This window comes from Tamandua tetradactyla, chromosome 5, assembly GCF_023851605.1.
Source record: "Tamandua tetradactyla isolate mTamTet1 chromosome 5, mTamTet1.pri, whole genome shotgun sequence".
Taxonomy (NCBI): Eukaryota; Metazoa; Chordata; class Mammalia; order Pilosa; family Myrmecophagidae; genus Tamandua; species Tamandua tetradactyla.
Genome location: NC_135331.1, coordinates 67,726,047 through 67,798,135, shown reverse-complemented (window position 1 = coordinate 67,798,135; position 72,089 = coordinate 67,726,047). Strand labels below are relative to the sequence as shown.

Below are 72,089 nucleotides of genomic sequence, written 5' to 3'. Positions count from 1 at the left end.
GTTTCTCTGTTGGTAAAGTTTAATAGTTCCATAATTTTTCTCCCATCCCTCAAGGGACTTTGCCAATACTTTTTGATTATCTGCTTAATATACTCTGGAACATAATATCATTTTTAAAAGAAAAATATTGCCAATAATCATGAGGTTTAATCATTGGTAATTGATTAAATAAATTATGGTACATCAACAGGACAGAATTAATGATATAGAGGAATAATAACAGAAGTAGATGATATGTCATAATATATGAATTTCAAAACATGAACTGCTAACTCTCATTTCAAAATACCTATGCAGTTTGATACCAAGTTTAACACATATAAAAATATATTTGGGAAATACACATTGAAACATTAACAAGCAGTTTCTTCAGATAGTGAGGTTGAAGAGTTTTTCTCTTTGGCTTGATAGACAATTCCCAATTTCTCCATACTGAAAATGGGCTGGTTTTTATAATGAGAAAATATGCTGTTTTAACATATTCATTATTATAAAGGCCCCCAGAGAGTAATAATATTCCCAACCACCATGTGGCCATACTGTGATTGTGTCATTACCTCATTGGCCATCCGTTTCCCCTAAGGACACAGGCCAAACCCTTTAAAAGAGGAAGTCATAAGGCCCTTATGACACAGCCTTCTCAGCAACCCCTACATTGTCCAGCTCTCTACCCAAAAGCAATGCCCACCTCCAGTTATCCTGAACTCCTTGGCAGTTCCTCATAGAGAAACACCACACCCTCCCCACGTGAATGGGTGGGTCCACTATCATGACCTGAGTTTTTCTGCCTTGCAGACCTTAGCTCCCATGGTTCTGCCTCTGAAGACATTTTTCCTTCCATTTTTCCCTTTTCTCTTAGTGGTTTCATTTATACAGGTCCCACACCACTCTTGTTGGTTTTCTTTGCAGTATGCTGGGATCATACCCATCAGACAATAGGACTTTCCACAAATCTTTTCTGGATAACACCATCTCCAATCCTGGCTTGTCCTATAATGGCTGACTGGTTACACATTTGGTTAAATCCCCATGTGGGGTACTATTCTCTGAGGTCTCTCTTTCAGGAAGTCCAGAATTTTCCAGGCCACCAAATTCTGGGGTTTTTTGTACCCAAGAATTCAGTTCTCAACTTATCCCTTTCCTGTAGCATTTTACTATAACTGCAAGGAGAAGCCAAGCTGCATTGTCCACATTTAGTTTGGAAATCTCTTCAGCTAAGTACCACTTTTAAGTCATGCCTTCCATTAAACACCAGTAGCCAATTTTGCCAAATTCACTGCTTTTTAAAACATGGATTGCCTTCCTTCCAAGTTTGCAATAAACTTCATCATTTTTGTCTTTTTATTTTTAGAGTTCACATTTCTACCAACAGTCTCTTCAAAGCAATCTAGGATTTCTCTATAAACTCATCACAATTATTCCAGAATCTTCCCCTTATCCATTTAAAAAGTTTCCAACATATTTGGTATTTGCAAACAATAGCACCCCACTTCTCTGGTACCAAATCTATTCTAGTTTGTAAGTGCTAAATAAGAACTGCAATTACCAGAAATGGGTTGGATTTTATAAAGGGAATTTATTAAGTTACAAATGTATAGTTCTAATGCCATAAAAATGTCCAAACTAAGGCATCCAGTAAAAGATATCTTGACTCAATAAAGGGCCGATGACATTTGGGGTTTCTCTGTCAGCTGGGAAGTTACATGGCTACATCTGCTAGCTTTCTCTCCTTGCTTCTCATTTCAAACAGCTTCCCTAGGGAGCATTTTTTTTTCTGTATCTCCAAACATCTCTGTCTGTGTCAGCTCTAAAGCTTTTTCCAAAATGGTTTCCTCTTAAAGGACTCCAGTAGGCAACCATGAATAGTGGAGAGATATCTCATGGAAACCAACTAATTAAAAGTTTCCACCCATAATTGGGTGGGTCACATCTCCATGGAAACAACTTAATAAAAAAGGATCCCATCCAACAATATTGAATCAAGATTAAAGAATACGTTTTTTCTGAGGTTGCACAATGATTTCAACCTGCCACATTAAGCCAATCCGTTTTATGATATTTGTTTTTAGCAGCCAGGAAACCAAAACATGATAGGTTAAGTGTCAAGTCTTAAAAAGTCTGTGACTTCCATCTTGAGTATTGTGATGGTTAGATTCATGTGTCAGGTTGGCCAGGTAGTAGTGCCCATTGTCTGTCAAGCAAGAACTGGCCTAACTGTTCCTGAGAGGACATGTCATGGACTTAAATCATCAGTAAGTTGATTGCATTTTTGGCTGATTATATCTACAATTAATTAAGGAGTGTCTTCAGCAATGAGAGACATTTCATTCAATCAATTGAAGACTTTAAAAGGAAAAATACTTTTCCTTTTAAATGCTGGAGTGGCTTTATAAATGATAAAAGGGAAGATTCTGGAAGACTTGTGAGGTTCTTGATAGAAAAGACCTAGATTGCTTTGAAGAGACAAAGAAGCTAAGAGTTGGCATTAAAGGATGCTCATGGAAAACAGCCCCAGATTTGGAGAAAAAGCTACAGATGGAGAAGCCAGAAGTTGAAGCAGTATAACCCAAGAAAGAAGGACCAGCAGAGATCAGCATATGCCTTTCTATCTCACAGAGGAGCCTAAGCTCACTGGAAACCAGTCCTCAGAGAAAGTATCATCTTATTGATGTCTTAATTGGAACATTTTCACAGCCTTCAGACTGGAAATCTGTAAGCTAATAAATCCCCATTGTTAAAAGTCAGTCAATTTCTGGTATAATGCATTCCAGCAGCTTTATCAAACCAAAACAGATTTTAGAGATTGAAAACTTAACCATGGGCCACCAAGTTACCATGACACCTGAGATGATGATCAGTGGCTGGGTTTTGTCTGACCTGCCAAGCCATAAAGTTAGGTGTGCACAATAGAACTCCATCATAAAATGGAAGTGATATATATGAGATAGGGTTCTAACATGTCCTGAAGACACAAGTAAGTTACATAAGGAAGTGACCCAAATGCCCATGGCCCCCACTCCTGCCACATTATCTTCTATTTCCCAGTACAGTGCTATGGCCTCTTTGGGAGTTCCTTAAGTCAGTTTGACTGAGGAAAAGAAAACTTGGTCCTGGTTTACAGATGGTTCTGCATGATACACAGGTACTACCTGAAAGTGGATAGCTGCAGCACTGCAGCCCCTTTCCAGGATGTTCCAGAGAACAGTGGTGAGTGAAAATCTTCCCAGAAGGTGAAACTTCAAGCAGTTCACCTGATTGTTCATTTTGCCTGGAAGAACTGACTGGAGGTGTGTTTGTATACTGATTCATGGGCTATTATTAATGGTTTGGCTGGATGGTAGGGATTTGTAAGGAACATGATTGGAAAATTGGTGACAAGAAGGTCTGGGGAAAAGGTATGTAGAAAGACCTTTCTGAGTGGAAAAAAAGTTTATCCTTTTTTGTGTCCCATGTGAATGCTCACCAGAGGGTGACTTCAACAGAGGAAGATTTTAATAATCAAGTGGATAAGATGACCCATTCTGTGGATACCAGTCATCCTCTTCCTCCAGCTACTCTTATCATTACTCAATGGTCTCTTGAAAAAAGTCGTCATAGTTGTAGGAATGGAGGTTATGCATGGGCTCAGTAACATGGACTTGCACTCACCAAAGCTGACCTGGCTGCAGCCACTGCTGAGTTCCCAATCTGCCAACAGCAGAGGCTCACACTCAGTCCCCGATATGGCACCATTCCCTGAGTGGATCAGCCAACTACACGGTGGCAAGTTAATTATATTGGCCCACTTCTATCATGGAAAGGGCAGCAATTTATTCTAACTGGAATAGGCACATACTCCAGATATATGTTTGCCTTCCTTGCATGAATGCTTCTGCCAAAAGCACCATCTGTGAATTTACAGAATGCCTTATCCACCGTCGTGGTATTCCATACAGCATTGCTTCTCATCAAGGTACCCACTTCACAGCAAATGAAGTGCAGGAATGGGCACATGCTCATGGAATTCTCTGGTCTTATCATGTTCCCCATCATCCTGAAGCATCTGGATTGATTGAACAGTGAGTCCTTTGAAGACTCAATTATGGTGCCAACTAGATGGCAGTACCTTGAAGGCTGTGTATACTCTAAACCAGTGTCAACTCTATGGTGCTGCTCCTCCCATAGCCAGGATTCACTGGTCCAGGAATTAAGGATTGTAGATGGGAGTGGCACCACTCACTATTACTCCCAGTAATCCACTAGAAAAAAAATTTGCTTCCTGTCCCTGCAGCCTTGAGCTCTGCTGGTTTTCAGACCTTAATTTCAAAAGGAGAACTGCTCCTACCAGGAGACACAGCAATCATTCCATTGAACTGGAAGTTAAGACTGACACCTGGCCGCTCTGGGTTTCTCATACCTGGGAATCAACAGGCAAAGAAGGGAATTACTATTCTGGCTGGAGTTACTGATCCTGACTACCAAGGGGAAGTAGGACTGCAACTACACAATGGAGGCAAAGAAGGGTTTTCCTGGAATACAGGAGATCCCCTAGGGTATCTCTTAGTATCACCATGCCCTGTGATTAAAGCCAATGGAAAACTGCAACACAGTCCAAACAGGACTGCCAATAGCCCAGAAATTTCAGAAATGAAAATTTGGATCACTCCACCAGGCAAAGAACCACAGGCCAGTGAGGTGCTTGCTGAGGGTAAAGGCAACATGGAATGGGTAGTAGAAGATAGTGATAAAATATCAACTATGACCAAGTGACCAGTTACAGAGATGAGGACTATAATCGTATGATATTTGTTCCTCATTTTATTATGAATTTGTTTGTATTTGTACATAAAGCAAATATCTAGTTTTCTTCTTATCATATGACATAAGTTGTATTGTTCATATCACAATATTTAAGTTATAGGATACCAACTTTAAAAGTGAATATTACCCAAGGACTTGCACTCCATTCTGGAGAGATTTAGTGTGTTTCTGGTTGTACTTTGGACAGTTGAGTGTTGTTCGGCAAAAAAAAAGTCTGTTATTGTTTTTTATTTAGAGATTAAGTATGGTTTAAGGTGATTTGTATAGCTGCCATGATGATAAGGGTAATGGGTAGGTTTATGTCTCAACTTGCCCAGGTAATGGTGCCCAGTCGTCTGGTCAAGCAATAACTGGCCTAACTATTCCTGAGAGGACATTTCATGGACTCAAATCATCAGTAAATTGATTGCATCTATGACTGGTTACACCTACAATCAATTAAAGAGGTCTTCAGCAATGAGAGATATTTCATCCAATCAGTTGAAGGTTTTAAAAGAAGTGATGATTTCAGCAATCGGAAGAGATAATTTTCATCTCTACTTCAGTCAGCCAACTTTTCCCAGGGATGTCATCAAAAACCAAAACAGGGGGTGCAAGTGTAGTTCAGTGGTAGAATTCTCACCTGCCATGAGCCATGCAGGAGACCCCAGTTCGATTCCCAGCCCATGCACTTTCCAAACAAATAAAGAAACCAATAAAAATATTCAACAAATGGTGCTGCAATAACAGGATACTCATATGGAAAAAGAATGAAATGTGACCCCACCATATAGCATACAAAAAAAACAAACAGGTGTGCTGTCTTTCTTACTCATATCATTCATGCTGGTGGAAGCCAGTTGGCACATCACATGGGCACTCCTATGGAGAGGTCAGTGTAGCAAAGAACTGAAGCCTCCTGTGAATGGCCATGCGAGTGAGTTCATAATCCAGTTCTCCAGCCCCTTCAGATGACTGCAGCCCCAGTAGAGAGCTTGATCACACACTCATGAGAAACTTTGAGCCAGAAGTACCTACTTAAACTGCTCCCAGATTCCTGACCCTAGGAAACCATGTCAGCTAATCAATGTTCATTGGTTAAGTTACCAAGGGGTTAATTCGTTCACAAATTATACAACTAATACATACCCCTAATCACTCCTCTAGTAAATCTCCTGGTTGAAATCGTATTCTGCTGATTTTTCACCCAACTATGTGAAAAACTCTATCAACTCTGTGACATACTTTCTTAATATGGAGAAATTATGACTTTCAGTTAATTAACCAGCAGAATAACATTTCAAGTACATGCTAAAGCAGTGCTTCTCAAACTATAATGTACATATGAATCATCTGGAGAGCTTGTCAAAGTGCACCTTCTGATTTGTCTGTCCTGGGTAAGGCCAAAGAGTCTGCATTTCTAACAAGCGCCTGGGGGATTCAAAGCTCCCGGGGGATTCCAATACTGCCAACCTGGGGAATATGCTTTGTGTAAATGAAGTGCTAGAGAAAAAAGCTGCATGTTGATACTAATCAGATCTTGTATTATCTAATTTAGAGAGAATAGAAAAATATTATTCATTCACCAACTACTTAAACTTCAGCCAAATTCTCAGGGAAAATAACAGAGGAGGAAGAGCCAGTGAAGACCTGGGGGAGTATAATCCTAACTTAGACAGATGTTTTTGATGTCCATTATTTTCATCTTCAAAAATCAATATTCTTCATAGACAAAGCACTATAATCACTATAATATCAGCACTAAAAGCACTATAAGACCAGGATAAAACATTTTTGAAATAATTAGTCAAAAAGCTACTGTCTATCCTATATAAAGATATTCTTCAAATAATCTTCAAAGAACCCCAATAAACACAAGAGTAAACAGAATAAATCTTGCCAGTAGACTTCTAAAAAGATGCTCAGCCTAATTTAAAGTAAAAAATGCATGAAATTAAATCAATGACACAATCTATCAGTTTGGGGATTGAAAATATTCACGGTTGATGAAAAATCTGGACTTTGTTGTCCAAACTTCCATTTCCATCAATGATGGAGTAACAGGGAATGAATTTATCCTCCTGCCTTAAACAACTGGAAAACAAGACAATGGATTTCAGACCTTGAAGAGCAGGCAAGGCACATCAGTGATCCCTGGGAGAAGATAAACAACCAAAGTGAGCCGTAACATTACCCCAGCTTAGTGCCTAAATGGGGTTTCTAGGTCACAGTGCAGAGAGAGGGAACCCAAATAGAGCTCAGTAGTCACACTTAGTTGAGGGAACAAAATTTGGAGTTTGACAAGGCCAAGATAACTAGAATTTTTGCAGCAAAATATCACAAAGAAGAGGGCTGTGGGAAGATGGCAGAGCAGGAAGCTTCAGGAATTGGTCCCTCCACCAAAATAAATATTGAACTGTGCAGAACTCTCTGAACCAACTATTTTTGGAACTCTGGAGTCCAGTGGAACACAATGCAATGTCCAGAGACGAGCTGAATGAAGAAGCCATTAAAATGCAGTAAATGTCAGTGAACTTCACCTTCCACACAGCAGTTATCACTCCCCATTCACCATCGGCATGACAGGCAGCAGTGAAGACTGCAGTTCAGGCTCTTGGCACAGTTTGCCAGTGCCAGGGTAGGCTATAAAGATCTAGTCTTCCAAAATCCAAAGGTGTGTCATCTGATCACTGATCACTGGTCACTGCTTTGTAGTCATCTACTTCAGATCCCTACTCAGCCGGCTCTGAGGACAGCCATTGTTCCAAACCCTGTCAGGGAAAAATGGCTGAGTATTCGTGAAGAGGCATTAGCTATTTTTTTCTCCACTTGACACTTTCCATTCCTCATTTGAGAGCAAAAGTGTTAGAAAATGTCACAAATTGATGGCTCCAGCCTTCAATGATAACAACAACAAAATAATAATAATAAAATAAAACCTTGCAGTCCCAGAGTAGGAGAACTAGATTTCAAGGGTTAAAACAACATAATACTCAGAAAGTCCAATTCTCAAAAAAAAAAATAACAAAACACATAAAGAAACAGGAAATATGTTTTCCATTCACAGGAAAACAAAAGAATTTGCCAGAAACAATCCCTGGGGAAGCTCATACGTGGGAACTATTAATCAAAGACTTTAATTCAACTGTCTCAAATATATCCAATAAGCTAAAGATATCCATACACAAAGAACTAAAGGAAATTAGGAAATTATTGCCTGAACAAGATTAAAAGATGAAAATTATAAAAAGGAACAAAATAGAAATTTGGGGGCTTCAAGACTCAGATTCAACAACAGATATGAACAGGCATAAGAATCTATCAATGAAATTAAGGATTATAAAAATTGAAATTATTTATTGTGAAAAGCAGAAAGGAAAAATAAGAAAAATGAACAAATCCTGAGGAACCTGTGGGACACCATCAAGCATACCAAAATATGCATCATTAGGGTGCCAGAAGAACAAGAGAGGGAGAAAAAGTATTTGAAGCAATAATGGCCAAAAACTTATGATGAAAGGCATAAAATATACACATCTAGGAGTCAACAAATCCCAAGCAGGATGGGCTCAAGGAAATCTCCACCAAGATGCATTAGAGTGAAATTGTCAATGTTCAAAAACAAAGAGAATATTTTGAAAGCAGAAAGAGAGAAACAATTTGTCTCATAGAAAGGATCTCTAATAAAATTAATAGCACATTTATCATCAGAAACCATGGAGGCCAGACAACAGTGGGATGGCATTAAAAAAGTCTTTAGAGAAAAAACTGTCAACTGAGAATTCTATGTCTGGCAAAACTATCTTTCAAGAATGAAGGAGAAATGAAAACATTTTAGCAAAAGCTGAAACAGTTCATAACCAGAAGACCTTCCCTACATGAAATGTTAAGGGAAGATTTTCAGGCTGTAATAAATCAACATTATACAGTAACTTGAAGCCATAAGAAGAAATGAAGAACACTGGTAAAAGGTAAATTTACATAAGTAAATATAAAATCCTATAATATTGTACTTTTGGTTTGGAACTGCTTTTCTCCACTATCTGACTTAGGAAGCAAACATGTAAAATAATATTATAAATCTCTGTTAATAGGCATACAACATGTCAAGATATAATCTGAGACCATAACAATATAAAGAGGGAGGATGGAGCTATATAGAAGTAGAGAGTTTGTATAGTACTGAAACTAGATTAGTAATAGTCAAACTAGTATGTTGTTAGTTTAAGATGTACATTGTAATTACAAAGATAACCACTAAGAAAATAACTAAAAAATAAAGGGAAAAGAAAAGAAGCAGAGAATCAAAATGGTGCACTACAAAAAGAAAAGCAACAAAATATTTTAAAAGGTAGTAATGGAGAAAATAAGTAGCTAAATGGCAGAAGTAAATTTCTTTCTTCTCAGTTACCGCCTTAAATATCAATGGACTAAATTCCCCTGTTAAAAGGCAGAGGTTGGTAGATTGGATGAAAAAGCATTATCGCTCGACATGCTGTCTACAGAAGACACTTTAGATACTAAGACACAAAGAGATTGAAAGTAAAAGGGTGGAAAAGATATTCCAAGCAAAGAGTTATCAAAAGAGAGCTGCAGTAGCTATATTACTGTCGGACAAAATAGACTTAAAGTCAAGAAGGATTGCAATAGAGAAAGAAGGATATTATATATTGTTAAAAGGTTCAATCCAGAAAGAAAATGTTACCATTATATCAATATATATGTATATATCCCACAACAGAGTCTTAAATTATATGAAGCAAAAGTTGATAGAATTAAAAAGATAAATAGATGGTTCTACAATAATAGTTGGACACTTCAATATACTACTGTCAGTAATTGATAGAACATCTAAACAGAAGATCAATAAGGAAATAGAAGACTTGAACAGCACTATTAACCAGTTAGACCTAATGGGCAGACAGGGAACATGCACCCAACAACAGGAGAATACACATTCTTCTCAAGTGCGCGTGGAATATGCACACCAGACCATATGTTGGGCCACAAATAAAATCTTAGTAAATTTTAAAATATTAAAATCATACAAAGTATCTTTTTGGACCACAATGGAATAAAGTTAAAAAGTCAATAACTGAAGCCATATGGAGATACACACCTTGCTAGTTGTGGTTACTTCCAGGGCAGGGTTAGCTGGGGTGGTCATTCAAAAGGGAAACTTATGATGAGGCAAAATGACAGGGCATCAAATATAGTTTAAGTCATTACCATACATCCTGTGATCTCTCAGCATTGTTTTGCATTATGCCACCCATAATGGTGGCATACCCAGTGGTTCCGTTAGTTTAGGGGCTGCTATTTCAGTGACATGCACAAAGCATTGCAAGTGGGTAACTCACAAGATGGTGAGTTGGATGTCATGAGGAGAAGTGTGAGAAAAGTGGAGATGGCCACATGGGACTGGGTGAAACTCATGATGCTGTAGGCAGGGAACCCCGCAGCTGGGATGTTGGGGCAAGAATTTCTCTACAGTGGGACAGCTTTGGACTGTGTTTGTGTATGTTAGTACACACAGAAGGAGCAGATCACAGAAGGGCTCTCCAGGTAGGCAGGAATCATCATCTAAACTGTTAGATGATGTAGTTGAGATCATCAACAACTGAGTAGTTGAAATATTTAGGGACATATTTAAGCTGTGCTTTATGGTTTGAATGATCAGCCTAAACCAGGGCACCATAAATAGAAGTAGAACTAGTCATATGACTAGTAATTGGAAAGCCGGGCAGAGCCAGACTCCCCAGATAGTAGGACTTAGCCATGAGAAAAGGTCCCAGGCGAGCTTGAAGGTAGTGAGGGTTTGGGAAGAATTATACATTTTAACAAAGGTGTTGGAGATATTATTCATGTGTATCTGTCATTGCATTTTGTAAATTATATTGGACTTGCCCTGAGTTGTTGTTGTACATACAACTGGCCATGCTGGTCAGAGCACATACTCCTCCCTCCTCAGCTAGTGGATAATCCAATGCTAGTCTATTGCCAAAGACCATTTGAGCTAGAGCGCTATACTGTTGCTGCATAAGGCCCAGCCTGGGGTTCCAGTTATATATGCTGAGCTATTGCAGCTGACAACTCAGATTGGCCTGGAGGATTTGTTTGTCTTTGTGGGGATGTGGTTCCCAGAGTGTTCTGGCAATTCCAGAGACAACTTACAGGCAGGATAGCCCGTGTAGACTGAGGACCCTCCCACCAAGGGGGCTGACTGTATTGTCTTATGTAGACCCAGGGCCATGGGTCACAAACAGTGGGGTAGGCAGAGCAAAAAGAACAGGAAATGTTGGCCATCTAGATTAGGGCTACAGCAGAGGTCAACCAGTGCATTCCTCAGAATATAGATCTCTTGAAGAGCTGTGTAGAGATTGTTTCAGTTGTGTGGCCAATTGGTGGCATTTGGCCAAAGGGCCTGGGGCCGGGGCAGATATAGAAGTAAAGTACGTGGTATATAAATTAAATAGAGTCGTCATGATCTGGGTCTGTGAAACCTACCATTGTCAATTAGGCAGGGAAGACAGTAGCCACCCTGGGGTTATCTCATAGCTTTAGGGGTACCCAAGGATACCTGACCTTTGCCCAAGACAGGGCATCATCTTGGACCTCTTCGAAGGGGTAGAGTACAAATCTTAGGGAATCAGCCCACCCATAATGGGGCATACCCAGTGGTTCCATTAGTTTAGGGGCTGCTATTTCAGTGACATGCACAAAACATTGTTAGTGGGTAACTCACAAGATGGTGAGTTGGATGTCATGAGAAGTGTGAAAAAAGTGGAGATGGCCACATGGGACTGGGTGAAACTCGTGATGCTGTAGGCAGGGAACCCCGCAGCTGGGATGTTGGGGCAAGAATTTCTCTACAGTGGGACAGCTTTGGACTGTGTTTGTGTATGTTAGTACACACAGAAGGAGCAGATCACAGAGGGGCTCTCCAGGTAGGCAGGAATCATCATCTAAACTGTTAGGGAATATTACTTAACCAACTAGTAGTGGGTTGCTAATCTCAGGGTGAGATTATAATCTGGAGGAGAACTGGCTTATAGTTTTGCAGGCTTCCAGTTATTGTACAGGTTCACTGGAAAGGCAGTCAGCAAACTCTGCAGGGTACAGTTCCAAGTCTGAGTTCCAGAACTGCAGGCAATGCTCTAGGTCCTGTACTTCAACTCCTGTAATGGAGTCATGAGTTCATGGACTGGGGTATTCCCTTTTCTTGTGCAAACCACTAGGGATAGTGAGTGGCATCGTATGGAGGACACTTTCATATAAGGTGCTGGCTAGGGCTAATATAATTTGACAGCCATCAGTCTGCTACTGGAATTACAAATGTAGGACAAGGTCCTGGGATCATCAGGTGCACACTTATGGAGTGCGTTGAGCCACCTGAATATGGGACTGATGGACTACATCCACAGGACTGGATATGTTGTCCACAAATAAAGGCCAATTTGATGGACCCTTGGAATAGATTAGTCTGGCACTAGGCATTGGTGACTCAGGCCAGAGAGCATAAGTCAGTAAGCCATTTGAGTCTGACTTGATAGCAACTGGTTGGCCAAAATCTTTTTTCTAAGATCTGAGATAGATTATAAGGGCATTTTGCTAACGTTGCTTCCACTGCCACTAGCATGGGAAAACCAAGCTGCGGGTTTAGTTAGCCAGGCTCTATGGCATGCCAGGCATGGGGGATTGAAGAGGGTCACCCAGCATCGCCCTGTGTGCCAATCGGTGTAACAGTTTTGGACATATATGTGTAGTTGCTGTAAATGAGCACCGTGGAGGTGAGACCCTAGATCCAGAAGGAGGCCCACCACCCAAGCAACCACCGGAAAGCCTGAAAACCAAGCCAGAGTGAGCACTGGCAACGTAAGAATTGCCTCGTGGCGTTGGGTGGCATAGTCACTTGAATTATTACAGCAGAATTCCAGGCAGCACATTCTTTTCCTATCACTTGGGTTATTCCTTCTCTTATGGCTGTAACTATTTTGGAGCTATTGGCTTCTGAATCTGGGAACTTGTATGGTAACCAGTCCCTCAAAACCCAATACACGGGCCCATATCTGCCGATATGGCTGACATCTACCAACGTTAACTGGGAGCTATTCCTAATTGTGACCACACAGTGCCGCTAGTGGGTCCTGGTGCTGCTATTTCCACTTTCCGTAAAGGAGCAGAAGAATGGGATGCAATGACCGTCCTTTATACCCTGAAAATGTCAGCAGAGATAGGGTGAGGGTCCTAGCGCAGAGGCGTATTTGTCAAGAATCATCAAACAGGAGAACCAGCTGGACTGTGAGTCTTTAGAGGACCGGAACGTATAACATGCACTATGTCAGGGGGCCATCTACCTGCAGACAGGAGAATCGCAAAAAGTCCAAAAGGCAAGAACTGGTTGCTGAGTGGAATTTGGATAATGGCCTCCCTACCCCACCCCACTAGCAGGCATGGAATTTTCCTTTAATTAATACAACTTTAGATGGTGTGACATTTAATAGTTAGTATAAGGCATGTCATACCCTGAGCGCATAGAATAATTAGAGGCTGGGGTAGCACTGCAGTCTGTGGTGTGGTCCATTTACTGTGCTGTAATTTTAAGTAACAATTGTCTTAGGGGCCCATTCTGTCTGTCTTGGGGCCTACAGAACAAATGGAGGTTCCACAAAATTCCTTCTTCTAAGGCCCAAATGTGCACCGGTTGGGCTGTGAAATGAGCTCCTTGATCTGAATCAATAGCATGGGGTGAGACAAAGGAGTCCAGAATAGATTTGATGATACTCTGAACAAGTCTCTGCTGTGGTATGCCTACAACGATAAGCCAATAAAAGCCGCTATAGGAGTCAATCACCTAGGGGCTGCTGCTAAAGGTGGGCCCTTTTCAGTCAAGCTGCCCTCTAGAAAAGGGAAGTTTCCCACTAGGTATTTGCCCCCCACAGGAGTACTTCCACAGCTTGCTCTGTGCACATGAGGAACAGGTTTGTATCACTGCTTCTGCCAAGGCAGGGGTTAGTGGCATCCTCTGTGGTATACAGCCAGTCAGTCAAAGCTCAGTGTCCCCCATGGTCTAATGTGATGTGTCTCTATTCTGCTAATGAAAATGAAATTTCTGGTTGTACCTGCTCAGATTCTATCATGGCTGCATGTGGGGCTATTGGCATAAACTGGTCTAGCTGGTTAACATGTGCCTCAGCAGTGTACACTGTTGAAAGCACAGACATGCGAGACAAAGCTGGTTATAGTAACTAGCTCCTTCCAAGTGGGTCTCCCCAGAGGGGCTTACATTGAAGGGTAAAACTACTTCGTTCCCTGAGGCCAGACCTTACAGCTAACCCATGAGCAACCACACAAGACTCAGTGAAGTTGCACACTTCAGACAGGCCACCGGCCAGGGGGTCTTCTACAGCTGACAACAGTGTGAGTAGTTTCTGCCATTTCCCTTCTTGTCCATGGAAGCCCGTGAGGCCGGGGACAGACCTCAGCTCTCCAACAGGTGCCATTGCTTTCAATGGAGGCACTGCCATGGCTGGAAGATCCCAAATCCCTGTCAGACAGTTGGCCCCAAGGGGAATCCCATCTGGCAAGGGGCTTGGGCACTGGGGGTGTGGCTACCTGTTCCTAAAGCACTGTGGGCAAGGGGCTGAGCATGGGAGAAGCCACATCCTCTTGCCCTTAAGAAAAGCCCCATGCGTTAGATTTTGCCCTTTCCTGAAGGTACCATTCCCATTTAAGTGAAGAGGCTTCAGTGGCTGTGCAGAGCCACTGTTAGGAGGTGTCTCTTATTCAAGCAGAGATGGGGCCTTGGGTTCACAGCAAAATGGGGGGGGACTCTGTAAGTGCCTCAGTTTCTGGGAGAGCACAGTGTGCCACTAAGATCTGTCCTTCTAACGTAGTGTACTGGGTAGCCGCCAGGGGCAACTTTCTGATGGACAAACCCAGAGGTAGCCATGTCTTATCATGGTGTGTCTAAAGGCTGCAAGAAGCATGGTCAACTATGGCAGTTGCCTGTAATCTAAAGTTGGAACCTGGGGATACTATCTCCTGTGCCAATCGAAGGGCCCTGTCATATTCGAGACCCCACTGAAAGGAGCTAGCTTTCCAGGTGATAGCATATGTAGGTTTGAGTAACACAGTCAGATGTGGAAAGTGCTGATGCCACAATATAAAGAGTCATACTAGACTTTGTGCCTATTTGTGTGTTTGAGATGCTGTGAGAATGAGAATTTGTAGTTTTATCACACTGAGAATTTCTCTCACCTTGGAGAACCAAATAGTTCCTAGGAACTTAATGCTAGTTGTGGGTCCTTGGATCTTATGGAGGCTGGAGTCCATCCCTGGTCTTGTAGATACTGTGTAAGAGTAAATAGACCATGTTTGACTGCCTCCTCCATGGGTCCCCACAAAAGGATGTCATCTCTATGACTCCAATACTGGCAATGTTTAAGTGTAAGCTGCTGGAGCTCCTGTCAGCCTAGATCATGTACAACTGTGGGGCTGTTGAGGTAACACCTGGGCAATTGAATGGAGGCATTTTGGGTGCCATCAAATCTGAAGGCAAACTTGGCCTGGGAAGTAGGAGCTATTTGCATGGAGTAGAACATATTGGGCAAATCTATTTTAGCAAAATGAGGACCTGAGGATCTCTCTATATCCTCAGCTATCTCAATGATATTAGGTGTGAGTGCTTTAGTAAGTGGCACCTGAGCACTTAAATTTCAGTAATCAATGGTCAGTCACCATTCATTATTGGCCAGCTTTTGTACTGGCCAAACAGCGCTGTTAAAGGAGAAATGGTAGAAATTAGTATTCCCTTATCCACTATATACCTAATAGGCTGTAGCCCTTCTATACCTTGTCTTAGGCAGTATTTACCAACTTGATGGATGCAGGCAGCTCGACTGGATCCCATATATCTTCTCCCACCAGGAGAGCAATGGATTTGTGTTTATTCCAGGGAATTATCTGATAAGGCAGGGCATCCATAATAACAGACCAGAGGAGCCATCACCACTGGGAGTTGTTTAATAAAAATTATTCTAAGGGTTACATATTTTTAAATTTATTTGCCAGGTACAACTTTACCTGAAACTCCTTTAATATACAGGGTGTTCCCTTTGAGTTTAATTTGGGGTTTCTGGGTAACACTGTGGCCTGTGGTCCAGTATCTAGAAGGACCGAGAAGAGCTGTTTATTTAGAGAGCTCCAATGAATCGCCGTTTTGGTTTCCTGGCTGCTCCAAACAAACACCATCAAATGGGTCAGCTTTATACAATGGGAGTTTATTAGCTTACAGTTTGAGGCTGAGAAAAATGTTCAAATCAAAGACATCATCAAGGCAATGCTTTCTTCCTGAAGACTGTCTGCCAGTGATCCTTGGCTCCTCTGCTAAATGGCAATGTGCATATTATGTCTGCTGGTTCCTCCCTTCTCTTCCAAGTTTCTTTGCTTTCAGCTTCTTGCTTCCATGGTGCTCGCTCTCTCTCTCTCTCTCTCTCTCTCTCTCTCTCTCTCTCTCTCTCTTTCTGTCTCTCTTTCTCTCTGTGTGTGTATTCATCCCATTTATAAAGGATTACAGTAATTAAAGAATTAAAACCCATCCTGAATGAGGTGGGTCACATCTTAACTGAAGTAGCCTCATCAAAAGAACCTACTTACAATGGATCCACACCCACAGGAATGGATTTTATTTTAAATGATGCCTTTCTGGGTAGGTGGCCCAGCAGGCAGAGTTCTTGCCTGCCATGCTGGAGACCCAGGTTCTATTCCTGGTGCCTGCCCATGTAAAAAAAAAAAAAAAAAGGTGCCTTCCTGGGGCATACAGCTTCAAACCACATCAATCACCACATTTGTGAAGGGACGACTGTCCCCAGAGGGTGGTCTGCACTCCGGAGTCCCTATTCTCCAATTAGTAAAGTTTAGGAAGCATTCCTCTCATCTAGATGAGTTGGCTGTATTTCTGGGTGACTGCTGCTGCATCACATTAGTAGCTCTGAAGCACCCCTGGTCCCAAGAGACTCTTGTCACAGGTCTTCAATTTGGGGGCCACTACATGGGGCAAAATAGGGCCGATTTGACAGGGGGTACCATCTATTCCCCCAGGTGGAGAACCCCTGCAATTAACAAATGAGATAACCCAATCAGCTGAAGACTTAAGGGAGAAAAGATACTCTTTCACTGCTTCTTCAGCCAGTCAGCCTCTCCTGTGGAGTTCGTCCAGACCCTTCATTGGAGCAGCTTGCTTCATAGCCTGCCCTACAGATTTTGGACTCTTCCATTCCCACGGCTACATGAGACACCTTTATAAATCTCAAATTTATAGATCTCTCCTGTTGGTTCTGTTTCTCTAGAGAACCGTGACTTATAATACATCCAGCTAAAATCTAGTGGAGCTAGTGATGTTTATGACATAGATTGGTCACTGCTACCCAAAACATCTAAGTAACTTTCCTCAAGATCTGAAAGATCTTACATCTTACAATCACACTGTCTTGGATCCACAGTTTCAAATGACCTTTTGCAAAGCTTTGATCTTGCTGAGAAATAAGAATCTTATCAATCCATCATGTTTGCTAGAGTTCTTCTTTGAACTTTTGCATTGCCACAATAAACTTCTGCGAAAGACTATACACTCATGTTGTGACTGATATGAAGAATATAAATGCAAACACAAAAACAATAAAGTGAATATAGTATTTCAGAATTTCATGTACACCATGTTAAGAGAAAGCAATGCAACTGCTGCCAAGATATCTTTGGATGTGATGATTGAAAGCTACAAAAGAAACATTTGGAATGATGCCAAAATTGTCAATGCACAATTGCATATTTCTCCAAAGTCATTAAGATATTAGTTGCTGCTTTGACATTTCTCCTAAGAAAAGATGAAGAAGAGAAAAAGGATAGTGACTCAGAATCCAAAGATGAAATACCAACAGCAAGAGACCTGCTAGTGCAGTATGTCACAGGTAAATGCTTCAAACACAAGAAAAGTTTGTACAAAGGCAACAAAAGTGCTCAAGAAACAAAAAAAAAAAGGAAGAAAAAGCCAGAAGTGTTTAACCTTTCAGCTATACACCTGATTCGTGATCCCCAAGATTGTACAGAAAAACTATTAAAGCAACCAGAGATCTCTACGGTTACTTTGAGGTGAAGTTGATGCTCATGAACATTATCTCAGGATTGGTGGGGATTCATGAGCTTTTTCTCTTTAATGTCTATTCCTTTGTGCAAAGGTTTCTGCAGCCCCACCAAAGAGAAGTCACAAAGATCCTTCTATTTACTGCACAAGCATCTGATCACCTGGTACCCCCAGAGACCATTTGGTCATTGCCCATGACTATGACCAACAATTTTGTTACTGACAAGAACATTGGTGAAGTCATGACAGTAGGAATCAATACTATAAAAGAGATATCTGGATGTCCTCTAGCCTTGAATGAAAAACTTCCCCAAGACCTGGCCCAGCATCAAACACACAAAGGTAAGAATGTGATGATGTCTGCTGGAACTTTAATTCAGCTCTTCAAACACTAAACCCTCAGATGTTGCAGAAGAAATTCTGGGGTAAGCCTACAGAAGACTCGGTTGAAGTAAGAGTACAAGAATATGGAGAATTCGTAAAGAAAGATTATGTTCCAGGAGCGGAAGTTCTGGAAGTTGAGAAAGAGGGAGAGGATGCTGAAATCGATAAAGATGGGTGGGAAAGTGTGAGTCTTAGCAAGGAGAATGCCGGTGGTGAATTCATGGACATGCACCACTCTTCTGATGAAGAACAGCAAGAAACTTCCAAGAAGTTGAAACCATGCCCATGGACAAACAGAAAGCCAAAGCTTCAGCCATCAGCACCAGTCGGGTTTTAACTCAGCAAGACTTCCAGAAAATTCACACGGCCCAAATGACATAGGACTCAGTGTTGCCCCTGGGAAAGCCAAAAAGAAGAAATATATTGAAATAGTAATGAGGAGTCCAGGGGCAACATTGAGCATCTTCATAGAAAGTCAAAGTCTGACGAGGAGACAAGACTACCAACTGCAGTGGCTGGAAAGATAGACAGGAAATGATTTGTGAGGAAGAAAACCAAAATGAATCCATTTTCCAGTTCTACATATAAGAAGGAAAAACAGAACTTTATGATGATGTGGTTTGGCCAGAATGCCCAGTCAAAAAATAAACATTCCTTCAGAGAAAAACAGATGGCGTTACCAGATGCATTCTTGAAAAAGAGAAAAATGATGAAGTAACTACCAAGCATGTTTTCCATTCCTAGGAAAATGCTGTATTTGTTTCCCTGCTCTGAAAATTAGTAAATCAAGAATGTTTGTTTACATTAAAAAGTTCAGAAGCACTGTATTTTGGAAACTATAGTAAACTTAGTAGAAATTTGGCATTTTAATTTTTATTTTGTGGTGGGAATGTTTGAAGTGTAAACAGTAGCGATGTTGTAAAATCATTTTCATTTGGCATCCATGCAAAAAATTTAATGAATGTCTACTATATGTCACTGTGGGCAAAAGCAAATGAGCCACTGATGTGGCCTCTCTCTTTAAGCCAGCAGGTGAACTCACTGCCCTCGCCCCCTGTGTGGGACATGACTCCCAGTGGTGTAAATTTCCCTGGCAACTTGGGACCTGACTCCCAGGGATAAGCTGGGACCCGGTGCCATGGGATTGAGAAAACCTTCTTGACCAAAAGGGGGAAAAGAGTAATGAGGCAAAAGTCTCAAGAGATTTCAAACAGAGTTGAGAGATTATCCTGGAGGTTATTCTTATGCATTATATAGACATCCGTTTTTAAGGTTATGGTGTACTGGAGTGGCTGGAGGGAAGTACCTGAAACTATTGAGCTGTGTTCTAGTTGCCTTGAGTTTTGAAGATGATTGTATTACCATATAGCTTTTACAATATAACTGTGTGATTGTGGAAACCTTGTGTCTGATGCTCCTTTTAGTCAAGGTATGGGCAGGTGAGTAAAAAAAAAAGCAAACAAACAAATAATAGGGGAGATAAAGGTTAAAAATTGGGTAGATTGAAATACTGTGGGTCAAAGAGAGGCTGGGGTAAGGGGTGTGGGATGTATGAGTTTTTGCAGATGTTCTAAAATGATCATGGGGAAGAATACACAACTATGTGATGATATTATAAGCCACTGATTATATAATATGGTTGGACTATGTGTGTGGATATTTTGTAATAAAATATTTAATATAAAATATTAAAAGAAGATTGCTGACTGCTGCAGTCTGCAACATTGGAGTCTTACTTTTTTTTCATAAATATTTATGTTTTTATCCTTTGTTCAAGAGACAACCTTTATTAGGTCTGCACCTCCATCTAGGTTTTGTTAGAGTTGCTGTTTTTCTGTTAACTGGGTTGAAGAGTTAACCCTGCATGAGTTTGGTAATAAACGATTGGTAATAAATGATACATCCTAGAATATATTAAGCAGATAATCAAAAAGTATTGGAAAATTCCCTTGAGAGATGGGAGAAAAAATATGGAACTATTAAACTTTACCATCAGGGAATCCCCTGATGCTGTGTCAATTGTTAGAGACACCCAAGTCAACAGGCCAAGCCCTTAATCTTGAGGCTTGCTCTTATGAAGCTTATGTAGGTAGCGGAAATGCTTAGCCTGTCTATAGGTATGCCTAAGAGTCACCTCCAGAAGACCTCTTATTTTGCTCAGATGTGGTCTTTCTCTTTCTAGACCCAAATCTACAGGTAGAACCATTGCCCCTCCTACTTGGGACATGACATCCAGGAATGAAAGTCTCCCTGGCTGCATAGGGCATGATCCACAGGTATGAGCCTGGCCCTGGCACCATGGGATCAACAATGCCATCCTGATCAAAAGGGGGGAAGATGTGTAACAAATAAGGTATCAGAGGCTGAGAGTTCAAATAGAGTTGAGAGGATACTTCAGTTACTTCAGAGTAACTGAAGCTCTTATGTAAGCTTCAGTTTGACATTGCTACCTATCATAACTTGTCAAAACCCAATCAAAACCATTACTGCCAATTCTAAAGAATACCTATGGCATTATATAAGATTCTACAAAGGTTCCATGCACTAGGGTAACCCTCCAAAACCTACAACCTCCAGATGGGTCTGTCTACCAGATAAGTAGTGAAATGCAGAGGGGCCAGCCCTTCCAGAACATCAGCTAGTTCCATCTCCCTATCTCATATTATCAACAGCTCCTTCCAACATGAAAAAGTTAGAATAGGCATAGCCCAAATACCCCCAAAAAGTGGGAGAAAAAGGAAAGGAGATGGTGGAGTTAAACAGAGAAATTCAGGTTTAAACAACTGAGTATGATGCTGAATCATTATGCTAATATTTCTTTTAGTCTCCAGTATCTTAGAGCAGCTAGAAACAAAAACCTAAAATTGTGGAATTGTAACCCATACCAAACTCTGAAATCTGTTCTACAACTAATTGTTGTGATGTGCTTTGAAATTTATTGCTTTTATGTATGTACGTTATTTAAAGAGAAGGAGTATAACAGAGAAGATATGATTTAATAAAGGAGTATGACTGCTGAATCATTATATTCATATTTCTGTTGGTCTCCAGTGTCTTGGAGCAACTAGAAGAAAAAATGAAAAATTGTGAAACTGTAACCCACACCAGACATTAAAATCTGTTCTATAACTACTTATAAAAATATACTTGGAAATTTATTGCTTTTTTGTTTGTATGTTATATTTCACAATTTTGAAAAATGTGAAAAAAAAACACATACAAAAATAATTAATTAATTAAAAAGTAAAATAAAAGTAATTGAGGTAAAAAAAATCAGCTTAGATGACACAGCATAAAGTTCTATCTAATAGAATTATCTATTTTAAAATATATATCTTTGTGTAATACCCTTCCATTGAGTATGGACTGGACACAGTGACTTATTTCTAACAAATACAATAAGACAAAGTGTAAATTAGAATCCAGGTCATCCTTGAATGGTTTTGGTTGGGGTTTGACAAGTTATGATAGGTAGCAATGTCTAACTGAAGTTTGCATAAGAGTGACATCCAGATAGCCTCTTGATTCTGTTTGAACTCTCATCCTCTGATACCTTATTTGTTGCACTTCTTTTCCCCTTTTTGGTCAGGATGGCATTGTTGATCCCATGATACCAGGGCCAGGTTCATACCTGTGGATCATCCCCCATGCTGCTGGGGAGACTTTCATCCCTGGGTGTCATGTCCCAAGTAAGAAGGGCAATGGTTCCACTTGCAGAGTTGAGCCCAGAAAGAGAAAGGCCACATTTGATCAACAAAAGAGGTCCTCCAGAGGTGACTCTTAGAAATGTCCTAAGAATTATGGCATCACTCCTTCTGTCTGTTAGACCAGTCATTTCAGCGATGCCAGCCACCAGGTCATGAACAGCTCTTTGGAGAAGGTCACATAGTAAGGAATCGAAGACCCTGTCAACAGCCACATAAATAAGCTTGGAAGCAGATATTTCAGTCTAGTCAAGCTCTCAGATGACTTTAACCTCTGACAACATCTTAGCTGCACTCTCAAAAGACTTCCCAAACCTAGGCTGCGCCCAGATTTCTGACCCTCAGAGACTGTGTGAAAGGCTATTTGCTTAAGTTGCCCCTAAATTTTGGGGTAATTTGCTATGTAGCAAAACATCACCAATACTGTGGGTGGTGGAAGGGAAAGATGTTTTAAAAAGTTCAATTATTGAGTTCTTGGTAAGATGGCAGAGTAGGGAGTTTCAAGACTGAGTTCGTCCTCCAGGGCAGCTAGTAAACTCCCAGAAACTGAGTGAAACACCTCTTCAGGGCCCCAGACACCAGGAGAATGCTGTAAATCACCCAAAGAAGGGCAGAAGGAAGAGAATGACAACCTACAGAGAAGAGCTGTGAGTAAAACTCTCCACACTGCAGAGGCTTGTGCCCCTCCCCTAGCCTCCCAGCAGGTTGCCAAGGGACCCAGCTTGACTAGAAATAAAAGTCCTCTTCTGCAAAAAAAGGGGAAGGGGGGCTGTGCATGGCCTAGCACTGTTCATGGCTTTTGATTAGTGAATTCAGATCGCTGGGTCCTGGCTAGGAGCTATGGTTTCACTGCCCCAGACAAAAGCAGGTAGCAGCCTCTGTTTCAACCCTGCCCCCAAAAAGCAGAGTCCACTAAGAATTTAGGTCTCTAGGGAAGAGTTTGCCATAGACAACTATCTGCTGGGCAGGCAAGGAAAGTGCAGATTTGGGGAGCCATCAAGAGAAGTTTGGTGTCCTTGCAGGTCTCTTCTCCAAGGCACTTTAGAACCAATCTATGACCCCTTTGTGGGTCCCTAGCTCTGTTTGGACTGGGAAATACTGGCTTGGGAAAGTCCTCTCCAGGGTAACCCTCCTCCCAGAATTTGCCCTCCAGACAACAGCAGTTAGAGACAATGAAAGGAGTGTTAAAAACAAACAAACAAACAAAAAACTATAGAGGCAAGTTGAAAACAAACAGAACAGATCAACATTCCCAGAGAAGGAACAGAGGAAAGGCAAGCTTTCTCTTGGGGGTGAAACAATTGCACAGATAGAGAGAGAAACTGACCTCCAGAATAAACTCATCAAGATCATCAGATGCCTGTAGGCAAGAGGAAAAAACTACAAGCTCTATTAAGAAACAGGAAGTTGTGGCCCAGAGGAACAAATTAAAACTTGAGGAGACAGAATTTTGAACAATTTATCAAAGATGTTCAAACAAATCTCCTCAATGAACTCAAGGGGATGAAGGAAAATATGACTAAGAAAAAAAGAATATTAAGAAAACACCATGTTGTTGGTAGTTCTAAATGAATTGTTTGTTTTCTTAAATAAACAAGTTAACAACAACAAAAGAAGACAGTATGTGAGCACAAGAATTGAAAATATAAAAAGAAACATAACAGAAATGTTAGGTATGACACAATAAAAAAGATTTAAAATATACTATATGAGATCATTGCTCTCCCCCTCTACATGGGACATGACATCCAGGGATGAAAATTTCCCTGGCAGTATGGGAGATGACTCCCAGGGATGTGTCCAGCCCTGGCACCATAGGATCAACAATTCCATCCTAACCAAAAGCGGGAAAAGAAGTGTAACAAATAAAGTATCAGTGGCTGAGAGAGTTCAAATAGGGTCGAGAGGCTACTCTGGAGGTCACTCTTATGTAAGCTTCAGTTAGACAATGCTACATCATAACTTGCCAAACCTTAACCACAGCCATTACTTCCAATCCTAAAGAATACCTAAGGCAATATATAAGATTCTACAAAGGTTCCACACACCAGGGTAACTTTCCAAAACTCTATAACCTCCAGATGGGTCCCTGGACCAGTAAGTCTTGAAACCTAGAGGGCCCAGCCTCTCCAGAACATCAGCTAGTTCCATCTCCCTACCCCAGATTATTGACAACTCCTTCCAACATGAAAAAGTTAGAACAGCCATAGCCCAAATACTCCTAAAGAGTGGGAAAGAAAGATCAAAGGTGATGGTGGAGTTATACAGAGAAAGTAGGGTTTAATGAACGAATATGATTGCTGAATCATGAAACTGATATTTCTTTTAGTCTCCAGTATCTTAAGTAAAAACCTAAAATTGTGGAATTGTAACCCACACCAAACTCTGAAGTTTGTTCTATAACTAATTGTTGTGATGTACCTTGAACTTTATTGGGTTTTTTTTTATATATGTGTTATTTTTCCCGAAAAAAAGAGTCGGTTGTGATGATAAAAAAATATTTATCCTTCTAGCCTCCTATATTCTGGATCAGCTAGAAGGAAAAATCTAAGATGATGGTATGGTAGCCCATTACTAACTCTGAGATCTGTCCTGTAACTATTTGTGGAAGAGTGCATTAAAAACTATTGCTTTTTTTTTCTTTTCTTTGTATATATGTTAATTACACACTATTAAAAAAGTTTAAAAAAACACTAGCAAATAAAGTTTTACTATTTTTTTGAGAAAAAAATACACTAGAGGCATAAAACAACAAATTTGAACAAGCAGAAAAAGTAATCAGCAAGCTAGATGACAGGACATTTGAAAACTTATAGACAAAAGACAGAGGAAAGAATAGAAAAAAAATGAGCAGGGTCTCAGGAAATTGAATGACAGCACAAAACACAAAAACCTATGTGTCATGAGTGTCCCAGAAGGAGAAGAGAAAGGAAAGGGGGTAAAAATAATATTTGAGGAAGTAATGGATGAAAATTCCTCAACTCTTATGAACTACACAAATATATATGTTCAAGAAGCACAATGTACTCCAAAGATTAAATTAATAAATCCTAGTAGACCTACTCTGAGATGCGTATTAATCAGAATAGCAAATGGCAAAGATCAAGAGAGGATCCTGAAAGCAGCAAGAGAAAAGTGATTCATCATATGCAATGGAAACATAATAAGGCTAAGCACCAATTTCTCATGACAAACCATGGAGGTGAAAAAGTAATGGTATAATATACTTAAGATAATGAGAGAGGAAAACTTTCAGCCAAGAATTTGTTATCCAGAAGAACTTTCCTTCAAAAATGAGGGAGATAATGTTTGAAAATGGATAGAGATTGTAGCACATTATGTTGAATGTAATTCACAGCACTATGTGTGATCATGCTTGAAAGGGTAAGTTTACAGGTATCTATGTCACTAGAATGTAAACTACAGGATAAAACATGAGGCTGTATTAACACAATGGACAACATGATTAACATTACATATATAAAAATGCTCTTCCACAAGCTAGGACAAATGTACATCATTATTATAAAGAGTTAATTATAGAATGATATATGGCGGAAAATGCACCAATTGCAAAGTGTGGACAATAGTTAACAGTAAATATTTTGATATTCTTTAGTCAACAGTATCAAATATACTACACCAATGCTAGGGGATTTTTTTTTTGAGTAATAAAAATGTTCTAAAATTAATTGTTGTGATGAATGCATAACTGTGTGATGATATTGTGAGTCATTCACTAAATACTTTGGATGAATTATATGGTGTGTGAATATATCTCAATAAAACTGCTTATAAATTGAGGGAGAGTTTAAAATATTAACAGACAAACAGAAACAGAACTCATCAGCAAGGGAGATGCCCTACAAGAAATACTAAAGGGATCTACAGGTTGAAATGAAAAGACAAGAGAGAGGGGTTTAAAGCAGAGTGTAGAAATTAAGATTATCAGTAAGGGTAACTAAAAGGTTAAAAAGAGAAAAATAAGATATGAAATAAAAAAAAAAAAACCATAATGGGAGTTAGGAAGTGAAAGTGCCAAGATGGCAGCTTAGCAAGGTATGGGATACAGTTTGTCCTCCAGAGCAGCTAAAAAATAACCAGAAACAGTACAGAAAGCTCCTGGGGCCACGTCAGTGACTGGACACACAGCATATCCCAGTCTGGACCAGCTGGACCAGCTGCGAGCCCCCACAGAATCATGTGTTCCCCAAGCCACAGCAGCCAGTGCCCCTCCCCCACAGGCTGCTTCCCAGAGGGTAAAGAGACTTTACCAGCAGCAGGCGCTGAGCGCAATAAAACTCCAATTGTGGAATTAATTCACAAATTCTTACTACTAAAAATAGGCCCCCAGCTCAGGTGTACTGGTTAAAGCGGAGGTGGCTGATTTTTGCCCAGCACCGAGGGGGCAGGGCTGATGGAAAAAGAAAAAAAAAAGAAACAGAGTTTTTTTTGGATTGGATAGCACATGATACTTGAAAGGGTCTGGGCCCTGAAGGAAAGGAGGGGGCACAGACATCTGAAGATACACAAAGTAACATACCAACTTATGCTCTTGATTGGCAAATCTGAGGAATGGGTACCCTGCTCTGAAAAGGATTTTTCTCTTTCTTCTTTTGTGACTGTGTTTCTATAGCTTGGCTGCCTTTGGATATAGTGGAATGGCTTCTCAGGCTGCAACTGCCCAAGACATAGGCAGAAACAAGCTTGTTTGAGAGTTTGTCTGGAGCCTGTGCCTTCCCCAGGGGAGAGGTGGGGCCCAGCTCAGGTGGATTCCCTCCCTCAAGGAATTCAGACCCCAGGGCTGGAAATTTGAAGCCATTAAAGCCAGTTTACAACCTCTCCTCTGTCTCAATCACACCCCAAGCAGGGAGAGTCTGCCAAAGTTAAAGGTACCACATCATCTTATGCTGGTGGGACCTACAGGCAGAAAATCGCCACATACTGGGCAGGATAAGAAAATCACAGAGCTGAGAGACTTCACAGGAAAGTCATTCAACCTGCTGGGTCTCACCCTCAAGGAAAACTGACACAGGTGACCCTTTCCTCCTGACAGGAGGTCAGTTTGGTTTCAGAAAATCTGGCTGGGGTCTATAATACCTAAGTAGACCCTCCTAAGGGTGGGGGTGGGGGGGGAAGGCACCATACAGGCAGGATAAGAAATAAGAAAAGAAGAACTGAAAAATTCTGATCCGTTAAACAAAATCTAAGCTAGTGGTCCAGAATAGGCTGAACTGAATGTCAAAGAACAGACAGACAACAAAGTCATCCAGCAAGAATATCCTAGGTAAAAGAAGAGAAAACAATCTTCAGAATAAACAAATTTACAGACTGTGCAACAGGACTAGATACAAAAACTCAAAAATGGACAGCACAATAATACCTAATTGTAAAGTAATCATGTTAAAACACTGAATGAAGCTGCATCCGAGCTATAGGTTTTTGTTTTGTTTTGTTTTGTTTTGTTTTTACTACTATTACTTTTATTTTTTTCTCTATATTAACATTCTATATCTTTTTCGGTTGTGTTGCTAGTTCTTCTAAACCGATGCAAATGTACTAAGAAACGATGATCATGCATCTATGTGATGATGTTAAGAATTACTGATTGCATATGTAGAATGGTATGATTTCTAAATGTTGGGTTAATTTCTTTTTTTCCGTTAATTAATTAAAAAAGAAATGTAATGGAGAGGCTGGAGGGAACTGCCTGAAAATGTAGAGCTGTGTTCCAGTAGCCATGTTTCTTGAGGATGATTGAATAATGATACAGCTGTCACAAAGTGACTGTGTGATTGTGAAAAGCTTGTGTCTGATGCTCCTTTTATCTACCTTGTCAACAAAGGAGTAGAACATATGGAATAAAAAGAAATAATAGGGGAACAAATGCTAAAATAAATTTAGTTTGAAATGCTAGTGATCAATGAAAGCAAGGGGTAAGGGGTATGGTAGGTATAATCTTTTTTTTTTCTTTCTTTCCTGTGTTCGTTTTATTTCTTTTTCTATTGCTTTTTATTTCTTTTTCTGAATTAATGCAAATGTTCCAAGAAATGAATATGCAACTAAGTGATGATATTGTGAATTACTGATTATGTATGTTGATGTTTTATTTTGTTTCTTTATTTTTTAATTAATAAATAAATTTTTTTAAAAATTAAAAAAAAAAAGAATAAACAAATTAAGGTGATTAAATGCCTAGATGCCAGCAAAAAAAAAATAAAACGAATCACACTAGGAAAATCAAAGCTATGACCCAGTCAAAGGAAAAAACCAACAATTCAAATGAGATACAGGAGTTGAAACAATTCATTCAGAATGTTCAAACAGACATGGAAAACCTCATCAAAAATCAAATCAATGAATTGAGGGAGGATGTAAAGAAGGCAAGGAATGAACAAAAAGAAGAAATTGAAAGTCTGAAAAAACAAATTACAGAACTTATGGGAATGAAAGACACAGTAGAAGAGTTGAAAAAAACAATGGAAACATACACTGTTAGATTTAAAGAGGGAGAAGATAGGATTAGTGAACTGAAGGATGGAACATCTGAAGTCCAACAAGCAAAAGAAAATATAGGGGAAAAATGGAAAAATATGGGCAGGGACTCAGGGAATTGAATGACAATATGAAGCGCATGAATATACATGTTGTGGGTGTCTCAGTAGGAGAAGAGAAGGGAAAAGGAGGAGAAAAACTAATGGAGGAAATTATCACTGAAAATTTCCCAACTCTTATGAACGACTTCAAATTACAGATCCAAGAAGTGCAGAATAGCCCAAAAAGAGTACATTCAAATAGACGTATTCCAAGACACTTACTAATCAGAATGTCAGAGGTCAAAGAGAAAGAGAGAATCTTGAAAACAGCAAGAGAGAAGCAATCCATCACATACAAGGGAGGCCCAATATGACTATGCATAGATTTCTCAGCAGAAACCATGGAGGCGAGAAGACAGTGGGATGATATATTTAAATTACTAAAAGAGAAAACTGCCAACCAAGAATTCTATATCCAGCAAAATTGTCCTTTAAAGTGAGGAAGAAATTAAAACATTTTCAGACAAAAAATCACTGAAAGAATTTGTGGCCAAGAGACCAGCTCTGCAAGAAATACTAAAGGGGGCACTAGAGGCAGATATGAAAAGACAGTAGAGAGAGGTGTGGAGAGGAGTACAGAAATGAAGACTATCAATAAAGGTAAAAAGAAGAAAAATTAGATATGACATATAAAATGCAAAAGGCAAAATGGTTGAAGAAAGTATTACCCATACAGTAATAACACTAAATGTTAATGGATTAAACTCACCAATCAAAAGACATAGACTGGCAGAATGGATAAAAAAACAGGATCCTTCTATATGCTGTCTATAGGAAACACATCTTAGGCCCAAAGATAAACATAGGTTGAAAGTGCAAGGTTGGGAAGAGATATTTCATGCTAACAACAATCAGTAAACAGCAGGAGTAGCTACACTAATATCCAACAAATTAGACTTCAAATGTAAAACAGCTAAAAACAGACAAAGAAGGATACTATGTATTAATAAAAGGAACAATTCAACAAAAAGACAACAATCATAAATATTTATGCACCAAGTCAGAATGCTTCAAAATACATGAGGCAAACACTGAAGAGAGAAATAAACACATCTACCATAATAGTTGGAGACTTCAATTCCACACTCTCATCAATGGAAAGAACATCTAGACAGAGGATCAATAAAGAAACAGAGAATTTGAATAATACAATAAATGAGCTAGACTTAACAGACATTTATACAACATTACACCCCACAACAGCAGGATATACCGTTTTTTCAAGTGCTCATGGATCAGTACAAGGATAAACCATATGCTGGGTCACAAAGCAAGTCTCAATAAATTTAAAAAGATTGAAATCATACAACACTTTCTTAGATCATAAAGGAATGAAGTTGGAAATCAATAATAGGCAGAGTGCCAGAAAATTCACATATATGTGGAGGCTTAACAACACACTCTTAAACAACCAGTGGGTCAAGGAAGAAATTATATCTCGAGGCAAATGAAAATGAAAACACAACATATCAAAACTTATGGGATGCAGCAAAGGCAGTGCTCAGAGGGAAATTTATTGCCCTAAATGCCTATATCAAAAAAGAAGAAAGGCCAAAAATTCAGGAATTAACTGTCCACTTGGAAGAACTAGAGAAAGAATAGCAAACTAACCCCAAAGCAAGCAAAAGGAAAGAAATAATGAAGATTAGAGCACAAATAAATGAAATTGAGAACATGAAAACAATTGAGAAAATCAGCAAAACCAGAAGTTGGTTCTATGAGGAAAATCAACAAAACAGATGGACCCTTAGCAAGACTGACAAAAAGAAGAAGAGAGAGGATGCAAATACATAAGATCAGAAATGGAAGAGGAGACATAACCATGGACCCGACAGAAATAAAGGAAGTAATGACAGGATACTATGAACTACATTATGCTAATAAATATGACAATGTAGATGAAATGGACAACTTTCTAGAAAGGCATGAACAACCAACATTGATTCAAGAAGAAATAGACAGCCTCAACAAACCAATCACAAGTAAAGAAATTGAATCACTCATTAAGAACCTCCCCCAAAAGAAAAGTCCAAGACCAGATGGCTTCACATGTGAATTCTACCAAACATTCCAGAAAGAATTAGTACCAATCCTGCTCAAACTCTTCAAAAAAACTGAAGAGGACAGAAAGCTATTCTACGAAACTCATTCTACGAAGCCAACATCACCCTCATACCAAAGCCAGACAAAGATATTACAATAAAATAAAACTACAGAACAATTTCTCTAATGAATATAGATGCAAAAATTCTCAACAAAATTCTAGCAAATCAAATCCAGCAGCACATTAAAAGAATTATGCACCATGACCAAGTAGGATTCATCCCAGGTATGCAAGGATGGTTCAACATAAGAAAATCAATTAATGTAATACACCATATCAACAAATCAAAGCAGAAAAACCACAAGATCATCTCGATCGATGCAGAAAAGGCATTTGATAAAATTCCACATCCTTTCCTGTTAAAATACTTCAAAGGATAGGAATAGAAGGTAACTTCCTCAACATGATAAAGGGAATATATGAAAACCCACAGCTAACATCATCCTCAATGGGGAAAAACTGAAAACTTTCCCCCTAATATCAGGAACAAGACAAGGATGTCCACTATCACCACTTTTATTCAACATTGTGTTGGAAGTTCTAACCAAAGCAATTAGACAAGAAAAAGAAATACAATGCATCAAAATTGGAAAGGAAGAAGTAAAACTCTCACTGGTTGCAGATGATATGATACTATATGTCAAAAACCCCAAAAAATCCACAGCAAAACTACTAGAGCTAATAAATAAATAACCAGCAAAGTGGCAGGTTGCAAGATCAACACTCAAAAATCTGTAGTGTTTCTATACACTAGTAATGAACAATCTGAGGGGGGAAATCATGAAAAAAATTCCATTTACAATTGCAACCAAAAGAAAATGATTGTATAATGATACGGCTTTCACAACGTGACTGTGTGATTGTGAAAACTTTGTGTCTGATGCTCCTTTTATCTACTTTGTCAACAGATGAGTAAAACATATGAAATAAAAATACATAGGGGGAAGAAATGTTAAAATAAATTTAGATTGAATGCTACTGATCAATGAAAGGGAGGGGTAAGGGGTATGGTATGTATGAATTTTTTTCTGTTGTCTTTTTATTTCTTTTTCTGAATTGATGCAAATATTCTAAGAAATGATCATGATGAATATGCAACTATGTGATAATATTGTGAATTACTGATTATATATGTAGAATGGAATGATCATGAGTTAAGAATGTTTGCATTTGTTTGTTGCTGTATTTTTTTAAATTTAAAATAAAAAAATAAAATAAAAACCCTACAATGAATAAAATGGTTGAAGTACTGCGTATAAGTAATAACATTAAATGTTAATGGATTAAACTCCCCAGTCAAAAGACAGATTGGTAAATTGGAAAAAAAGTATGATCCAAATATAAAGTCACATTAAGCCCAAGAGATTCCCCTTAAACCAAGAACATAAAAAGGTTGAAAGTGAGAGCTAGAAAAAGATATTCCACACAAACCATACTAAAAAAGAGCCAATATTAATATCGGACAAGACAGACTTTATAAGCAAAGCTGTTATAAGAGACAAAGGACACTTTAATAACAATTAAAGGGGCAATCCACCAAGAAGAAGTAACAATCATAAACTATGCATCTAACAAGGGTGCCCCAAAATACAAATGCTGGTAAAACTGAATGGAGAAATAGACATCTCTACAATAATAGTTGGAGACTCCAAAACACCACTCTCATCAATAGATAGAGCATCTGACAGAGGATCAATAAAGAAACAAAGAACTTGAATAATATGATAAAAGAACTAGAGCTAACCAATATATATAGGACACAGCACCCCAAAACAGCAGGATGTACACTCCTTCCAAGTGTTCATGGATCATTCTCTAGCATAGAACACATTCTGAGTCACAAAACAAGTCTCAATACATTTTTTTAATTGAAATTATACAAAGCATTTTCTCTGATCATAACAGAATGAAGCTGAAAATCAATAAAGGCATCGAACACAAAAATTCACAAATATATGAAGGTTAAACAACACTGTTAAATATCCAATGAGTCAAAGAAGAAATGTCTACATTTAAAAAAGAAGACACTATCCTATATTGCTGACACTCCCTTTCAACATGAAAAAAGTTAGAACGGGCATAACTCAAATATCCCTAAAGACTGGGAGAAAGATCAAAGGAGACAGAGGAGTTATAACAGAGAAGTTAGGGTTTAACAAATGAGTGTGACTTTTTGTATCATATTGATACTTCTTTTTAGTACCCAGTACCTTGGAACATCTAGAAGGAAAAATCTGAAATTGTGGAACTGTAAACCATACCTAACTTTGAAATCTGTTTTATAACTACCTATTAAAATGTACTTCAAAGTTTATTGCTTTTCAGTATATATTTCGTATTTCACAATTTAAAAAAAGAAGAAACAGCTAAAATCAAAGATCTAGTTGCACAACCACAGAATGAGAAAAAGGATACTTAACTATTACAAAAGCAAGCAGAAAGAAATAACAAAGATTAGAGCAGAAATAAATGAAAATGAGAATTAAAAAACAACAGAATTAACAAAACCAAAAGTTGGTTCTTGTTAGCTAATGAGGTTGAACTCCAGTGTAAGGGAATAGATAGGAGTGAAGGTGGTTCTCTAGTGGGTCTAGAAGTTATTGAAGATGAACAAGACTGAAAGGGGGTTCCTACATGTCCCGCTGATTCACACTAGAAATATGAATTAGTTTGCACAAGAATTACTTCAAAGATGATTCTTGTACAGAGTATTTAGTCCAGGGTATACGAGGAAAACTGCTATTGCATTCTATGAGCTATGTTCAAAAAGGAAACTATCAGCACTACCACAGCAACAGCAGAGGTAAATAATGGGAGAAGGGGCAAGAGTTAAGAGGAGGTTTAGATTTCCTACTTTATCAAGGATGTGTTTACTGGTTTTCTTTTTCTTGGGAACAATGAAATTATCTAAAATTGAGAATGTTAATGGACTGTGGACTTTGGGCCCTCTACATGATGCCCAATGAATACAGGTGGCTGAAAGATGCACTGATGGAGAAGTAGATTGGTGAATGATGGTGTGTACTTATAAACAAAGGTTGTGCTGCTACAAAAAAGGAAGAAAATCATGAGGCATGCAACAATGTGAACATGTGGGACATTTGATGAGATAAAATAAGCCAGAAACAAAAAAACAACAATGGTATGGTCACTTTTAGAAAATGCTTATAAGAAAACAGGGGCCTAGATTGTAAGCTTTTAGAGTAGACACATTAAGTCCGGAGTGGTGATTATGATTTCTGGATTTTGAGAGGCTGTTTGATATATATATATAACCTGATATTTAGAGATAAGAATGAAGCCGAACAAGTTGGGGTTAAAGTAATTCAGAACATTGGGTAAGGAAGACAAAGTCTATATTTTAGAACCACACATACTCTTTGAGACCAATGGAAGAAAGGTTTATTTGGTGTGGAACTGAAATTTTCTGTAGTGCATAATCTAATTCAACCTATCTGTATAGCTCATTTGAACAACTGAAATACAGGATACACAGAATAAGAAAGAGCTCCTTTAATCCTGTATAGATTATTGTAATGCCTGGATACATCCTAGAGTATATTAAGTAGATAATAAAAAAGCATTGACAAAGTTCCCTGAAAAATGGGAGAATGAATAGGGAACTATTAAACCTTACCATCAGGGAATCCCGATATTGTGTCAAACTCTAGGGACACCCAAATCAATAGGCCATGCCCTCGATCATAAGGCTTACTCTTATGAAGCTTATGTGGGTAGCAAAGAAGCTTACACTACCTATAGGAATGCCTAAGTGTTACTTCTGGAGGACCTCTTTTGTTACTCAGATGTGGCCTCACTCTCTGCAAGTGAAATCATTGCCCTCCCCCCTACATAGGACATGACATTCAGGGGTGAAACTTTCCCTGGCGACATGGGAATGAATGGGAATGACTTCCAGGGATGAATCCAGACCTGGCACTGTGGGATCAACAATTCCATCCTGACCAAAAGGGGGAAAAGAAGTGTAGTCAATAAAGTATCAGTGGCAGAGAGAGTTCAAATAGAGCCGAAAGGCTACTCTGGAGGTTGCTCTTACACAAGCTTCAGGTAGACCTTGCTACCTATCATAACCTGCCAGCTCTCAATCAGGACCATTCCAGCCAATCCTAAACAACACCTAGGGCAACATATAAGATTCGACAAGGGTTCCATGCACTGGAGTAACTTTCCAGAAACCTACAACTTCCAGATGGGTCCCTGGTCCAGGTAAGTCTTGAAACCTAACCCAGCCTCTCCAGTACATCAGATAGTTTCATCTCCCTACCCCATTTTAGTGACAGACCTTTCCAATATCAAAAATGTACAATTGCCATATCCCAAACACCCCTAAAGAGAGGGATGGAAAAGATCAAAGAAGTTGGTGAAGTTGCACAGAAAGATAGGATTTAACAAATGAGTACGAATGCTGAATCATTAGATTGATCTCTTTTCGACTCCAGTATTATATAGAGCAGCTGAAAGTATCAACCTGAAATTATGAAATTGTAACCCATGTCAAAATCTAAAATATGTTGTACAATTAATTGTGGTGCTGTGCTTTGAAATTTATAACCTTTTTGTATATATGCTATTTTTCACAAAAAAAGGAAAGAAAAGTTGATTGTGATGATAAAAAAATATTTAAGGGTGGACCACGGTGGCTCAGTGGCAGAGTTTTTGCTTGCCATCCTGGGGACCTGGGTTCGATTCCTGGTGCCTGCCCACGTTTATATATATATATTTTATATATATATTTAAGCCCTCTAGCTTCCTATATTCTAGAGCAGCTAGAAGGAAAAATATGAGAGGATAGTATAGTAGCCCATGACAAACTCCGGGATTTGTCCTGTAACTACTTGTTGAAGAGTGCTTTGAAAACTATTGCTTTTTTATTTCTTTGCTTTGTATATATGTTATACTATAAAATTTAAAAAGTTAAAAAAATTTTTTTTAAAGTTGACTCTTTGAGAAGATCAATAAATTTAACAACCCCCTAGATAGACTGACAAAGAAAAAAGAGAAGATGCAAATAAATAAAATCAGAAATGAGAGGGAGGACATTACTGACCCCATAGAAATAAAAAGATTCATAAGAGGATACTATGAACAGCTATATGCCAACAAATTAGACAACCCAGATGAAACAGACGAACAACTTATACAGATTCTAGAACAGAAGACCTGAACAAACCAATCACAAGTAAAAAAAGATTGAAACAGTCATCAAAAACCTACCGAAAAAGAGAAGCCCAGGACCAAATGGCTTCACAGTTGAATTCTAACAATCATTCCAAGAACAATTAATATGATCCTGCTCAAACTCTTCTGAAAAATTGAAGAGGAAACACTACCTAACTCATTTTATAAAGCCAACTCACCCTAATAGCAAAGCCAGATAAAGATACTCCAAGAAAATAAAATTACAGACCAATCTTTCTAATAGTTGTAGATGCAAAAATCCTCAACAAAATATTTGCAAAATTAATCCAACAGCACACCATGATCAAGTGGGTTTTATCCCAGGGATGGAAGGGCAACTGAACGCAAAATCAATTAATGTAATACACATTAACAAATTGAAGGGGAAGAACCTTCATCATAATTCATGCAGAAAAAGCATTTGACAAAATCCAGCATCCTCTCGATATAACTCCCTCAATATGATAAAGGGCATAAATGAAAAACCCACAGCTAAAACCCTACTCAATGGTGAAAGACTGAAAGCTTTCCCATCAAGATCAGGAATAAGATAAGAATGCCACTGTCACCACTGTCACTCAACATTGTGCTAAGTTCTAGCTAGAGCAGTTGGGCAAGTAAAAGAAATAAAATGCATTCAAATTGGAAGGGAAGAAGTAAAACTCTCACTGTTTGGACATGACTTGATCCTTTATAGAGAAAATACCAAAAAATCTACAACAAAGCTACTGGAGCTAATACATGATGGTATTTTGTGTGTAGATACAAGCAATAAACACAAGTCAGTAGTGTTTCTATACACAGTAATGAGCAATCTAAGGAGGAAATCAAGAAAAATTCCATTTACAATAACAACTAAAAATCAAATAGCTAAGAATAAATTTAGCAAAGGAAGCAAAGGACCTTTGCACAGAAAACTACAACAGATTAAAGAAATCAAGGAAGACCTAAATAAATGGAAGAACATTCCATGTTCATGCATTGGAAGACTAAATATTATTATTAAATATCTTTAAGGTATCAATTCTATCCAAATTGATCTACAGATTCAACAGAATAACCATCAAAATTTCATCAGACTACTTTGCAGAATTGGAAAAGCCAGCTATCAAATTTATTTGGAAGGGTATGGGACCCCGAATAGGCAAAAACACTTCAAAAAAGAAGTTGGAGACTCATGGTTCCTGACTTTAAAGCATATTACAAATCTAAAGTGGCAAAAAAAGGATGGTATCGGCACAAAGACATACATACTGACCAGTGGAATCAAAGTGAGAATTCAGAAACAGACCCTCACATCTATGGTCAATCTATTTTTGACTAGGTTGCCTAGTCCACCCAACTGGGACAGAATAGTCTCTCCAGTGTCACTGAGAGAACTAGATGTCCATATCCAAAAGAATGAAAGAGGACCCCTATATCTACACCGTTAGAAAAAATAACTCAAAATGGATCAAAGACCTAAATATAAGAATTAGGGCCAAAGAATTCCTATAACGTAGGGAAGCATCTTCAAGATTTTGTGGTAGACAATGGTTTCTTAGTCTTTACACCGAAGCACAAGCAACAATAGAAAAAAATAAATGGAACCTGTTCAAAATTAAGCATTTTTGTGCTTTAAAGGACTTTATCAAGAAAGTGAAATGGCAACTACTCAATGGGAGAAAATATTTGGAAACCACATATATGATAAGGGTTTACTATCCAGAATATATAAATGCTATAACTCAACAATAAAAATACAAACAATCCAAGTACAAAATGGGCAAAAGACTTGAATAGACATTTTTCCAGAGGAAGTACAAAGGCTACTTGGTATAGCTGCTGTGGATGAGTTTGGAGGCTCCTGAGGAAGCTAAGTATAGAACTGGCATATGATCCACAATCCCGCTTCTAGGTATACACCCAGAACTGAAAGCAAAGATCTGAACAGACAACTGCATATCAATGTTTATTGTGGCATAATTCACAATGTCCAAAAGATGGAAGCAATCTAAGTGTCCATCTCCGATGAATGAACAAAGCATGACATATGCAGTGGAAAACTATTCAGCAGTAAGAAGGAAAGAAGTCCTGTGCATGTGCCAACATGGATAAATCTTGAGGACATTATGAATGAAAAAAGGCAGACACAAAAGCATAAATATTATCTGATCTCACTAATGTTATCTAATTATAATAAGCAAATTCATAACAGTTAAAACCAGAATATAGGTTATCAGGAGACAGAACCAGGGTAGAGAATGGAGATAGAGTGACGGTAGAGAATGCTCAATTTATACAGAATTTCTTATTGTAAATGTTTGGAGATGGACAGAGGTAACGGTACCACGTTATTCTAAGTGTAATTAACAGCACTGAATCATTCAAATGATTGTGACTGAAAGAAGAAACTCAGGATCGTGTATGGGAAGGGAAGACAAGATAAAGCATGGGACTGTGTAACAGTGAATATATCAATTGATACTGATTCACTTATTTATGGAGTAAATACCTGGCATAGTGAAACTCAGCATAAGTGAGTTTAGTTTTAACAGCCCTTGTTGGGAATAAACCATTTCCATTTACACTGCACTTCTCTTAAGCATTCAGTGCATACTACAAAATAAATACAAATTCACTATCATGAACTAGGAGATCTGAGGTGTCTGACCTTTTTCTGCCATGGGGGGGTAGTACAAGGGACTAAGGTTCATAATAATGTAAGCATTTAATTGATTCTTTTAAACAAAATATTTCATTTTTGGCAAAATTAAAAACTCATAAAAAACATTTCACAAAAAGGAGTCCAATTATCATGAAAGAGAATAATCACAAAATGTTGGTATTTTCATTGCCTGAAATTTCACATTTAATAAGAAAGTTTAAGATACTCAGTGTATAGTTAATACTAGGCTTTAAAGGTACAAAAGTAGAAAATGTCAATCTTAAGAACTGACAAGAAAATTAAATACATACAGGATACCGAGATGACTTGAATCAATTTGATTGGCATTACAAGTTTTTATTTGGAACTTAATCCACAATCTATACAAGTTATTTACAAGGCATGAAAATGGAAAACAGCACAAAATACAATTGAGGTATAAGCTAAGAGCACAGTATGTCATGTTTCAATAAATATAATTCAAAATTTGTAAACTAAGTGACCAGATAGATGAGTCTTACCTTTTAGTAAAACTATATAAAATATTTTATTTCACGTGAGGTAGAGGACAGTTTTGCGTCATGTAATGCAACCAACCACAGCACTTTTAACAGTAAAACTGTACATCATTGGCAAAATTTTAAATTGAATTATATTCAATGTAGTCAATGATTTGTTTCAACAATTGTAGAACAGTATTTCATTACTGCCTTCACAGATCAGAAATTCAGAAATAACTTAAAAGATTACTGTGTTGGTTTAAAATGATCAGGATAAACAAATACTTCTAACTAGGTGGGTTAAAAACAATATTTTATTTCTCACATTCTATAAATCCTCAAAGATATCCTAAATTTAGCAACTGTTTTAGTAGGACCTTTTTACTAGAACTATTTTAAATATGCTGTGCTTTCATTATTTTCAAGTGAGGTATCTATATTGAAGAAAAACATTATAAATTTATTTTACATTAAACTTACAATTTTGTTTTCTGGGCTTAATTTTTAAAATTTCAGTCTTTATATTTACTCAATTTCTAATTCAAAAATAGTAGCACTACACACATTTAATTCTATTACTAAAGAAACAGACTCCACATAGTATTATGTAGTTTAAAAGATATTTAATGAAAAGATTATACCTAAAAATAAGACTGTCCTTTTAAACAAGATGCAATATAAAATGCATGATTTCTTCCAATAGTGGAAATGCTTAAGTCCTATTCTAGAAACAAAAATTTAAGCTTTTATTCAATTCCACAATATATAATACAGCAGTTATATGTCCCTTATTGCTGACAGCTTCAATAAAACTATTAAGTAGTTCTAAGCACAGAAAGAGATGTACAATAAGAACACAACTTTTTATATTAATTTTAATGTTCTGTCATGTATATTAAACACATAAAGTGTTTTTATAAAAAAAATTTTTATAAAACTGAGGATTCTTCCCTAGATAATTGAAACAGAAGTCTTAATATCGAGAAGAAAATTTTAGAAGCTGATCAAAAACCTTCAGCACCGGCTTTGTAATTAATTCTAGTACTTTTCATATTACTTGAGTTAACTCATCACTTTACTTTATTTCAAACTGAAGCCACAAATGTGCAAATAAACTGGTTTTTCTATCATGACTTCTAAAACATACAGACAGCCTGCAAATATAATTTTTCTCACTTTATTTCACCTACTTTAGTAATAACTGCTTTATAGTTCAATATGTACAAATGATTTTATATCTAAACTGTTAATATATTAAATATGTTATAAAATTAGTTCAAGAAGTGTAAAACATCATCTCATGTACACAGAAATCCAAGCAAAAGAATATGCTTCACAAAAACTAAAGCATAAGCCATACTGAAGTTGTTGGTTAAATCCTTTTACAGTGTTAGAAGCTGCACTGTGAATTAGGATGGGTTAGAGTTTTCTCAGTGATAATAAGAGGTTTAACATTTAATACACTTATAGATTTGGTACATTTTTCTTGTAATGTTTATAAAGTATGGAAATGAACACACCCAGATTAATATACCCATCAGCTAGTAAGCTAAAATGCTATCTTTTCTTTCTTCTAAGGATGCTCTCGCAAAAATGTTCATAGGTCATTCCTTTAACGCAGCTTTTTAAAGTGAACATTTTTACATTTTTCCTAAAAAGAGTAGTTAGAGGAAAATATCTGCTTGCCTAACAAATTTGGCAAACAAAAACTAACGCCAAAACAAACTTTAAGCTCGCAACCAACACACAAAATGAGCATGCAAAGAATAGAAGAATAAATTTATATGGATAAGATATGTCAGCAGAGGCCACTCTAATGTATTACAAAACCTCTATATTGTTTTTCAAACTATGTGGTAGTTTAACTTAAAATCAGTTTTAATTAGAACAGGTATAATATTTACAGTTGACTAAAAACTACTTTAAAGATGTTAGATGGAAATTTATGGCACTTCAAAGTATCTTCTGTAAAATGAAGACAATACAATGTCAGATGGAAAGTTTTCATTATGTGAAGGACTAAAAAAATTATTTAATTCTAAATTAAGAGTTTATCATAATTTAATGGTGCTTAAGCACCATTTAAAATTTCTTTAACATTTCAAATATTCATTTTAGGAGTTTTGAGTTGAAAATTAAGAAAGCTTATCCTTTACTAAGTAACATAAGCAGAAAGATTTTGAGTAGACTAGAAAAATAAATGAGATTTTAGGGGTCTGAATTCACCCCCCAATAGAGCTAACTGTGTGACACTTAACTAATTCACAAAAATAAAACTACATCATAAATGTCTTTATGATTTTTCTTTTTCCAGACCTAAATAAAAGTATTGGGAGGATATATAATTTTTAATATGTGTTCCTATGTGTCATTTTAACATTTGTTCCTCAACTTGAGAAGATGCCAAGAATCAACAAATTAATCACAGGGTTTATATAGTAAGATTTAAATGAAAAACAGAAGATACACACTTAGGTCATAGACTAGTAAAGAAACACTTTGGAAAGGATAAAAATTCTTTTTGGATATGTGAGTACCATGAAGCAAAATATGAAACAACCTGATTCATAATAACCTAGTGATTTTGAAGTTCCACACCATTAGAACATCTATTTTCTATCTGGGAATAGCATATAACCTTAACTCTAGCTAATTTATTTTTAAAATAAAATTAGCTCTCTTTAGTAATTTCATACAGTACCTTACAAAAGAATATGGAAACATAAAACTCCAGTGGGTAATAATGTCAATTAATGATAGCTTCAGAAAATGTCCTTTTAAAAAATGCACATAAAGATTTTTACCCAGTATATTTTAAACCAAGAACCAACTAAGATGACATATGCCATTATAGAATGACAGACTTTTCTGTGCAAAAAAAGAAAAGTGCAGATATTGCCCCTCCCCAAACCACGGAATTTCTTCATCTTCTAAAAATTATCTAAAAACTGTTTAGTAGCAGATAACTAAACTTTCCTACATTAAACTGCCATACACTTATCAGTTTACTGTAAATTCCTGATTTTAATATTTAGTAGTAATTGAAAATGGTCCATTTGTGCAAATTTTGATAAGACATTTAAACATATAAAAGTTCAAAATAAACCCAAGGTGTTTAATATTTTACAATTTAAAGAAAAACGAAGTCATTAAGGAAAACAAATCTATTATATAAATTTCAATAAGACGCATAACTACATATAAAAACTGTACAGAAGATTATGAATTCTATAGAAACTCATGTACATCAATATCAGTTTCTCTCAAGAACATTGTTTTCAAACCACTATTAACACAACAGAAGTTCAGAAATTATTACTTTTTATTCCCTCTTCTGAAGTTGCTACATAAAAATATTTTCTAAATATAACATTTAAACCACAAAAACAAATTATAACTGCTTCTTGTTTTTAGCAGCAGTGCATGTTATCCTTCACTATCATGCCCACAGGGTGTGCTGTAGGCTCATCGATGAGATTCCACTTTCCACAAAATGTCTCTTAGGAGACTTTAAAAAGAAAAGAACTGGTAGAAATTTATTCCAAATATGAATAAAATAAAAGTAACATTTTGTGTACAATGACAAATCTATCAACTTATGGGGAAAAAAAGGAGATTCAACTCCTTGAGTAGCTCTATATATCTGAAATATGAAGCCACCATTTTATCTAAAACTGAATCTGAAATATGGATAATAAAAATGACCACAGTTATCTTCCATCACACAATACAGCTTTAAAAAAGTATATACAACTGTTAAGTTTGCATTAAAAATATAGACAGGCTACCAGAATATTACTAAGTTGGCTGGAAGGAAAAAAAAGTACAAAGAAACATACATTTTCATTCATTTGGAAAATGTAAAAATTTATGTACTAATATATATAATCTCTTTACTTTCTTTGATCTACAAATGGATGAATGCCTTGTTATCTTCATGCAGATAAGTTGGTTCAGAAATCAATTACCAAAACAAACAAGCAAACAAAAACCCTGTCAAGAGTACCCAGAAGAATCTCTATAAAGGTTTCTAATCTTTAGCAGTCTTGGATGATTTCAAAATTTGCAACTTGAGCTCCTTTATCATCATCTCTAGTTTCTGTCTTGCCTCCCGTTCCTGTCTGAGTTCATCTTGGAGCTCTTGCCTATCAGCCTCAGCATGGTCCAACCTCTGTCTCAGCTCTGCCAACTGTGTGATTTAAAAGGCTAGGTCAGTTTTCATTCCATTTTGTTTTTCCATTTAATCTTCATATAATGGCAAAATCTTTCTAATTATATTTTTTACAAAATGAGCTATTCCATGCTACATAATACATCTCCTAAATATCTAGTAATTTTAATTTCACAATTGACATGACGTTAAAATGAGGGAAAAGCAAAGGGTCAAGACAAATGACCACCTATAGCGCTTTCATTATTCCTTATACTTTACTATGTCTCTCGTCACAGCCTGTTCATAAGAGTTTTTTTCCATCTCCCCAAAAGAAGGGAGTTGCTTACTCATTTTCGCTCCAGTTTTCTTGAACAGAGTGAGCAAGAGTTCATGCTTGGTTGTAAAGAGACATAAAGTGCTGGTACATGCTACAACATGAATGAATCTTGAAAACATCAGGTTAAGTGAAATAAGCCAGACCCAAAAGGACAAATACTGCGTAATTTCTCTTATATGAAATACTTAGAATAAGCAAATTCAGGAGTGACAGGAGAGGGAAATGGAGAGTTATTGCTAAATGAATATGAGTTTTGGTTTAGGATGCTGGAAACAGTACTGAAAGTTACATAATACTGCAAGGTACTTAATGTCAAAACACTGTCCATTTAAAATGATTTTTATATTATGTATATCTTAACCACAATTTAAAATAAACAGATTTTAAAAAGAGAGTTCATGTTTGTTAACTTGTTGATTTTAAAGCCCATACACTACATTAAAATAATATAGAATTTGATATTGAGAGCTAGAGCTTAGCAATTTGGCAATTAAAACTACATAAACTCAATAAAACTTTAAAAGTAAAAGTAATGAAGGTCAAAAACCCACCCTAGATGATATTGCATAAAAGTTGTGCTGAACAGAATTATCTATTTTTAAGTCTAGCCTATTGAAATGAGGTTGGCAAAAAAATTATTCCTTTATTAGACAAAGTGACATTTTCAATTTCCATGTTGAAAGGGCAACATTAGAAAAACTGAGTAATTCTTACCTGTGCTGCGTATTCAGCCTCTTTGTCTTTTTCTAAATTTGAGTCACAGGTACATTTTTGCTTCATCACCTGCTCCAATTTTTTCTCTAAGTCTTTCTGTTCAACATAAAATTCTTCCATCCTTTGAGCATGTTCATTTTGCAAAGATTCAAGTTCTTTCTGTAAATTCTGCTGTTCTTCAGTGAGTTCCTTCATTACTTTTGAACTACTCAACATTTCCACTTCCTGTAATGTAAAGAGTCACAATACAACTTTTACTTTATTTCCATCATGTCAAAAAATTTCAGCTCACGAAAAATGAGGATAGAAAAATATTTAAAATTCAGCCATCATGAGTACAGAAATAATTATCTTGTATAACTATTTACTCTGGAAAATTAAAAGTATATTAAAATTGCTTATCAACATTACATTTTGAATAATTTTAGGTACATATGCAACTTCTCATCTTCACTTTTCTTGCCACGAAATTATCATTTCATAATGGACAATTATTTAGATAACAATTTTACCATCTGAAGTTGCTGCTTCTTCTGCAAAATTGAGTTCAGTTTTTCTTGTTGTTTTACATAAGTTCTCATTACTTCTTCCATTATTTTTCCCTTATCATCCTCACAAGTAACGTCTTTGACAAGAAGTGGAGATGAAGCTGCAGCATCATGGCCAATTCCCGTCTTACTTGAGTCTCTAATTAACTTGCAAGTGGTAGATTCAGGTTTCCTTTTACTTGCAGAATTATTTGAGATTGATGAATCTTGAAGAAGTAAAAATCAAGTAACAAAGTATGAACATCACTTTGTTAAAAAGTCACTGGAAAAATCCAGAAATGAAATTATATTGTAAAAACAATTCCATTTACAATAGTATTTTAAAAAAATACCACAGGCTAAGTTTAACAAAAGAAGTACAAAACTTGTACAGTGAAAACTATTAAAATATTGCTGAAAGAAACCAAAGACCTAAATAAATGGAAACATATCCGTGTTCTCTGACTGAAAGATTTAATATTGTTAAGTAAGAAGTCACTACTTCCTAAATTGATCTACTTATTCAATGCAATCTTTACCAAAATCTCAGCTGTCTTTTTTGCAGAAATTGGCAAATCGATTCTAAAATTCATATGGAAATGCAGGGGATCCAGAATAACCAAAACAATCTTAAAAAAGAACAAAGTTGAAGGACTCACAGTTTCTGATTTCAAAACTACTACAAACTACAAAAATCAAGACTATCTGGTGCTGGCAGAAAGACAACCATTAATGGAATGGAATTGACTATTTAAAAATAAACCCAAACTTTTATGGGCAATTGATTTTTGACAAAGACGCAAGATAATTCAGTGCGGAAAGATCAGCCTTTTCAAAAAATGGTGCTAGGACAACTGTACCCACATGCAAAAGAAATGAGGTTTGACCCATACACCTCACACCAAAAATTAACTCAAAACAGATCAAAGACCTATAAGTAAGAACTAAAGCTCTTAGATGTAAATCTTCACAACTTTGGATTAGGCAATGATTTCTTAGATATGACACTAAAGCAAGCAACCAAAGAAAACACAGATATGTTAGACTTCATCAAAACCTTTTGTGCTTCAAAGGACACTATCAAGAAAGTGAAAATGAAACCCCACAGCATAGCAAATTATATGGGTCTAATATTCAAACATATAAGGGACTCTTACAACTCAACCAAAAAAAAAGAGAAAAATAACACAGTTTAAAAACGAATAAAGTATCTAAATAGATAACTCCAAAGAAGATATACAAATGGCCAATAAAAGTATGAAAAGATACTTGACATCATTAGTAACTGGGGAACTGCAAATCAAAACCATGATGAGATACCACTTTCAGGACCACTAAGATAGCTATAATCAAAAAGGTAGACAAAAACAAGTGTTCTCATACCTTGCCAATGAGAATGTAAAATAGTGCAAGCACTCTGGAAAAAGTACACAGCAAGCCTATGACCTAGCAATTCCACTCCTAAATATATATATCCAAGGGGAGTGAAATCATATTCACACTAAAAAATCGTCCACACACATTCACAGCAGCATTATCCATAATAGCCAAAATGTAGAAACAAACCCAAATGTCCATCCACTTACGAACGTATAAATGAAATGTGGTACATCTATCCACACAATGGAATATTATTTAGCCATAAAAAAGAGTGAAGTACTGATACATGATATAACATAGACTTGGAAAATGTTACATGAAAGATGCCAGACAAAAAAGGGCACATATTATGTGATTCCTTTTATGTGAAATGCTGAGAACAGACAAATCCAGTAAGATGGAAAGTAAATCAGTGATTGCCAGAAGCTGAAAGGAGAGGATTGGCAGAGTGACTATTAATGGATTACAGGGTTTCATCTGAAAGTGACGAAAATGTTTTGTAATTGGATAGTTATGATAGTCGTACAACTTTGTGAATTTACTAAAAACCACTGAATTGTCCCCTTTAAAAGTGTAAATTTTATGGTATGTGACTTGTACCTCAATTTTTTTTAAGTGAGTAGAATAAATTAGTTTGGGAAATAAAATACAATGCAAAAACAGTATAATGGTATACTACTAATTATTGTTTACCATTTTTTAATTAAAAAAAAAACTGAGTTTTAAAAAAAATCTCAAAATTAAAGTACAGAAAACCCTCCCCAAATCTCAATTCTTTGGGAAAATAGTTAAACTGCAGGACCCAACTTCTCCAAGGCAGCTGAAATAACTGTCAGGCTGCCTAAGCTCTCAGCAAAGTTCTGCTGCTATATGGAGGGTAACAGGCGGCATTTAAGTTGACATGTCTTGTTTGGTCCACAGTATTTTAAAAGGAACTGTAGCTAGGCAGCTTTTTTTTTTTAAGATCCCTAACTAACATTCTGCATTTATGCCATCTGCCTGGCTCCTGGAGATATGAGTTTTCAACTCTTGCTTTATCCCACGACTGTTTCCTTAGTCGTACAGCTAACTACTACTTATATATACATGTCAGCATTATTAAATGATTTCTCAACTCAACGCAAATCAGACAGAAAAATAAAGACCTATTAAATCTGACAACAAAGAAAAGACAGAATGGGAGGAAAAATCACATGCAGTGTAAAATCATGAAACATATATATATCCTTCTCATAGCCTCTATAGCTATCACCATTCCAAAGGGAATAGCAACAGAGGTTCAAAGTAATCAATCAGAGCAGAAAATGTGGCTTTTATTTTTAAGGTAAAAGCTTCAATTATCAGAAATTCTCCAAGACAGAACTCTTCTTTAACAATGCTGAATAAACGTGCTTATTAAATTATTTTGGTGTTTGATTTTAATAAGACAACTTTTGAACACTCACCTGAATGGCTATATAATTCTCTTCTTCTTTTCAAATCCAGTTTCTCCTGCTCCTCAAGTGAGACATCTGGATAAGACAATTTCTGATGTTTGCCACTACTGTGAGGCTTATCGGACTGCCTTAGTATGGACCTACTTGTCTCTGTCTTTGTGGCCTCTTTACACTGGGATACAGCAGACGTAAGCGACACATTTGGGGCAACTACTTTATCACACATGTATAAATAGTAGCTGAAAATAAAGAAAGGCAAAATAAGACGCATTACATTTAAGAAAAATTCAAAATATGTAACACATTATTTCTACGGTTAAATTTAAAAAAAAATCTTACCAAAACAGACAACACAGCAACTCAGAAATAAGAGTCATAAAAACCAATTCTTGAAAAAAATCAGCACATTGGACATGAAGAGCAAAATTATGAGGAATTTTTATTACTTTGCAAGTAATTTACAAGCACTAAAAAAAAAAAAAAAAAAAACTGGGGGAAAAAAATCAGTCTCCTCTCCTGAACACTAAAAATACGAAGCTCTTTACAGGAGCTGTTTAACAGTCCTAAGAAAGTAAGATTTATGCCAGAAAGATAACAGACTAAAATGTCTGCAACTAAATAATGAGTTCCTAGCACCTAGAACAGTCCCTGCTGTTAAATGAATGAACTACTCACCTGGGGTGTAAAAATGAATGTGTCTGAGAAACATGGTCACCTTCCTGCTTTATAACAGGATACCATGGCTGCAATTCCATTCCTGATGGTGTATCTGTCTGTAGAAAATTTGGAGGGGAAAAACCTTTAATCAGGGGAGTTATATTAATTAAGAGCCATCTTCTAACACAGCAGTCTTTCCTAAAAGGACCATGTCTAGTCACTTGAAGAGAAACTCATAGAGACTATTATCTGAACTATTCTATCCCTTCAAAGAACAGTTTCAGTATGCACAGTTAACATGAATTAGTAGAAATGGTTTCAACAAATTTCATATTTAGGGAATCTACTTTTAAAATTCATGTTAAAGAAGAGTGCTCACCAAATGTATAGCATTGGGAAACTGATTCTTACTATTCTGCTATAACTAAAGTACACCCCACCCTTACAGTATTTGTCACATATTAAAAAGATACCTACAGCAATAAGTACTGTGCCAAACTAGCCAAAACCACTTTGCTAACACTTATTTTAAACTATATTTCCTCATAAATATGAAAAACTTTTCTGAATGAACTGTACTTGTAAATAAAGGAAAAGGAAGAGGAAGTCAACTGACAATTGAGCATCTCTCTGCTAGAACGTAAGTTATCCTGCTTAATTCTAACAAATATCCTATCATCTCCATTTCACAGATCAGAAAACTGAGATTCAGAAACTAAGAAAAAGAAATGCCTGCAATTATTAACTTCTCTCCTTATTTCAGTTTGCTTTTTACTCTGTGCCTTTCCTCCTCCCCATCCCCCTTCCTATACAACATATTTCCATATCATAGTAACTTGTGGGAAAAAATACCTTAAAAGGAGGACAAGACCCACAGGGAAAGAGGAGCTACAAGAACGTATGGTTAGGGTGAACCACCAAGACAAGGGGTTAACAGATAAACTCAATGCAGGAAGAGAGACTGGGACTGGGGATGAGTTAAAAGAAGGAAAAGAAAAAAGGAAAACCTGGATGTTCTTCTGAAACCTGCCTCTGAGAGACTACACTGGCAGGGTGTGTGGAGAATGACAACCTCATCAATAATGCACGATCACCACCCTCAGCTCAGGGCATAGTCACTAAATATCACGCAACAAGGAAAGCTTTTTTTGCCTGATGGTGTCCCAATATTCTAGTTCAGAGCTGAGAAACTAAGTAAATTGGAAAGGTAGCAAATAAAAAGCTAAAAGCATAAAGCAGTTACAGAGCAAAATAAAAAAATCATAAACTCTCTATGGTTTGATCAGGGACATTTAACCAGCCAATGAAAACTGGTGAAAGAACCTCGGGAGAGACTGACAAGCCACCCTCTGCCTCCAATCAACAGGCTGAGGACAGAAAGGAAGCAGGTCCTGGAGCACATATTATATAATTTAACCAATGGGGATGATTTAAGGTAAATTAAAAGTAAAAATTTAAAGCATGGTAACTTGTATTGGTGGGAAATCTACATTTTTGTTGACAACTATTGGCTAAGGAATTTGAAAGACTAGTAAGGCCACAAGATATAAGGAAAATAATATTTTGAATGGATTTAAGAGCTGAGTATTCAGTGAGGGCCTCCAGACTACATATAAGAGCAGAATTAAAAAAAAAAAAAAACACAATATTGATTAGATATTCTAAAGTAGTTCAGAATCTGGGACAAATTCAACTGCTTATTTATAAAATAAACCAATCACTTGTTTACATAGCTCCATAGCCTGCAGCTTAGTTCTAGCAGTAAATTAGAATGAGAAGTGGCTGCCGGCACCAGAAATACTAAATGATAGATGCTAGACGACAACTGACAGCCTAAGCAAAGAGGAGAATATAAGATGTAAAAACAAAAATTGATTCAAAAAGCTAGACAGTCTGGGGACTTTAGCATAGGCCAGGGCAAAATAATTTAATATACTTTAATTTTTCACTAACCCCAACAAAACAGTATAGTAATCGCTGTGTAAGAAATCTTGAGTCAATGACATACCTAAATTACGTTCTGTACACCATTTAGAAAAACTGAAAACTAAGACATTTTAGAATATCATGGAAAAGGTTACTTTTTTAAAAACGTAGCACTTAAAAGAGCAAGTTTCATTATCTAGAAAATTTTAGGCAGAACATTTTATACCCCAACACGTTTATTCTCACAAATCAGTGAAATCTAAGATTAGCTTGAATTAAAAGAATTCCTTCTCAAGAAGTTTTCCTATTTGTTAAAATCATTATTAGAAAATACAGTGCTTTGGAGAATTTCAGTTAAGAACAGAGACCATCAGGAGATAGAAATAGGGTTAGCATTGGGTAACTGGAGCTGAAGTGATACACGTACAACAGGACTGATTGTAAAAATTCAGAAATGGATAGCACAGTATTATCTAACTGCAATACAAAATGTTAGTACACTGAATGAAGCTGAATGTGAGAATGATAGAGAGAGGAGGACTTTCTCCACGTGGAGAATTCCTGATATTCTCACAAAGAGTGGGGATAACCAAAGCAATTGTTCATATGAAACTTATCCCCAAAGAATAGGCTAAGTCAGTCAGTCTCTCTCTCTCTCTCTTTCTTTTTGGTTAGAGTATGTTGGAGAGGCTAGAGGGAAGTGCCTGAGGATTGGAGCTGTGTTCCAGTGGCCATGTTTCTTGAAGATGAGAGGATAGTGGTGTAGCTTTCACAATGTGACTGTGTGATTGTGGGGATCTTGAGTCTGATGATCCTTTTGGCTGCAGTGTGGACAGATAAGTAAAATGTATGGATTAAAAATAGATAGTTTCAGGAGCAAATGTCGAAATAAATTTAGTAGACTGAAGTGCTGGTAATGGATGGGGGGAGTAGTGAGGGGTATAGAAAAAAATGGGGGAAGTGTTGGCTGGAATGTATTGGGTGGATGGAGGTATTGGTGGTCGATGATGGGGAGAGTTAAGGGGTATGGTATGTATGAGATTTTTTCTTTTGTCTTTTTGTTTCTTTTTCTGGATTGATGCAGATGTTCTGGAAAATGATCACGGTGATGATATTGTGAGTTTTTAATTGTATACCAAGAATGGAGTGATCATATGGCAAGAATGCTCATGTTTATATGTTGTTACAGTTGGAAAAGATAAAAAAAAAATTTTTAAAAGAAAGGAAATGAAGTTCTACTTTAAATCAGTTTTATATCTGAAGCAATTCTGGATATACTACACAAGAAATCAATTGTTTCCATATCTTTAAATTAAAATAACTAAAATTGATCTGAATATTTAAGTTTTTCCTATTGTGCATACCTGAAATCTCAATCTTCAGAAAGCAAATTGTAAACTTCTGCAGCAAAACTCTCCTTGAAATATATTAAGTTCATTTCAAAACTCCGCAGTTAATGATTAAGTTTTACTTTTACTCATGATTCAAACCCAGAGTCCCTTTATTTCTGTGAGACTCTAAAGTTCAGGCACTACCGTAGAATAATTGCTAGTTCATTCGTTCATTCATTCATTCATTTATGAATGCATGCATGCATGAATGAGCAGGCAGCAGGAATCGAACCCGGGTCTCCAGCACGGCAGGCAGAATTCTGCCTGCTGAGCCACCATGGCCCACCCTACATTCATTTATTTTTAAACATCCATCTCTCTCTAGATCCTGCGCTTTATTTCCCTATTCTCACACCAAGTCACTATCAGAGGCACCGGTTCAGAGTTCTAAAGAAGCCTCTTTTAAAGATCACCTCACATAGTCTCTTAATGTTTGAATTCTCTGTTCAAAATTCCTAACAAGTGACTATCTAGTCTCTGCTTGGCTTAAACAGTTGGAGGTCAAGGACTGTCTTATTTACTTTTTATATTCTCAGGGCTTGGCATCATGCCTAGCATGCAGTAGGAACTCAATAATATTTGCTGAATGAATTTTGAATGACAGGATGTCATTAATTCCCAGGGTGGCCTTTTTTCAAGGTTACTGTTAGCACTAAACTCAGGTTTGCTACCCTTCCATTTCATGAAGCACCAAAGAAACCCACAGCCTCTGGGTTGTATTTTTTTAGAAAGTAGATCTACAAATTAAATATTAATGATGGGGAAATGCAAAACAGTAAGGACAATAAAATATGAGTTAATTTTACCCAATATGCTATGGTAAGCCATAAACACATTTATAACAAATTATTCTAACTGCGTGTTAAAAATAATTAAGAAAAGCACATATGATACAACAAAACATTCACAGCCATGCCAGATTTTGTCATCTATTCTGCATGTGCCAACATACAAATTAGGTTTTCAAAAAAGAACAATAATTAAATGGCAGAGCAGTAATGCTACTGATGAGGCATAAAAATTAAGATGCCAAGATATGGGCATCTATAACATTTTATCTTACCATTCAACATGGGAATAATTTATTCAGTGTGTATTTAAATATAAAAATAAAGTACATCATATTATTTAGCAAAAGGGAGAAACAATTTCTTTAGCAGCTTAAGACCTTTACCATTTTTTAAACACTTATATCTTCCACTTTACCAACCACTATTTAACCCAAATGAAGAAGTGGCATCCTCATCTGAAGTACAGAAATTTCAGAAATATTGTTCCATTTCTAAGATTCTTTCTATAAGTCATAAAACTCCAAATAAGTGTCTACGAAAGCAAAATTTATGAAAGCAAAATTTAAACAATCTCAAAATATATACTAAATTATTAAAATAAACAAAAAATTAAAAAATGTTTTATGAAAGTTCTTCTAATTTCTTCAATTTACTATGTTATTTTGCATATAGAGCTCTTTGATAATCAGATTTCCTAATAAAGAATGACTGGATTTTGGCAGGTACGATACTTAGTCCCACAATGACACTTTAGAAAGCTTGATTATATTTACAAAAGAAAAAATTATCACCACTTTTATGATATGAAAGTCTTTCTACCAATTCAGCACTATTCATATATAAATAGTCTAATCTGCACTAAAAAAAAATAAAAAAATAAAATAAAAACCCTTTAAAATTTCTAGATATATCCTCAACTGTAAACTTTACTTTTAGATGGCACTCTCAGTTATTAATTATAGCATCAGATCCTTATGATCTTTAAACCCTAATGACAAACATTAATGAACTAAAGAAATCAAGGCAATGGTTTAAAATACTGGTAGGATTTCCTAAATACTTTGGGATTTGTAAAATTCCAACAAAAATCAGAATTAAGACTGTTTAAATCTGAAAATTTTTATTCTTAAAAATAGGATTAAGGGCAGTGCAATGGTGGCTCAGTGGCAGAATTTTTGCCTGTCATGCCAGAGACCCGGGTTCAATTTCCAGTGCCTGTCCATGCAAAAAAAAAAAAGCCGAAAAGAGGATTAAAAGCTACTAAAAAAAAATAAAGATTAATATTTAAACTTGGGATTTAAATCATTAAGACAATAAGCATATGAAGGACATTAATATTACAAAACTGCTAAATACAAGTCTGTCCTCCTAACAGTTTGTTTATATATAAAAATATATTATATATAGTGCACTATATATATTATATATTTATAAATATATATGCACTATATATATAATAAATGTACATTACTTTGTACTGGCCCAACATAAATCACTAACAACCCTAAACATATAACTGGATACATATTTAGGTGATAACCACCTAGTTATAAAGTGAATATACCTGTCAGGTCTTTCTAGCTGTATATAAGATATTCAAGGGGTCAATAAATGATTTCAGAAAGACACAACAGATACCCCACCAGACAGCTGCCAAGAATTCTCACTGAAAGAAACCAAGTCCCTCAAGAACTATTAGGTTTCCCCAATACTTTCAACAGATTGTGAATGAGTGTTTCAACAACTAATACAGGAACAAGTGTTACAAAGTAACAAAACAGTTACTTAAAATTTTAAGATTTAGTCCTGTCCCTCACTTAGCTGTAATCATTAGAATGAATCAACCTAATGCGAAACTGGCAACAATGTGATCTAAGCACCTCCACTAATTTATCAAAGACAGACCCTTCAGGAGTCACAGCAGCACCTGCTGCTCCCAGCTCCCACAGACTGAATAAAGATCACACTCAACACCTACCTCACAAAGCCAATTTTAGGCTTAAAATGCTTAGAAAAGCTCATGGGAAAAGCAAAGGGTCACATTCTTATAATAAATGTTCAACCATTATCTTAAATCCTTCACAGAAACAAAGCCATGTTTAGTAGGCAGTTTGGTCGCACTCCCTTTAAAACTTAGAAGAAAAAGGAACTAGTAAAAACCCTGTTAATTCCTGAAACATTTCAAAATAAATTTTTAATACTTGAATTCTGTGGTGTCCAATACATTCAATATTGCAATTACTTGGCAATCTCAATGTCATTTATGCATTTTCACTGAAATAAATGTCAAAAGTTTTAACATGTATAAATCTAAGGCTCTGTTTTTCTACAACATTCAAGCATCTATGCTTTGAATAAAAAAACAAAACTATGAGCTTGGATTATTCTGACCTTCAAATAATGTAGACTGACAATACAAAAATGTTCATTAATTACCCTCACTATGTACAATATTTTATTTTCTATTTTATCCTATTTCATGTTTTTTAAATACTGATTATAACCTGCTAAAATGTTTCATGCCCCATACCCAGAGCATATAATGAATTAACTTTCCTACTATGCATTTAAAATGTTACTATGCTCATCCTTGGGTGAACCGACAAAACCATCTCTCAAATCACTTTCTGGATACGGCTTAATTTTTCCCTCATGGAACCCTAAATGAGTAAGGCAGCTTGGGTCACAAACTACAGTATCAACAATACAGTTTTAATAAGTGGACTGACTTAATATTGTTTCAAACATATTACTCAAAAAACTAGTCCTCTATTAATAAAACTTGTGCATTCTAGACATGCTTTCACACACAAAGGAACAAATTCCAGCGGTAGCTATCACTTGATGGTGGGATTACAAAGGATATTGTATTTTCTTCTTTGCACATTTTTAGTATTTTCTTTGCTAAACCTATATTTCTTCTATAAACAAACAACTTTTTTTAACATGCAATATAAAAAGCATAAAGGCTCTAGTAATATTTACCAAGATGGTCTTTAGTAAGTTTCTTAAAGTTTTTAATTCCTTGACCACATGATATAAACAAAACATGTACTTTCAACGCTATTTGAAATCTCAAAGTAAATTCAATTAACCCCAGTAAAAATAAAATGCTGCTGGGCAGTGCAACAGTGGCTTAGTGACAGAATTCTCGCCTGCCATGCCACAGACCTGGGTTCAATTCCCAGAGCCCGCCCATGCCAAAAAAAAAAAGCTTAAAACAAAACGCTGCTTCATTATCAAATTAAACCTGTTTTCCTCCTTGAGAATCACTGGTAACCTTATAAGACAACTTAGACAGTCATCTGAACCTTTATTAAACATCTACCCCACATAATGTACAATTCTCAATTCTGAGAATACCTAAATCTAGAAACTATGATATCAAAATGAGTTTTAAACTGATTTTATACCCCTCCAATTCATTCTTCTTTCTGCCTAGCATGGTGCTATAATACTATAATTTTGACACTGAAGCAAACCATACCTTTTAAAAAATTATGGTTTCATTATTTATTCCTTTACTTTTTTGTAGTCTAATAAAATCCTTATTTTATGTAGAATAAAATTCTCTACGTGAACGAATTACAGGTTCAAGCTATTACTAAAGCTATTTCCAAACTAGTTCTACCTCTTTACTTGAACAAATTGAGTTCTGGCTCTACAATCCCTTTCAACTCCAAGAATTCTAAAGAGATTGAAATTAACCCAGTTGTTGATTACTTCCTTGTCGTCCCAGGAGCAGAAATGATAATGAATGCATAGCTATGAGAATACTATTGGCTAACTTCACAACGAGTCACACCTACCCTGAAAAAATGGTATCTTTCTTTCTTTCTTTCTTCTTTGAGGCTTAGTAATTTTTCCCATTTCTCAGTCCAAAAGGATAAATTTTTAAGTTTTTTAATTGTTAACAATCCCATTTTTTAATGGTAAAAATGAATACTAGACTCTGTATTTCTTAAACCATAAGGGGGCACTATTCCCAAAGCCATTCTAAAGATTTCATAAACAGAATGCCAGGGAAAGGGAGGGTTCACCAATCTATCATTAGGATGCGCTCCAAAAACTTGATTACCATGAACTCATTACAAAGGCAGAGTAAGAAATGAGAAAGATATTCTAAACAAACCTTTACCCCATTTAAATAGGTCTGTTTGGCTCCATCATTTTAATCTTCAATGTGCTCTCAACCTTGTAATCAGAATGGGCACCATCTCTAGGAGACCCAAAACACCTTTTGGGGTTGAATGTCTAAAATAATGAAATGTTCAGAAAATGACAATGGTTTCCATTTCCTAAAAACCTATTTCACATTTTCTTCTAGCACACTTCATTTTAGTAAACAAATACCCAACTAGTGTAATTACTATGTATAAAAAATTAAGAGTGAGATATATTTTAACCCAATACTCAGTTAACCTACTTGTCTTAGAAATATGTTCAACTAATTCCAGTAAGTCATGAAGATCTTTGGAAAAATGGAGGAAATTTCCAAATATCTATTAAAAATATTTCAGTAACAGTTTGAAATACCACCCCCTACATTTCTAGAGTAAACTCTGCCTTCCAAAATACTTTCACATACATTCCCTCATTTGATCAGTAATCTTATCCAAGTTTATTTGGAAATTATGTTTCAAGGTTAAACCATTATTTTTCAAACAGTATTCCAAGTACTCTAAAATAGTTTAGTGCTGCTTTTCAAAAATGCATTGACACACACACACACACACACACACATACACACACAAAGATTCATTGAGTGCCTCTGACATGCCAGGCACTAAACTAGGTTCTGTGGGAAAGGACAGTCTTCAATCTCATGGAAAACAGTTCGTTTTAGAAAATAAGACAAAAATACTCATTCTGATCCCTCACAAGAGCACGAAAACTTCATTTAACTCTGACCTTATTCCTACTTGACAAAAATCTATGCTAAACACAAAATGCAAACTGTACCACTGATTTAACAAATACTATCAAATCAGCCACAATTACTACTGAACATATTTTGCCCCAATATTATTTGTAGTTGCCCATACTCTCCAGTATATTTCTTTATCTTATTTAGGTTATCCTGAAAAACACAGGATTTTGTAAACAAACGTACAACAGTTTGCAAGAAGAAAAAATGTTACTCTACTATTAGTATTCCTATAACTGCTAGAGAAACAAAGGTTTGAAATGAAAAGGCAAAATAAAGGTAGTGAAATGGTTAATGTGTTGTAAAGTGGAAAAAATTAAGTTGATGTCTTTAGGTCAACTATTTGCATTTTATATTTCCATCTATTTGCATTATAATTTATAGGGGTTTTTTTCTAAACAGTGTAAAGACACTGTTTTAGTTACCTAGGAATAGTACAGTTTGAATGTTAGAAACCTAAATTTTAATTTTAAAAAATACACATAAGAGCACATAACTATCTTCAGCCTACAAAAGTGGAAATTGTCAGCCATATGTTGTAACAGTGAAGAATCACCTATGATTATCTTCAAATTGACTGAAAAGTCTCATCTAATGTGTGTGAAAGTAATTTGTCTCTTAAGTAAACATCACCCTTGAAATTTTATTTACAATTGATCAGTTTAGCAGCCATTTTTCCACAGATGCAAATGCAAGATTCAACAAAACTGGAATTAGGGCAAATAAGAATATCCATTGAAGATCTGAAAAAGAATCAGGAGTATGATTTTTTGCATATATTTGTGCACTGTAAAATACTGTTCACATTGTTCTATTAAAAAGCCCAAAATGCTCAGAGATGTGAAGAGATGAATTTGATAGCACCATTTTAAAGAGCAACCTAAGCAGATCTAAACTCTCATGAGGGCCTCAAGAAGAGTTTAAAAGACATATACCTTTAATTTCTGCAAAGAATAAATTCAGTTCTTCACTTAGAACACTGACTTTATACCATTTACTTCTCCCATCTAAATACAGCTATTAACTATACAAATTAAATGTAGCTATTAGCTTATCAAATAAGTAATTTCTTGTTCGTTACTAATGTAATTTCAGGCCTATAAAATAATTAAGAGTTAGTACAATCTCACACAACCACCTATCAAGTTTCAGTATCTTTCTTTTTAACCTTAAACCAGTAATTTCACCATATAAATTATATAAACTTATCAAATTACATTAGTATTCAGACTAGATATAAGGTCCTTTATCTAATGGGTTGATGTACATGGCATATTGTTTTGTTTTTAAACCAAAGGCCTGCTTTGGTTTTTTTAATAAATGAGCTTCCTCTGGGTCGATATGGTTTGTTTGGCAACCAACTCAACCGACTCACAGAAGATTCAAAGACTATCTTCTTATAACCTTCCAAGATAAAAACCTTAATCTATCCCAAGAAAATAGGCCAACCCTGAATTCTGAGGCTTGCTCTTATGAAATTTATTTCTGTAAGGGAGAAACTAGACTACCCATAACGAAGCCTAACAACTGCTTCTGGGAAGCCTCTTTGTTCCTCAGATGTGGCCTCTCTCTCTCTCTAAGCCTACTCTGCAAGGAAAAATCATTGCCTTCCCTCTACATGGTACAAGACACTGAGGGGTGAAAATATTCCTAACAACGTGGGTCATGACTCCCAGGGATGAGTCTGGCCAGGACACCATGGAATCAACAATTCCATCCTGACCAAAAGGGGGAAAAGAAGTGTAACTAATAAAGTATCAGTGGCAGAGAGAGTTCAAATGGAGTCAAAGAGACTACTCTGGAGGCTATTCTCATATGCAAGGTTCAGCTAGATATTGCTACTTATCATAGTTTGTCAAACTCCAACCAAAACCCTCCTGACCAAAAGGGGAAAAGAAGTATAATAAGGCATCAGTGGCCAAGAGAAATCAAATGGAGTAGAGTCTGTTATAGAGGCTGTTAGATAATGCTTACTGCCATGGCTTGCTAAACCCAAATCAACATCACTCCTGTTGACTCTTAAGAAAACCTAGGGCTCGAACTGAGACTCTATAAAGGTTTCATGCACTAGGTTTGCCTTCTTAGAAAATAAAACTCTAGGAGGATTCCTAGGTCAGATAAATCCTGAAACTCAAGAGAGACCAGCCTCTCCAGGATTATCAATTAAATACAATCCCCTATCCTTTAGTGTGGACACGCCTTCTCAACATGCAAAAGTCAGAACAGGCATTTCTCAAATGCCCCTATAGACTGGGAGAAGGATTAAAGAAGGAGATAAAACAGAGAAAATGGGATTTAACAACGAGTATGGCTGCTGAATCACTGCATTAATATTCCTTCTAACCTCCAGTGTTTTGGAGCAGCTAGAAAGCAAAATTGGAGAAGAAAGAATGGTAGTCCCTGACAAACTCTGGGATCTATGCTGTAACTACTTGTTGAGGTGCGCTTTGAAAATTACTGCTTTTTCCTTTCTCTGCTTTTGTATTTATGTTATACAATAGAAAAAGCTTTTAAAAATACATTAAAGAAAGAAACAGATCTAACCAAATACCCCTGAAAAAGGAGATTGTCATCAGAAACAGATACAAAAAAGGCTTCTAGGGTATCAGCAATGCTGTACCCTTGTCAGGTGTTTACTCTGTAACTATTTGTTAAATTACACTTCTTTAATAACTACTTGTTAAACTGTACTTTGAAATTTATCACTTCTCTGCATACATATTTCATAATAAAAAATGTCAAAATAAATAAAGTTTATTACATGCTAAAAAAAAAAAAAAAGATGTCTCCAAGACCATGTATTTTAGGCCCCTGGAGGAGAACAGAGTTGCTTTTAAGCCTTATTTTATTAGCTTTATAAAATTATGGTTGCTGAAAAAAGAAAAAAAGAAAAACCTTAGTCTATAGACAGGTTAATAGAGTTTATGAAACCTTATACTCAGGTAAACTAATAAGAAAAGTTCTCAAAATTCATCTCTACAAAATAAAGTTTCAGTGGCTGAGAAATTTCAAACAGTCAAAATCTGTTGAGCTGTGTTCCAGTAGCCTTGATTCTTGAAGACAACTGTATTAGTTATACATAGCTTTCACAATGTGACTGTGTGAAAACCTTGTGTCGGATGTTCTTTTTATCCAGGGTGTGGACAGGTGAGTTTAAATATAAATAAATAACAGGGGTAGATAAAGGGTGAAAAACTGGGTAGACTGAAGTACTAGCGGTCAATGAAAAGGAGGAGTAAGGGATGTGGGATGTATGAGTTATTTTCTTTTTTCCGTTTCTGGAGTGAGGCAAATGTTCTAAACAAACTATCGTGATGATGAATACACAACCATGTGATGATATTGTGAGCCACTGAATGTACACCGTGTATGGACTGTATGTGTGTGGATATTTCTCAATAAAAATATTTTTTTTTAAAAATTCAGTCTCTACTACTAAATTTGCTTTAGGGAGAAGTAGTAAAAATTAATAGACTTCAAGTCAGAAGATCCATTTTCAACTCCTAATTCCACCACATACCAGTTACACAAGCAGGAGGATGTGACCTATCTGGGACTGCTTTCTCATCCGAAAGTGGAAAGTATAATTCCAATTCACCCGTCTTACAGACCTTTAAAAAAGTATTACTACGAGATGTTTTGTGGAGTAAAATTTAAAAATGTGAAGTGGCAAGCGTAATAAAACAATCATTTAAGTGTATATTAAGCATGAACCCCAAAAATCTTTCTTAAATGTCTAATTGCTGGAAATTTTCTTAGTTGCCTTAAACTTCCTTATATCCACATAAATTAGAAACAATACCAAAAAACACCAAACACTATAGCAAAAACTGCAAATAATAATAACAACATTAAAAAGATGGAAAAAAAGTCTCACAACTTCACCAAATTTAAGATGCATTCAAACTAAAACAAGTTCTGGGATAATAAAGGACTACATCCCAGGCAAAGGATGGTTTTAATCTAATCAAAGCTCAGCATGTTCACATTTCAGCACGTAAATTCCATCAATTACCTTTTTTTTCCCTTAACCTTTATAATGCTTCTCAAATGTTTTTCATACAAACATAGAGCAGGAATATCAGGCAAAGTAGCAGCTTACCGCCCCTCAAAATGATTATGTCAGAGTAATGAAGGTTGGAGCAAGAAAATCCATAAAATAATGTGGCTAACTAAGGATATGTAAGGAACAAGCCCCTAATTAGCTGGGGGCAAGATATTATAAATACTAATAGGGATATTCTACATTTTGATAATATAATCTCTGAGCACAGGTTTCAGCACAGACAAGTACAACTGCAAGCAAATCCAGTAGTTTGAGTACTGGCTTGAAGTCAATCCTGCTATAAACTGCGTAACTGTATCTAAAGAATATAAGCTTATCTAGTAGCCAGTGGCAAGGAATTTTGAAGAAGTGCTAACCCTTTAGATGAAGCAAGCAGCAAACCACCCTGAATGGGTCTAAAAATATTTTCGCTGGACTTCAGAAGCAAAACCACTATTATAAAAACTACACTGTAAGTAAATTTCTCTCAAAATCTTTAACGCACTCTAATAAAGGACAGGACACCGATAGTTTCTAGTCCAAGATCTACAGTTGTGGTAATTTTCAGTCATTTACTCCGCTTTATTCATTTCTTCTGTTTAATAGAAAGGGCAGAGATATTTCAAGAAATAAAAACTAGTTGCGGAAACTAAAGATTCTTAAATGAAACATGATCAACCTTTTGTTGTAAGAATTAAAGAAAATAATATATGTAAAACTATTCAAGAGCAATGTTTGTCACCTTCTAAACATTAGCGATTTTTATTTACCAATTCCAATCAAATAGAAAGATATAAAATAACCAGATCAGCAGCTTGAATATTTAAACCAAATTTTGTCCATTATACCAGAGATTCAAAATCTTAATTAGATGAAGACATTGGTTTAGCCTAGGAGATAATGCAGTGGGAAAAATAGTATAAGATCTCTTTGTTGATAAGTTTTTGTATTATGAATACTTATTAAAATAACCTTTTCCTTTTTCTAGTTGTCAAAAATTATTCCTTTCCTTAAAAAAAATTCTGGTTACTAGAATCACAGATTCTTCACATAAATCAGCCTTTCCCATTTGTTTCTAACACCAATATAATGTGAATATTCGAACATGGAAACCATGTCAGAAATTACAGGTGTAACTGTGAAAAATGCTATGTGGAGCCCACCACCAAACAGTTTTGGTGAGCTTAATACCATCTACAAACGGGGATAACACCAAAGCGTAAATATCTCCAATCCTAGGAAAACAATGGATTTAGTCACCAAGAAGCAGGATGTGTAAGAGGACAAAACTTAAGAAAGAAGCACCAACTCCTCCAATCCTTAGCTATATAATTTTGGGAAAACCACTTGATCTGTAAAGCCTTGATCCTGGAACTAACCCTATTTCCATTGCTTGGAAGGTCAAATGGGAAAACACACCTAAAAAATATATGCATACGACATACTCCATTGTTCAGCATTTTTTGTTGTTGCATGAATATCGACATGCAACATGTCCTTATATTCTAGATTAAGTTCCATTCTAAATATAGAAGTTTTATTTCAAAGTAAACCATTACCACTATTCAAAACTACCAAAAAAAAAAAAAAAAAACTTGCCTTGGATTGAGTCCTCTTTCCATTTCTCATGTTAAATTTCTCCTTCATTTCTTCTAAAATTACCTTCAGTTTCTTTTCTTCGGGTGTCCCTAGGTATTTTTGGTTCACATGAAGATAGCAATGCCATTTGGCTGACTCAAAGCCCCAGTGGCAAGTCCTTTTGTCGGGTGATCTGTGGGAATGCATCACAAATGTCTGGGGCGCAAACATTCCACAGCACTCCAGACACTGAATACATGGAGCATCAGGCTGAACATAAAACTGTGGAGCAAACAGACCCTGACATTTGCCCAAGCATTCGTGTTCCACTTCAAAGGCACTGCCAGTTTCCTTTAGCTGGGCCAGTGAGTTTTTAGCAGGAAGCATGCTACCAGTTTGAGGAAAAGTTCGTGGTCGCAACAAAGCGTTACACAGTCTCTGTGCATCAGTTAACGTGATCAGCCCACAGGACGGGGCATTGAATGGAAGTATCCCCAGGACTTTCAAAATATGAAGCTGGTCTGAGGTGCACCTCGAACAGTATATGTACAATTCGTCACACACAGTATTGATTTGCTGGAGTGAAAATTCTCGGAGCACAGAATTTAGGACTTGGGGCAAACAGAGTCTCTTTTCTCCTCCAACCTGAAAGCATGAAATAGACTCCCCCTCCAACACAGTCTGGGTGAGTTCTGTGGAGCTATCAGAAGGGATGAGCAGTGGACCAGGAAGAACCTGAGGGGATGGAAGGGGCAGAAATACAGTAGGTGACATGCTTTCTTGGGAATACCGTGCGGAAAAGGCTGCTGGTCCACCCAGAGAGCTCTGACTACTCAAATGGAATTGTGCCAATGTGTGTTTCAAACTGGGATTTAAATTTAAAGGTTCAGGCACAGAAGCACAGGTCCGCTTGATGTGCTCTCCATCAATTTCCATTGGTGCTTCTCCATAGTCTTCCAAGTGTTCCTTCTTAACTGTTGGCACCTTGTTTAACATCATTTTTCTATTTGCCTGAATGTCTATCATCATTTTTTTCACTGGAGGGCTGTCATCATCTTCCATTCCATTCAGTTTTTTACTTGAGCCCTGAACCAAGGAAAAATTTGTCTGTAGATTTTCCATTGCTAAACTATTGTTTTAAATAATTAAGACTAAGATTAGCATTTTTATTTGGTTGCTTGCTTGAAGACAGAAAACGAATGTATGTACAAATAGTTTATGGGAACTTACTGTCATAGAAAATTTAAATTCTGATCTCCTTATACTCAATAGATCTTGCAACTCTGTATTGGTTCTGCTTAAACCCTAATATAGTTTCACTGCAAATGCTCTAAAATTTCTCGGTTTTGCCTCTAATAATAAAGATTATAAGTTTTAAGAGGCAGGAAACTTTTATGTTTTCTTAAATTCCTCAGCTATATGTATTAAAATAAAGTTACCAATTCTCTTAATTCAAGATTTCCAGGTTCAATACAATGTTTTTTGCTTTTATTGCTGTTTTAAACAAAACACATGGAAAGTTGATATCATTACTTGTTTCATGAAACCAGATTCAAAATGATGCAGCCAAATTTAATTTTTGTCACTGAGAACAAAAAGTGAATTTTTTAAAAGTATCCTTTCTAAGAAAATTTTAAAAAAAGATACTGTGTTGGTCAGTGTTGACAAACCGAAGGGTTATGTAAACCCTCAAACCAGTAGAAAGAGCCTCTGACTTCACTTGAACTCTTAGAATCAAAAATGATACTTGAAAAATTGCCCAGTTAGCTTCAAGGATTATAGTTCATTCTTCTTTCAATTAATCTGGAAAAAGAGAAGGAGGATGGGGAAGAGTTATACTTGTATTCACTCCAGAGGCCAAAAGGTCAGTTTGCAACCTGTTTCTTAATCTTAAACTGAGTTCACTTTACCAAAGGTGACACTTGAATGATTTCTTTAAATCTAATAACAGATCATTTGAAGAACTTTCATTTAAAGAGGAAAGCAATTTAAAAGGTTGATAAATGGGGCAATAACATCCCTCAAAAACAGGGCTTCTAAACTCAAAATACACATAACCTTAAAAAGACATCTCATCGAAAGCCCAGTACCAGAGACTTTCTCAGTTATACCATTTTCACTGAAATCCCTACTTCACTGCCTAATATGAAAACAAACACCGTAGCTTCACCCAAAAACTCAGATATAAGTAACCTATCTAACACATGGAACTCAGTTATAATCTTAAATGTATTAATTTATCCAGTCAGTGTGTGCTATTTTCCGGAATGATTGTAGATAAAAACTCATACTTGATCTTAGCCAAAAGGCCGAGAAGCAATGTGTAGGCAAAAATTAACTTTCTCTTTAAAAGGTTAGCAAAAACTGCTCAATGGGAAGCCAAAAGCCATACACTCCTTGCCTGGGAATCTCCATCCTTGAAACAAGACTAATCCGGGACAAAAAGCACAAGGCAGACAGACCTCACAAAGAATGCAAATGGAGGAAGGGGGGAAAGAAAAGATTCTTCCACTTCCTTCTTAAGAGAACACCCAGAAGAAACCCAATAAATGGAAATTCTTGCCTCCCAAACTCCCAGCTATTTACCTTAAAACAGACCCAAAAGGTTAAGGACCAAGGCCCTCGCCATCTCAACTGACTTTAGCCCACCATAGGCGCAGCTCGGCCAACGCAGGCCAAGTAAAAGGGCAGGAGGCACAACGAGGAATGGGGGCGGCCCCCAAACCCTGAAGTCCTCCGCCTGCGCAAAGCCACCCACCCATCTCAAACCCGAGGGTTAAGACAAGGGACCCAGGAGTGTGCAGGGGGCTGGTGGAAAGTAGATGGAGAGGATCCCCCAACCCCCACACAGAAGGTCCGGACATCCCTAGGTGCCCTCGCAGTCCCAGCCCCGCTGCGGGGGCCCGGGAGAAAGGGCTGTGGAAACCCCCTATGTACCCTCTCCACGGGAAGTTCTCGGGTGTTACCGCGGAGCCCCTCAGGCTGCACCTCCCCCCACCTCCCGCGGTAGAAGGCAGGGGTCCGCAGGCGGGGCGGGCGCGGAGCGGGAATCCCCGCGCAGCCGGGCACCCGCCGCCCGGGTCGAACCCGGGGCATCCCCGGCGAGCTCAGGTCAAGGGGGTAGGCGACAGTAGTGACGGGAGTCCGGGACTCCGGGGTCCCGGCTGCTCCGGCCAAGTGCAATCCTCCCCACCCCACCCCCGCCTCCGCCGGAGCCCTCCCGCTCCGGGTCAACTAGGTGTAACCTCCTGTGGGACTCCGGCCCATTCCCCCCGCTGGCTCCTACCCTACCCAGGACCCGCGCATCGGAACCCTGACTCCGGCCTCGGCGCCCGGGAAACAGGATGAGCTTTGTTAACTCCCCACTCCCCTCTCCGCCGTCGTCGGGTTCCCCCGAGGCTGCGCACCCCTCACCTCCCGCCGCCTCCATCGCGCCCACCCACCCCCACCTCCCACCCCGAACCCCCAGCCAGCCCGGGCCGCACCTGTGCCCGCCGCCGCCGCCACTCGCCCGCTTCCTTCGGCTGTGCCGGCGCCGCTCCGAACCCCACACACATCGCTACACACAGCCCTCTGACGTCACCAAGCCCTCGGCCCGCCCACGTCACTGCGGAGACACACGGCTTCCCGCAGACGCCGCCGCCGTCTCCGGCCGCCCGGGGGAGAGCGAGGGCGGCGGGGCGGGGAGGGGGGAGGGGAGAGGAGCCAGCGGCGGGCCCGCGCGCTCGGGCCCGTCGCCGCCCAGGTTCGCTGGTCCCAGCCCCTCGGGGACGCGCGCGCCGTCTGGCCTATTGTGGCTCCTCCGTGCCCCCTGCGCCCCTTCGTCTCTCTCTCTCTCTCTCTCTCTTGCGCGCGCGCCCCTCCCCCCGCCTGGCGCGCGCCCGGCGCTCCCGACTCCGCGCGCCGTCTGGGCGGCTGGCGCGCGGCGCTGTCTGCGGTGCACCCGGCGCAGACAGGATGTTCCCTCCCCACCCCACCCCCACCGCCGCCCGCCCTCCTTCCTTCCTCGAGTCGCCCAGCCGGCTGTCTGGGGCCGTCTCCGCCCCGCCCCCGCCCTCCTCGCAACTCTGTGGTGACGGGCCAGACCCGGGGGCGCCCTGGCCGCTCGGAGGAACCGAGGGAGGAGGCAGGGCGTTGCGCGCTGCACTGTGCGCGACCCCAGCAGCCGGCAGGGCGGAGGCCCGTCCCGCCCCGCACGGAGCCGCCGCCCGAGGTCAGGCACGGGCGCCCCTCCCCCCCGCGGGGCCGCAGCTGGGCCGCCCCGCCCCGGAGGCAGCCGGGCTGCTGCCGCCCTGCGTTGCCCCAGCCTTGGGTCCGCTCCCCCGGGGCCCCCGCGCCGAGGCCCCGCGCACGTTCTGCCCCCGCCCCCTGTGGGGCCTCGCGCTCCAGGGCCGGCCCGCCAGCTGCCGAGCGGTCTCCGCCCCGCGGCCTTCCCCGGGCTGACCTCCATCCGCCATCCGGCCAGACCCGAGGAGGGTGGCCAAAGTTCTGGCAAAACCGAGAGAAGATATTTCTTTCCCTACTTCTCAGTCTCTCGGTTCCAAAAGGGCGATACAAATTGCATGTTTTCATACAGCTTACTGAGGTTTTGTGGTGTGTGTGTGTGTGTGTGTGTGTGTGTGTGTGTGTGTGTGTGTGTGTGTTGAGGGGAAGGAAAAACGGAACGGAAAAGACAAGCTTTAAGAGCTTTCGGCTTTGACCCTCGGGGACGTATGGAGTGGTCTCCCCCGGTCACTGTTCTCAGGATCGCCAATTAGCATGTTCACCTCGGCTTCGCTGTTCTGTCATATTTCGAAACACCAAGAAATCCCCTTTTCTCCACCCCATCTCAAGATCAGGAACTGAAACAGTCCCCCGAGTCGCCCCGCACAGAATTCGAGAGACTCCAGCCACGTCTTCCCTTTTTTTTTTTTTCTCGATGCCCTTTTCATCCAGTTTTTCTTGGGTTTGCTGCTTCGAGCTCACTCACGAGGGGGCCCACGTTGGGAGCCGGCTGCTCTAGATTGTTTGTCCTCTCTTTTCCCCCCGACGGGCCTACCAAAGCCCCCCAAGCCTCGCAGCCCTCCGCTCGGCCCTCTCCCAGCCCCCCTTCCTGATGCCTCGGTCGCGGCGCTGGGGGTCGGGCCTCCTCTCCCACCCCCCACCTCTCTCTCCTTGACTGCCTTCTTTTCTGAACATGAATAATTCCACAGCACTTCCCATCTGTTATTGCCATAGAGACAGAAGCTCGGCAAAGATAATGATGTTCTGTGCAGAGCCGGTGGGGGGAGAACAGCATCTGCGAGTCTGGGTGGGGGGGGGGGGGTCGGTTTTTCACACCATGAGAATATTCAGAAGATCTGGAGTGGGAGACTGGACAGACCTGAGACTTGGCATTGGGTCAACTCTCAGCACCTGGCTCACGCGTCTGGCCAGACGAAGCAATTTACAGAAATCAGATGATAGATTAAAAAAAAAAAAAGCGGTTCCAAAACTGCAATTAGTGATAAATGTTTAGTAGTCTTTATCAACCATAAAAACAGTTGTCTGCTAGGATGCCTAAAGGTCTAAGGACCAAAATAAATTGGACAGTAAATAGACTTTTTGAGAAATCAAATACTTATCCCCTTGCTCCCCCTCGCCGGTTCTTATGTAGTTTGCTCTCCCCAGGAATCTCTTTTTTGAGGGAAGGATCCTTTCCTTCCCTTCACACACTCCATTGTGTGTGTGTGATCTGAGAACACAATGGTTTGAGAAATAATGAAGAGCAAATGTGGCTGGAACTAATTAAGCTTTGGGGGTATTTTTATCATTGTTTCTCAAAGTACAAAATGTACCTAATTAAAATTCACTGTGCCCTTGAATTCTAAGATCTTGGCCTCAAAGATACAGGTTTGAACACAGGTGAAACCGAGCAGGGTGCATTTACATAGTTCTGATTCAGTTAGGGAGTTCATGCTGAGCCACAGTTTTGCAGGCCTACTTAAGGATTTTCGGAAATAACCGTAAAATCGGTGTGTAAAAGGAAATTTCAAAAAGCACTAGAAACATATGAAGAGGGCTGTGAAGTAATGAATGTTGTAATTCCCACATACCGTTGATCTTTCATTGGTTTTAAAAAGTCAACTTAAGTTTTGGTCAGTAAATAACTAGTAGGTGGATTTCTCCTGGCTTCCTACTTCCACTTTTTGGCTGCCAGCAGCAACTGAGCAAGGCTGCTGTGAGTGCATGCCTGTGTTCCTGTAAGAATTTCAGATGATTGGAAAGTTACCCATTGTTTTATCTTCTTCCTTCAAGTAGTGAAGATAGAAAATCCAAACAAACTGATGTGAGGTGGTTTAGAATCTCTTCTTTAGGCATCTGGTAATAATAGAAATTAATTTAGACAATATAAATTCTAAGGCCAGTTTTGCCCTGTGACCTAATAAAAGGTTTGGGACAAGTATTTTCCTTTTGTCTCCATTTACTGATATACATGACCTAATATTAATTATATTAATTATGAAGAATATGGAAATGAAAAAGGATACAGTAAAGTATAAAAATACATTATCAATTATTTTTCCATTTAGGAAGAAGACGGAAGAAAAGTCAAATGTTTATTGAGCATACAAACACTGGCTCTTGTTTTAGTTCACACCTTCTGCTCCTCTCCAAAGAAGAGAAACCAGTTGTAGCTTCACGATTGTTCTACCTCCCCTTCCCTCTTCTTGATCCCTCCCTCAAAAAATTGCTTGAAAGGTTTGAAATAACAAGTCAAATGCTACTAGTTCCTTCAATTTTACAAAATAATTTCAACCATTTTCTTTTCCATCTCATATTTTTCTGTAGGTTTCATTTATTTCTATTTGTCAAAATAGAAGTAGAAATAGAAATGATAATGTTCTTTAACTTCTTCACAGTGCTTTAATATTTTTCTGACCTGTCCTCTCCCCTGTGCACTTTACTCCCTTATTTGTTTAACGCTACTGTCCCTGCCTGTGCAAAGTTCCTTCCCCTCACTGACTAGACTTTCTCCTCGGGGCTGCTTTCTCCTCTTATCTGCCAAGTCAATACTGGATCTACAAGTCCTAATTCCCCTGTTAGTGCTTTAAATAAGATGAAAACCAGATGCTTAAAAACTCTTAACCTCCTTTCTCTGTATAAGGTCTCACAATACTTTTTTTCAGCTTTTCACTTAGGCTCTGTGAAATTGGAAGGGAAAGACAAAGACGAAAACAAAAAAGGAATAGCCAGAAAAGGTAAAACAGAGAAAGGGCATGTTGGAAATGTTCAAATTTTCAATGTTTAAAAGGCAACATATGGCCACGGTGGCTCAGCAGGCAAAATTCTTGCCTGCCATGCCAGAGACCTGGTTTTGCTTCCTGGTGCCTGCCCATGTAAAAAAAAAAAAAAGTGGCAACAAATTCTAAATCAATGTAACAGCCACATTAAGTGTTTTTCACTGTCAATTTTAGGAATGTTATAAGTGTTTAGAAAGTTTGGCAACATTTGACTTATCAAAAATCAAAGACTTTTTCTCTTGGGCCTTTTTGTCAGGAAAAAAAAAAGTGGGAGGAATCGTAATTAGCCCTATTATGTTGCCAAACTATGATTCTCAACTGCAAGTTGAGAAATGCTGTCTAATTAGTGTATTGGACTCTAAGTAGCTCCAAGTGTTTCACATATTCCTATGAGGTACCTACAAGAATTCTCTTTCAACAGAAGGGAAATCAGTGTAGAGTTTAAGTCACATGCTAAACTATATTACTTGTCAGTGGAAGAACAAGCAACACAGAACCAAATGCACTTCACTCCCATCTGTGGAGTTTTCATTCTTCGTTTCATCACTCTTCTTGGTGCTCATTCAAATAAGCTGTAAGGATTGATTCAGAGTAGTCAAAAACAAAACAAAAACTGAGCAGTTATGAAACTCACAAGTTGGGTAGCACCTTACAGAAGATTGTGGTGCAATTATCACAACCCTCAATAATACTGTTATTATGTGCAAATCTCTCTGAAATTTTATTAATATTCTATTCTATTCCGTTCTGCTACTAATGCACTGTAACTTGCAGTTTAAAAAACAATGCTTTAGAGCACTTCTGGGAAGATGGCCAACTGGAGTAGCTGGAGATTAGCCCTCCTCCACGGAAAAGTTAGAGAAGGGATAGGAGGGTGACTGAGGCGTCAATTCAGGACTGCAGCTGACCTGGGAGAGCCTTCTGAACCACATGGGGTAGCCTGGTTGAAGAGGCTGAGGAACTGAGAGGCAGAAAGCTGGAGCCTGGCATGGAGCCCTGGAGCCACAGAGCCTGCAGGAGTGCATGGACGGGAGCTCAGGACTAGTGAATAAGCCAGGCCACGTTCTTTGGGCACGTTACCCTCACCAGCTTAGCCTCATGCCCAGTGACTCACTCTGCACCCCACGCACCTAAACCCCGTCACCCGCTTCCATTCCCCACGCTCCAGGCACCCCCACCCCACCAGCCCCAAGTGCACATACCTGCCCCACACCCCCACCCCAAGTGCAGTCCAACCCACCTCTCCTACACCCCTCCCAACTACTACCTCCCCCTCCCTGTTCCCTGCAGGCTGTTGCCAGCGCATAAAGGCTGCGGGAACTAACTTCCATATGTAGGCTACCCCTGACCCCTGCCCATAGGGTCACACAGCCTCACTCTGCCCCTCTGAGCTCTGCGCATCCACATCCATTCACAGCACTCCCAAGCCTGCACATGCACGTGGGTCCCAATCACGTCATTCAGCTCTGGGAACGGCACCTTACAGTAGTGCTAGAACTGCGCATGTGCACAGCCCTCAGCCTCAATTCCCATCTCTGAGAAACTGCCAACCTGTGCAGCCGAGTCACATCTGCCCCAATCCATGAAAGCATAATGCCAACCTGCTGCCACAGCTCTACACACACACACACATGAAGGGCCCCATGCTTTAGACCAGCGTGCACCAGGGTTACATTCCCCAGACCAGTGCACCTGCACAACTACATCCTTCCTGGCCACAGGGCATCCATGTTCACAAGTATCAGCATAACATCTCCAACCGAGTCTATACCTGCCCTGAAATAAGTCACTGTACTGCTTGCCCTACCCCATGCCCTACCTCCTGCTATACAACCATCCCACAAACACAAGACCTTATACTACTGAAAGAAATGAACTCCCAAAGTAAATTAATCAAGATATTCACATGCC

The 72,089-nt window shown here is 38.1% G+C and overlaps 1 protein-coding gene and 1 pseudogene across 1 annotated transcript; one reads left to right on the top strand and one right to left on the bottom strand.

Moving 5' to 3' along the window:
• The first annotated feature begins 17,174 nt into the window (after nt 1-17,174).
• LOC143682490 (protein SDA1 homolog pseudogene) lies at nt 17,175-19,022 on the top strand (annotated as a pseudogene).
• A 19,868-nt stretch (nt 19,023-38,890) lies between these two features.
• SKIL (SKI like proto-oncogene) lies at nt 38,891-64,713 on the bottom strand. The gene is made up of 6 exons (XM_077161019.1): nt 62,934-64,713; nt 48,277-48,370; nt 47,611-47,840; nt 44,771-45,012; nt 44,259-44,483; nt 38,891-43,243 (listed from the first exon to the last, which is right to left on the bottom strand). Exons 1-6 carry the CDS (start codon nt 64,036-64,038, stop codon nt 43,085-43,087), a joined length of 2,055 nt encoding a protein of 684 aa, XP_077017134.1. The 5' UTR covers nt 64,039-64,713; the 3' UTR covers nt 38,891-43,084.
• Nucleotides 64,714-72,089: the final 7,376 nt, after the last annotated feature.

Coding starts and splice junctions, on each gene's coding strand:
- SKIL (XM_077161019.1), bottom strand. CDS start 64,038: ATGGAAAATCTACAGACAAATTTTTCCTTGGTTCAGGGCTCAAGTAAA. Junction 47,841..48,276: donor CATTCATTTTTACACCCCAG/GTGAGTAGTTCA, acceptor CTTTATTTTCAG/CTACTATTTATACATGTGTG. Junction 43,244..44,258: donor AGGCTGAATACGCAGCACAG/GTAAGAATTACT, acceptor TAAATCACACAG/TTGGCAGAGCTGAGACAGAG.